This window comes from Theropithecus gelada, chromosome 3 (genome assembly GCF_003255815.1).
Source record: "Theropithecus gelada isolate Dixy chromosome 3, Tgel_1.0, whole genome shotgun sequence".
Classification (NCBI taxonomy): Eukaryota; Metazoa; Chordata; class Mammalia; order Primates; family Cercopithecidae; genus Theropithecus; species Theropithecus gelada.
The window spans coordinates 110,020,052-110,092,140 of record NC_037670.1 but is presented as its reverse complement, the minus strand read 5'-3'; the positions used below and the strand labels follow the sequence as shown (position 1 = coordinate 110,092,140).

Here is a 72,089-nt window from a genome sequence, read left to right as displayed (position 1 = left end):
TTTCTTTCTTTTTTCTAAAAGAGTGTATTCAGAGCTGACTCAGCTGTGATGTATCTTTCATGTTCCGGAGAAAGACACTTTGTTTTCTCTGGGTGTTCTCTGATTGTACATATGCAGTTAATCAAAGTTTATTCACATGAATATGCATTTTCCCCTGGCTCAGTTCCTTGAATCGCAAAGCCCCATGTTCTCTTACAGGCCTTAACAGATATAATCTAAAAATTAAAAATAAAGTAAAATATACATTATTATGAATCTCCACCATATCCCGCAACTAATCCAACACATGTTTGGGTATCGGGACAAAAGTAGAGTTATATAATGAGCTAAGTCACACTTTAATAATAAAATCCACTAAAAGTATTTCAGATTGATGGATAATCGACAGGAGGAAATGATGTACTGTAGGAGAGATAAAAATCATAGGTTTGTAACTAAAGAAAAACACAGAGAAGCACTTACGTTGCACCTAAACACGTTATTCTCTTGCATTTATTATACCCTATGGTGAAGGAACGAATCTTTCCCTGAGTCCGCATAGGCACTGAATTATGATCAATGTCAACTGGGAGACAGAAAATGTATTAGTGGTTGTAAATTTGTGATTATTTTTGAGAAACTGAAAACCATGAGGTTTGCTTAACACTTGAGAAAACCCAGACTACAACTTCCAGTAGAAACCGAGACGTGGGAAACTGGCGAAGTTGCTACCAGCCGCCGGCGCAAGGAGCGCGGGAGTCCTGGGTGCGGCCGGGGCACTTACTTTCTATCCGCCAGCAAGCCTCGTCGCAGGCCTCCCAGGTGTAGAAATTGTTGGCGTTGCCCTCGCAGCCCCCGTACAAGAACTGGCGGCATCTCTGCGTGTACCTGTCGTAGTAGTAACGGGGAAGTAGGGCCCGGCAGGGTCCGTAGTCTAGGGGCAGGAGGCAGATCTCCGCGTTATTTCCTGAAGAAGGGGCAAAAGGAGAGCAAAAGACAGGGAAAGTGGTCAGGCGTAGCTCCTAGGAGGAAGGAGAATCCCGAGGAGTTCTGTCCCCTTCCGAGCGGAGGGGCCTCTGCAGAGAAAGTGCACACTTGGGAGTGAGTCCCCGCTGCCCGCGGAGCGCGCGGCAGGGACCTGAAGAAAGCGAGGCTTGGAGGGCGGGTGCACGGGGCCCCATGACCCGCTGCGCCCTCTCCGCCGGTTGGGGAGAGAGGCTCCCAGAGTAGCCAGATACCTGTTGGCTCCTGAGCGGCATCGCCCAGTGCAGCCTCCGTCAGGAGCAGCAGCAGAATCGACAGCTCCAGGGGGCGAGTGGCGTCCATGGTGCAGGGGGTCGAGCGGCCCGCCGGGCAAGGCGTCCGAGAAAGCGCCTGGCGGGAGGAGGTGCGCGGCGTTCTGCTCCAGGCGGCCCGGGTGCCCGCTTTATGCGGGGCGAGCGTCCGGCCGACCCCCCCGGGGCGGAGCCTGAGGGGTGGCTGATTCATGCACAGGGGCTGTCACCCCGCCGCCCCCGCACTATAAACTGTGTAAGAGGGAGAGGAATTCCCCGCCAAGTTGAAAAGTTGAACCTGCCTCCCAAACTTTCTCCTGTAGTCCAGACGGGGACGCCCTGAGGGAGGGTTTGTGTCAGTGGTGGGAAATCGGCAAGCTAGACGGGAATGACCTGCTGGTGACTGTGCTGTAAAGAAGCCTGAATCCACTTCTTGAAGGCATGAAGTCCAGGTATTTGAAGGACTGGTGGAGAGAAAGTGCGGAATTCTTGGGTCAGAGCGGAGCGGGATTCGTTGCAATAGACCTTCAGATTAGATTAGAAATGTAAATAAGTGTATATTTATATTTATACACACAGATTTCAACCGAGTTCGAATTTACATTTAATACAGGCTTGTAATATATCGTAGGTGAACAGTTTGGTAAATTTTGACAACTGTATAACCACCAATAAAGAATTAGAACATTTCGGCGGTGTGCGGTGGTTCGCGCCTGTATTCCCAGCACTTTGTGAGGCCAAGGCGTGTGGATCACCTGAAATCAGGAGTTTGAGGCCAGCCTGGCCAATATGGTGAAAGCCCGTCTCTATTAAAAACACAAAAAGTTAGCCGGGCGTGGTGGTGGGCGCCCGTAGTCCCATCTCCTCGGGAGGCTGAGGTGGGAGAATGGCTTGAACCCGGGAGGTGGAGGCTGCAGTGAGCCCAGATGGTGCCACTCCACTCTAGTCTGGGCGGCAGAGTGGAATTCTGTCTCAGGAAGAGAAGGGGAAGGGGAAAAGGGAGGGGGAGGGGAAGGGGGAGGGGAGGGGGGGGGGGAGGGGGGGGGGAGAGGGGGAGGGGGGAAGGGGGAAGGGGAAGGAAGAAAGAAGGAGAAAGGAGAAAGAAGGAGGAGGAGGAGGAGGAGAAGAAGAAGAGGGAAGAGGAAGAGGAAGAAGAAGAAGAGTAAATTAGAACATTTCCATCACCCCAAAAAGCTCCTGCAGACTTTTTCCCAAATCAATCCTTCCATCCTCAGGCCAGGGACAACCACTCTTCTCATTTCTATTACCATACATTAGTTTTGCCTGTTCTTAAATTTCATATAAATGGAATTATAAAGCATTCACTGTGTAGTATTTCTTTCTCACACCTCCTGTTTTTGAGCTACACCCAGGTCATTGCATCAATAATCTGTTTCTTTTAATTCCTTCGTAGTCCGAGGTATGAATTTACAAAACGTATGACTATCCCACAATGTATAAATATGTTGCTGTGTGTATCAATAGTCTGTTCCTTTAAATCATTGAGTAATATTCTAATATATCACAAATGTCTTATTACTGGAATTTGTGTTGTTTCTAGTTTGTTTGGGGGCTCTTATGAATAAAGCTGCTTTGTGTGGACCTGCAATTTTTATTACTCTTGGATAAAATACTTAGAAATATTAGACACTGCCGAACAATTTTTTCAGAATGATTGTACCATTTTACACCCCAACCAAGCATGTATGGAGCTACGTTTTTGTATGTAGCTATGTTTTTCGAGATGAAACATAGTAGTCCAGAGAGATAGCCTTGGGGAGTTCTGAAGATTTGACCAGATCAGTGTCTTGCCACACGTTTCCTAATGTTAGTACATCTATTAAAGTTCCCTGTTCCTTTGACATATTAGCTTGTGACCTACTTTTTTTTTTAATACAATTACCTACAGTGAAATTTTACATAAAATATTAAAGATATTTTTGAAGACATTTTAATATACGTGTCTTCCCTTCCCCTTTTCTCTTGTTCTATTCAACATTCTCAAGTAAATAATTATTCTTGACTTCTGAGGATACTGGGAGTAGTTTATAGAAGTTCTCTTTCAAGTTTCCAGGAAGCCCTGAAAAGTATAGGATACACTTGCTCAAAGTGGGTTAATACTCTGAGATATTTTGCACATTATATCCTTGTGCCAGTTTTCAGTCATTCTGATGTCATGTTACAAGGTCACTGTCCTAGGAAAACCAGCCTGATCTGGAAATGCTGTCAGCTTTGATTAGCAGATATCTATGATTAAGAATGATAGTTGAAACTATAAGGGTAAATGTTTAATTGTCACCTCTCCAGTAGGGAAAAAATAAAATGGGAGGGAAATGGTTTGTATAGTTCACTGATTTCTGGGGGTAAATGCTCTCACTAAGGTCAGTTTCAAGCTGCCACTGCAGAATCACTGAATGCTGAGATGGGAAAAGATCTCCAAGAGCCAGAGCTCCCCATAGCCAAAATCTGTGTGAGCTGGCTCTAATGCACCAACCACTGAGCCAGCCAGCCAGTTTCAGAATGACACATTCAGAGTAGTCAGATTAGACCCTCCCAGTTCTTTCAAAGTATTATTAGGAGAGGGAATTTACCACTCATTTGCTGAGAATCATATTCAGGAGAAAAGTTAACTCAACTTCAAACTTGCCTATTTCTATCTTCTGAATAAAATTAAATATATTTTTAAACCAGACTAAAATAAAATTTAAGGGCTGATACTCAGTTTTCATGCAGCACTCTCTTCTGTCATTTCTCTTTGTTCTCAACTGCTGGACACTTTTTGATCATCTTTTGCTCATACAAAAAAAATGAACCACTGGACACAATGGCTCCTGCTAGTAATCCCAACACTTTGGGAGGCTGAGACAGGAGGATCGCTTGAGGCCAGGAGTCAGAGACAAACCTGGGCAACACAGCATGATTCCATCTCTACAAAAAAAATTTTTTTTAACTTAGCTGGGCGTGGTTGTGTATACCTGTAGTCCCAGCTATATGGGAGGCTGAGATGAAAGGATTGGTTAAGCCCAGGAGTTTGAATTTGCAATGAGCTGTGGTCGTGCCATGGCACTCCAGCCTGGATGACAGAGTGAAACTCTGAATCTGACCTAAAAAAAAAAAAAATAACATTAGCCCTTTTGAATCAAGACAGACATTTTGGGAAATTGCATGGTGCCATGGAAAAATAGAGTTGGAATTCAGAGGATACCTGGATTTCATTCCTTGCTACATTGGACAAGTCATTTAAAACTATCTGAGCCTCAGTTTCCTTTTCTAATACACATAATAACTCTACCTCACAGATGTGTTATGCAGATTAAATGGAAAATGCCTATGCATTCAAAGATACCGTTTTAGCCCCTCACACAGTGGCACAAATTTCATGCAGATCATCCTATATCCTACTTCCCATTGAGAGCCTTGGCACACAATTATGAGATGGAGCATCAAACTCCCATCAGGAAACAGAGCAACTTGAACTGGCCTTATAGAATTAAAGCCCATGGCCTTGCTCCTGTCACCTCTTCTCTTAACTAAGCTCACAGGTCACCTCTCTGTTCGCAAAGTTGTCAGACTTCCTGGTAGTCTTTTCTAGGGAAATGAGCTTCAAGGAGTTCTCAGAGCAGAATCCTCAGCCCACTCAGGGCTGCTGTAAAAGGCATGTAGTGGAAATGGGAGAGGGGCAAAAACGGGCCTCTCACCCTTCCGTGGTGTGGTCTGTAGATGCAGGTTGGAATCAGTCCCAAGAAATGCTCTAGAAATGCTGGTTTCCGTCTCCTTTACTATGCCAAACAGGGTGCATCCTTAAAACCTCTATGACCACAGATGGAGGAGTATTAAACAAGTGGAATTGGCAGAAGTTTGAGATTACAAAAAAAAAAAAAAAAGTATTTCTTTTAATTGCAGAATAATTGAGTGTTTTTATATCCATGAAAAAGACGTCTTCCAATATAAGGGTAATCTAAATTTCCTGGAGACTACTTTGACGTTACCGAATTTACACTTAGAATATTTTGGAAGGAGCAACATGACCACCACAATCAGCCTCCAAAGGGATGTCATAGCACTTGAATCTCCTTAACCCAGTGTCTAGGCCAAAATGCTGCCACAAGGCTGAGGAAGGTAATTCCTTTGTCCAAAGTCAACAGGAAGTGCAAGGCTAGAGATAATTGGGGAAAACAGTCATCCAGATTGATTTATCATTGCTATACCAATTGATAATTAAATTGTCTGTGGCTAAAGACAAAGGCTCAAAAGAGTCTGGAGTTCTGTAACAATAAGGCATGGAGTTGTTATACTCTGAATGCTGAATGGAACTGTAAGTGTGTTCACTTTACAGAAGTGTGAACTGAGACCTGGAAAGGTTAAGTATCTGGTCGGGTTTACCTGGCACGGTTGTTGGCAGACCTGAGACTAGAATCCACAGTTTTGGATTCTTAGTCCTATATTCTTTCTGTTGCACCTAGGCCTAAGTTCTTTCTACCATACCAAGACCTTAAAGTAGAATACGAAATACCAGAATTTAAAAATGCAAAAGCTACAGTGAGTCCAGGAGCGCCTCTGCATGTGTCAGATTGCTGCCTCTGATCTTTCTCACCACCACACCCCTGGACCCCACAACAAATGAAGTTGATTTTGAACTGTTTAGCCCCTCCCATGCCTTGAGTATGATGCTATATCCTCTGAGAGCCCTGCAGTCTCGGTAGGTGAATCAAGAATTTAAGAAAGGGATTGTGGCAGATGGTCTTCCTCTCTTTCAGATACCTTAGAGAGAGGTAGCATGTCTGGCTTATGAGTGAATGATGAGAATTAATCGAGCCTAGTGATTTGGAGATACATATTATGTAACACAGTTATTTAAGGAGTTACGCTGTTAACTCCTTAATAAACAAATGCAGTTTTTGCTGCCTGTTAGTTTAAGCCCTGCCAAAATAAAACTTGAAATGAGTCCAGCTGGCACTAAAGGGAGTTTACGCATATGCTAAGAAAAGCAGTTAATCTCTTCTGAGCAATAAATGGTCATGAGGGTTTTGCTAAAGTTTAAGCAACTCCTTCACCAACTAGGTATTTTTCTAACTAACTGGCCCATGTAAGAAACATTTACTCTAATGCACCCTCTGTCAGGTACAGAGTGCATTTGACAGTGTTCTATAATAAGATGAAACCACATGAAAGGATGGGGTATACTCTGTGCCTAATTTTATGAATCCACTTCTCCCTAGAAAGAGATAATGAGGGTTTATAATGTGTCTCTTACTGTGTTCATTCCTTCATTAATCTACCTTAAAGGGAGCTGATTAAATGTTTGAAGTATGACAAACTTTATGCTAGACATTTGGGATACAAATATGAGGGACCTCAGAGCATAATAGGGTAGATGAATGAACACTATATAACCCAGTTACATTACAATGTTCTTAGTATAACATCAAAAATATGTACTAGATTGTATAGGATTATAGAGGAGGAAGTAAATAAAATGTAAACAAAGCTCAATTCCAAATAAAATCTACAATATGCAAACATGCTTGACACTATATCTTCTAGGCCTATGCAATACAGAGACTCATTCCTTAATCTATTTGTTTTGGTTGGCTGTTTTAGGTGCTGTGGTTCTAACAAAGTATTGCCTTCTTCCAGAGGAGCAGACTCGCAGAAACCACTTTTCTCTGCTTCCTGGATGTATATTCCCTCAAGTGTCATTATGTCTACTCACAACGAAGACCATCTTTAATCTCACTCAGATTGCTACATCCTTAACAGTGTATGGCATCCAGAAGATTATGGCAAATTTTAGATGATTTTTATCCAAGACTTCTCAACTCAGTGCAGTCTCACCACCTAGCCAAAATTCTAGCCTGGGTTACTAAGGTCCTGGCACATCAAGAATGGAGAAAGGAAGAGAAATGTTCCCCTAATCCCTGTGGAATTCTCCCTGTGGAAGGAAATCATGTGGAAATCTCCTTGGCAATCACTATACTAGTGGACACAACAGTGAAACTTTGCATTGTGCCTTGAATTTATTAGCTCATTAAATCCCACACAATAACCACTTGAGGGAGATACGATACTCTCCCTACTCTGCAATGAGAAAGCTGAACATTTTGATAGATATGTGACTTTCTCAAAGCTATTCAGTTAGCACAGGCAGTCTAAATCCTGATCCCCTGGTCTCATTGACTGTATATACATTCTTTTTTTCCACATTAACAGAGGCCAAAATCAAGCTTGTTATATATATTTTCATAACCCTGGTTCAGTACCTGGACAGCGCTATATCAGTTTTCTTTTCTATGAAAACATAAAGTTCATAATTCATTCATAGGGCAAATGATAGCTTACAATTTAAATACATTGCCATAATGCTCTAAGAAGAACATCTGCCAAAATTGATAATCAGATTAGAGGATTGAGAAATTTAATCACTAAAGTCCTCATTTTCACGGTTATATTTAGCAGAAAGTAATGGACCTTGACCTTTCAAATGTAAAGACATCTTTTCTTTCAAATATATTGTCTCTTTATAACGTGGCAAAAATCCCATGTTAGTTATACATTAATTACTGCAGTGCCATATGCCCTCCAAATGCTCATTTTTTTCTGGCTTATGTTGAAAAGCTTTTGTATCTTAAATCACACATGAGGGACAATCTGCTACTTGGGGCAGGAAGAGGCAATAGCTGAAATTTGAAAGAAACACACATCTCCTAGGACTCTCACTATGTTTTTTCTCTTATTGATTATTAACCGAGGAAAAACTGAGTGGAGCTGAAAAGTTTACGTTAGAAGAGAGTAAAATATGTTAACCTCGACTACATATTCTGAACCAGCCAGGGAAGGGTGAGTTGTTTCTGTTGGTCAACTGAATCTCAGGTATCCTTTCTCTTACAAGGGAAGTAATGTTCAGGACCTATCAGAGACCAACCCCTTGTCTACTGCTCTTCATCCTTTTTTCTCCTGTTTTCTCAATGACTTTACTCCTTCCTGTTTTCAACAGCATCAGCTCTGTCCCCTTTTACTCTTTGGGAAAGACACCCAGATTTTAATAATTTCCATCTGGAATGCTTTATCTCTGACTTTTCAACCAAAAGTTAAAATTTATATTTGACTCTATATCCTTCTCCTATCAGTGTTCCCACTTCACTGCTCCATTTTCTAGGCAAATTTATCCAAAATTTTACCTCTACTATCTCTCTCCACTTCCTCATCTTCTGTTTTTCCCAGATCACTCCAATTAAACTTTCTTTTAGGAAGAGGAAGAACAGGAAGTGCTATTGTCAAGAGCAAACTTGACACATGCTACTAGACCTCTCAATATATGGCACCCAAAGCAACTGTCCTTAAAATCATGCAACATCACATTTTCCATCAACATCTTATCTAAATTCTTTTTATTATTTGACAATTACAAATACTCCCTCATTCTTTTTTTTTTTTTTTTTTTTGAGACGGAGTCTCGCTCTGTCGCCCAGGCTGGGGTGCAGTGGCTCAATCTCAGCTCACTGCAAGCTCCGCCTCCTGGGTTTACACCATTCTGCTGCCTCAGCCTCCCAAGTAGCTGGGACTACAGGCACCCGCCACCTCGCCCGGCTAGTTTTTTGTATTTTTTAGTAGAGACGGGGTTTCACCGCATTAGCCAGGATGGTCTCAATCTCCTGACCTCGTGATCCACCCATAATACTCCCTCATTCTTTAAATGTTTTCTCTCAGTCTTCATGATACCACATTCTTTTGTTTGTTTCCTACTTTGTTGACCTCTCTTTCTCAATCAATCTGTCCTTTTGTGGCTAACCATTAAAGGCTAGGTGACTCAAGACTCAACCCTGAGAATTCGTTTCTAACTATATTATTTTCTTATGTCATTTCAAATCAATATACATATAAACCTTGCACATACATTCACACATGCATATACATATACATGTATTTGTGTGTAGTCTTGATCTTTCCTCAAAATTTCAAACATTTATATCTATTTAGTATTTCCACTTGACTGTGTAACAGAAACTCGAACATTTTATGTCCTAAACTGAAGTCTTTATTATGTATCCCCAGTCTTCCTCCTTTCTGTAAATGACCCTTCTACTTAGATTCTCAAGGCAAAATCTCTGGAGTCATTCTTGAGAGCTACCACTGCTTAACAACGCAATTCATCGGCAGTCCTTTCAATTCTACCTCCAAATCATTTTTTTTTTTTTTAATACGGAATTTCGCTCTTGTTTTCCAGGCTGGAGTGCAATGGCGCAATCTCAGCTCACTGCAACCTCTGCCTTCTTGGTTCAAGAGATTCTCCTGCCTCAGCCTCCCAAGCAGCGGGGATTACAGGAGCCCACCACCACGCCCAGCTAAGTTTTGTATTTTTAGTAGAGATGGGGTTTCACCATGTTAGCCAGGCTGGTCTCAAACTCCTGACCTCAGGTGATCTACCCACCTCAGCCTCCAAAATTGCTGGAATTACAACCAAATCACATTTTTAATCTGCTCATATCTCTTTATAGCCACAACAGCCAATGTAGTTCAAGTCTGCAATTTCTAAGGAACCATTACATTAAATTTTTACCTAAACTCCTTGTTTTTACCTTTGTTTCCCATTTAATCCCACACAGAACTTGGAGTACTTTTAGTATGTCAAGCAAGTAAAAAAAAATACATGTTTTACTTGTCTGATCCTCTTACTGTTACATAAGCTCTGTGAGAGCATAAAGCTTACCTGTCTTATTTACCACCGTATCACAGAGCCAAGAATGAGACCTGGAAAGTAGGCTCTCATGAACATCTGTGAAATAAACAAATGACTTTCTATTACCACTAACCTTCTTCTTTACAAATGTCTTGAAAACTCAAATGGCACAGTGGAAACAGAGAAATAGAGTTGTTCTGGGAAAGAAAGTGAGTTGTCATAGAATATATTTGGTTGTCTATAAGTCGCATGCACCTTGAAAATAAGCTAACATGTTGAGAGAGAATGGTATCCATGTAATAAAATAGCAACAGATACAAAAGCAACTGGTTTTCAAAAAATCAACTATGATAAAATTTATGATCAACCTGACCAGTTGGAAAAAAAAAAAAAAAACCCAAAAACTACCTTTTATTTGACCATAAAAATTCAGCTGGGAATGTGATATATACTGAGGAGTTATAAACAAAGCAAGAGATAAGAAAGCTGAATTTGCTGTTTTAACCTCAAGCAATCATATGAGTGCCTAGCCCATGTGAATTACAGAACAAATATTTGATGAATAAATGAATGCTATGTGAGCTGCTATCACATTATTGGCCTTGGCAGAAAGACAGAGGGAAAAAAGAGTAGATACATAGAGATAAACGCATTTGCATGTTGAGTATTTATCAGAGTGTCTATTACATGATAAATGTTCCAAAATAGCTAATATCATCTCATTTAGTCCTCAGGACAGCAAACTCACAGTCCTTTGTAAATTTCACCTCATCTCCCTCACTTTCAAGTGTTGCAAAGTTTAGTCCTTTGTTCTCTTCTCTTTCCTGTTTACTTTGGTATTCTCCTCTGTTCTCCCCCAACTCTGGCCTCTTCCCTAAACTCCAGATCACCTATTCAATGAATGGCTAGCAAGTATCTGAGACTTAGTATTCCCTTTTTATAGTCTCTGATCTCAGGAAATAGCAAATCCCTTCTTTTGGTTGCTCAGGCCAAAAAAAAAAAAAATAGCATCATCTTGATTTTTTTCTTTTCTCTTTGTTTTTTTTTTTTTTGTGTGTGTGTGTGTGTGTTTTTCCATTCTACATCTGATCCGTCAGCACACCCTGATGTCTCTGCTTTTAAAATGTATTTAGCATCTCAGCACTTGTCCCCACCTCCACTCGCACCACACTGGTTTGAGCCACTTTCATATTTCACCTTGACTGCAATTGCCCCTTCTCTGCTTGCACCGTTGCCCACTATGAGCTAGCCTCCAAACAGCTGCCAGATTGAACCTGCTAAAGTATATGATAGATAATGTCACTCTGTTACTCAGAATCCTCCAATCTTCCCTAAGTCACTCAGAGTAAAGCAAGAGTCTTCACAGTGGCCTGTAAGACCTATACGGTCACTGGTTTTATATACTACTTCTCCCTTGAATTCACTGGGCTCCTTATATTCAAGGTTGTCTACTGTTGCCTTATACTTGCTGTTCCCTGGAACGATTTTCTCTTTGATACCTACAAAGCCAACTCTCATAGCCCTCAGATCTTCACTCAAGTAGCATTGTCAACAGGAAGGGCTCCTTTGGCCATCCTTTCTGTAATTGAAACACGGCTAACACTGTTCTTATTCCTTTCCTGCTTTATTTTTCTCCTTCGCACTTAATCAAAATTTGGTATATTTTACTTTTGTAACTTTGTGAGTGTCTGTCTCCTTTACTAGAATGTAAGTTGAGGGGAAAGGTTTTTATCTGTTTTTTTTCCCTCTGCTCTACCTCAAGCACTTAGAATCATATCTGGCACACAGTAGGCATTCAATAAAAATTCTTAGCTGTTGTATTTTTATAATGTCAAGTACAATGTCAGGATCAAAAAGAATAGCATAGAATAAGTAAGTTTACATCCATATGATTATAAGCTTATTGTGCATAATACAGTGGATTTGTTTCTGAAAAATTGTCAGAATTACATGGTTATAAATATAGTTTTATGTCAAACTACATGTTTATAAATCAAATAATTAAAGTGTGCTGGTAACATTGCTATTTCAAATAATCTGTAATTAATCCTTTATAAAAATATAAGTTTTAAAAATAATTCAAATAATTTCTTCCTAATCTAGCCCTTTGTAAATTAAATATTTTATTTATCAGGTATTTGTAGTTCAAAATACACTTGTGGATAATGTGTAAAAACAAACAAAAAACAGGTGGCCTTTTAACTTTACCTCAGCTCATTTTAATTCTAAAATAAATTAGCAAGAAAGGTAATAGAAGCTCTGAAAGACATCATGAGACACTTAACCTACTCTATAGAGTTCTATCTTCCCAAAGTGTTTAACAAACACTAAAATGTGGTGCATGTAAGGAAGCTTCCTACCCCTCTACTTATGACCTCCACGATCTGCTTGCATTGCCAAGCATATCTACCTTTCTTTTTCACACTTTGTCAATGTAACAATGTTTCCTGAGAATGTTCAATGTATTGAGATGCAAGCATGAAAAATGATTTGTTTTTACAGAAATTGCTTCAGCAACTATGCTATGTTGAACTGACATTTCCTAATGAGCAGTCACTCTTTAACAATCATTTAAACTGATATCATCATTGTGGGCCATACTTGGCTAATAAAAACTCATTCTAGTATTTAAGATCAAGAAAAGTCAAGGCAATGTACATTTCCTCTACCACTTCTGGGGCTCTATAACCATGAATTTCATCTAATCCAGAGATTCATTTGTACAAGAAATATTTCATAATGGCCTGTTTAAAACCACCAATCTAGGGAGGCAGGAGGATCACTTCATCTCAGGAGTTTGAGATCAGCCTGGGCAACATGGCAAGATCCCATCTCTATTAAAAAAAAAAAATAAGTTATCTGGACATGGTGGCACCTGTAGTCCCAGCTACTCAGGAAGTAAGGTGGGAGAATCACTAGGGCCTGGGAGGTCAAGACTGCAGTGAGCAGAAATTGCACCACTGCACTCCAGTCTGGGTGACAGAGTGAGACCCTGTCTCAAAAGAAACTCACCAAACCCATCAGTATGGTGCCTGTATTAGGGTTCTCTAGAGGGACAGAACTAATAGGAGATATATATCATAAATATATATATGTAAATGGGAGTTTATTAAGGAATATTAACTGACACAATTACAAAGTCCCACAATAGGCTCTCTGCAAGCTGAGGAGCAAGAAGCCAGTCTGAATCCCAAAACTAAAGAACTTGAAGTCAGATGTTCCAGGGCAGAAAGCATCCAGCACAGGAGAAAGATGTAGGCTGGGAAGCTAAGCCAGTCTAGGCTTTTCACCTTCTTCTGCCTGCCTTTTAATCTGCCTGCACTGGCAGCTGATTTGATTGTGCTGCTCAGATTAAGGGTGTGTCTGCCTCTCCCAGCCCACTGACTCAAATGTTAATCTCCTTTGGCAACACCTTCACAGACACACTTAGGAGCAATACTTTGCATCCTTCAATCCAATCAAGTTGACACTAAGTATTAGCCATCACAGTACCTAAATTATATGTATAAAATACCAAAAAGCAGCAAATTATGTAGACTAAGTACAATATGAAAATATTCACCATGACTATACATAATGAACTAGAATTTTTTAATGTATAGAATCACCATAGACATAGCAACTGAGAATAGAGACTGACACATTTATCAAGCTCGTGGCTACATAGAGTGCTATGATGTTCTGAAAGAGAAACAAAAAATTATTGGTGCATGGTCTTCCTTTTATTTATATGCATTATTGTAAAAAGTGTACATAATAGCCAGGAAAAAATATTTTTTTCTATGTAAAATGAAGTGAGTTTCAAGGTTCAAATAACCATAAATATGGCTTTTGCCCATGTGGAAGTCTGGCATATCTGACAGTCATGCTGAATGTGTCACATTTCATCTTATGCTGCAAGATCCCAGAAAATGCAAGATACCTGATATTCCTTATCCATACCCACAAAAATTATGGAATACTGTTACAAACAAGCTGATGTATTTTCATAAGGGCCCCTAGGGGGCAGTATTGCCCCCATTGAGAACCAGGGATCTATGGATGGGATACAACTCAGAAATACTTCCCCAACTCCTGCCCTCCTCTTGCCTTTTATTGGACCTTAGATATTCTGATGGTAGGGCGGGACGGAGGAAGAAGTGAAAGGGCAAACATCTCCTTATCTAGGGTATGCTTTCCCCCAGGCTGACTGTAACAGCAATCTTAGCTTATTTGTCTATAGGTCTTCAGTCTTCCCCTTAAATTTTGACTAAAGGTGGGGTGGGGATGGTTGGCAATAGGTTCAATAATCTGATCTAGTCTCTTAGGACTTTTTTTGTGGAGAGGTGGACCAACCTGAAAGCTTAGAATATGAGTGGCAGCTTTAGTGCTATTTGCCATCAACTCCGGACTTTCTATGTAATTCTGGGGTATGAAGAAACAAATCCACTCCTTTACACTAGTTTGAGAGATACGTGCTGCAATGAAAAATACGTCAGTTCAGGCGTGCTGGAATGAAAAACACCTATGTTGTAACCTCAGCTCCACTGCCTCTCACTGTTTAATTTAGGGCATTCAAACTCCCTGGAATGCTTTTGCCTCATCTGCAAAATGGAATAGGGAGTAAAGTAGATGATATTAAATTTGAATTTGAACCATTGACTTCAATATGACACTAAACATTTGGAATCTCCATGCAGACAATATTCACTGTTCTTCTTTGTGTCCTTGAAATAAGTGAAAATTTTCGTCCTATTATATATATATATATATATATATATATATATATATATATATATAACCTGTGCCATCAAATTTGGTAAGAATTCTAGAATCTGCCAATAATATATTTGCTCTAAATAAAATGTTTTAAATGTTTAATATTATTGAGCATGGTGTATCACAGCATTTTAGAGTTAAGAAATCATTTATCGATAAATGAAGTTAGAAAAATTGGATGTTTTTCTATGTTTAGGTAAATGCATATGACATAGGTTAGGTGACTTTGTCAATACTTCCTGATCTCTTCTATATACCAAACACTATACAGAACAATAGAAAGTAATGAGGACATAAAAGTTATGCAAGGTATGACCTGTCTTGTAAAGCCTCTAAAACTCCACTGTGTCTTCGGTTGGGTTTGCTAGAAGCAAAGCCTAAGACAGGAATTCTTGTGTAAGACATTTTTCCAGGGCAAGCTCTCAGGAGAAACTGCTAAAGGAGTAAGGCTGGGGCAAGAGGAGAAGTTAGTAAAAAATTGTTTCGGAAGTCTAGCATCATTCTAAACCCATGGAAAGCTCTGAAAGTTTCTCAGTTACAACAAAGTTTTTCAGCCCAGAAGCAAGGGGGCTAGGCTGATAGGACCCCACATTAGCCAGCCTTTTGCTCCAAGTCAACCTCAGGGCTCAGATGGGAGCATAATCTCCCAGGCATCATCAGGAAAAGTGTTGCCCATCAGACAAGAGCCAACCTGTGCAGGAGGTTTGCCCTTGACAGTCAACACCTGCAGCTGCTGTGGACTCGGTACCTTACCCTGGAAAAAAAAGAGAGCTGGGCAGTAGCATCTGGAATGCATGATATTAAAGGAACCAAATGATGTACACATGATCTGCTATAAGTGTATCGGTAATATCACCTGTGTCCTTTAGCATACCTATAAGTTCCCCTATATTATATGGCAAGGGCCCTATAAGAAAGTACAGTTTGAAATTCTGGAAGTACAACAGAGTTAATAACACCAGCTAACACGTGCAAGTGCTTGGTCTGTTCTACACGCCATTACAAAGTCCTTACCTACGTTATCCACATTTAATCCTCTCAACAAATCTACAAGGTAGGTAATATTATTGCCCCTATTTCCCTGTAAACTAAGGCACAGGCAGGTCAAGTAATTTGGTCAGCTAGCAAGTACCAGTAAATGATTATTTTGTTGATAAGTATGTGAGAGGGCTTCCTGGAACAGAGAAAATGAAATTCTAAACCCAACCCAAGATCTACTAAATTAGAATCTCTAAGGTTGGACTCATAACTATAACAAGTTTCCTAAAGTGATTCCTGCACACACTGAAGTGTGAAGAGCCATTGCCTAGAGGAATTAAAAGTTTTCCAAAATGAAGAAAAGTTGTGCAAAGAACATTGTCAAAATGTAAAAATGATCATCAAAAATACTTAATGAAGTTTTATATTTAGTCTAAAAGAGTGGGAAGGAAGATGAGAATAAAATTTGGGCTCTCAAATACAAAACAGGATTATACAGGAAGAAATAACCTTTGTATAGTTATATTGTTTCTTAAAGAACGGAATAGCAAAAATAAAAACATAGGAATCACTGGGCTCAGGTACCCATAGTGTGTTATTTTCTACCTCTATGTTGGTCTAGGTAGACATTTTTCCCTTAAAATTATCTTAAACTCGAGACCATCCTGGCCAACATGGTGAAACTTCGTCTCTACTAAAAATACAAGTTAGCTGGGCGTGGCGGCATGTAACTGTAGTCCCAGCTACTCGGTAGGCTGAGGCAGAAGAATCACTAGAACGCAGGAGGCGGAGGTTGCAGTGAGCCGAGATTGGGCCACTTCACTCCAGCCTGGTGACACAGTGAAACTCCATCAAAAAAAAAAAAAAAAAAAAAATCTTAAACTACTACTTATCCAGAGAAGAACGGGATATTTTAAGACTGGGAAGGGAAACAATCTTTCTTCAAAGGTTTTGGAAATGAAAACATCATTTAAATACAAGGAAATAGGTTAATTGCTGATATATTATTAGCAGAGTATTTTCATGTAGATGTACAATGTTATGTTGTTCTCTGAAATATGAATACACTTACTTTTATAATAATACTTCATTACAAAAATTGGACTAGGGAGAAGGAGGAGACACTATAGGCACAATGCCACTTGGCCACCTGGGATAAAGGAAAGTTTTATCTTCTTAAGTTGAAGTATCTAAAAGCTGTTTTATTATTTATGTACTCAAGATTATTGTCTTGTAGGCAAGGTGGTCGTCTTCATGTTTATTATTCACTTGTGGTAAGTTCACCTTGGACTTTTTATTTTGGGTAAACATCACTTACATCATCACTAATAAGGCTTTGGGGTTCCTTTTCCCCATTATTCAATTTCATAGCATTATCACCAGCTGTTGAGCCTTCTTCCCCATTACTCACTGGTCTAATTGGGGAGAAGAGGAATTGCGAAGAGGGCGGAAGAAAAAGTCTGTTCTAGTAGAATGTTTATTGGTAGATCAGACCTGCCATGTCCCCTTAACCTGCTAAATTTGGTCATCATTGTTACCAGATTCATTGTGACAGTTACAGGCAAATTCCAGGTGTTGTTGGAAAAACACTTATAAGTAATACACTAGTTTATTTTTGATTAAGAAGACTGTTTACGGCGGGGCACGGTGGCTCAAGCCTGTAATCCCAGCACTTTGAGAGGCTGAGACTGGCGGCTCACGAGGTCAGGAGATCGAGACCATACTGGCTAACACGGTGAAACCCCGTCTCTACTAAAAAATACAAAAAACTAGCCGGGTGAGGTGGCGGGCGCCTGTAGTCCCAGCTACTTGGGAGGCTGAGGCAGGAGAATGACATAAACCCGGGAGGCGGAGCTTGGAGTGAGCTGAGATCAGGCCACTGCACTCCAGCCTGGGTGACAGAGTGAGACTCCATCTCAAACAAAACAAAACAAAACAAAACAAACAAACAAAAAAAACAAACACTGTTTACTAGGTACACATTTAAACAATCCATTATTTATAATGAACTTATAGTGATACTTTTTATATGGTTCCCTTTTAATACCAGGTTAAATACTCTAGAGATTTAGGGAATTAATGGCCCGTCCTCCAAATGACCTCAAACTAAGTTAAATGACATAAAACATGTGGTGGAGGGTTTTGGAATTGACAGTAAGGATTGGAAACCCCAAATTTTACACTGTACGAAAGACCAGGGGCAAGAAGCAGCTTTAAGTATTTTAGATTATATACTGACTAAACCCACCCCTCCCAACAAACCTGTTGACAGGTGTTTAGGGTCAAATGCTTGACTTAATCATATTAGTGAAGATTAGGAAGAAGCTTTAAAATCCCAAGACTAGTGTGCATTGCTAGAATTGTTAAGAGAGAGAGCTCATGTGAAATTGGTTATCGTGGGATATTTAAAATAAAACAAAGAAGAGTTTACTTTGTAAGTTAAGAGCTGAGGGAATTGTTGGCTAAGACTGATTTGAAATAACTGCAGCAATTCATGTGTAGGTGCTAACCTTCTACACCTTCAGCAGGCAAAAAGATGCCAGTAATCAATATTGAGGACCTGACAGAAAAGGACAAATTGAAGATGGAAGTTGACCAGCTCAAGAAAGAAGTGACACTGGAAAGAATGCTAGTAAGTTGCTGCTTTCTTTAGAATTTTATTTTAAGCTAGAGATACTGTGGTGGTACCAGGTTAGAAAACATTGGCTGGTAAGGCTAAATGTAGTTACAAATAAATTGTTCATCTAAAAATGTATCAAAGATTAAGAAAATTGATAATCAATCACAACTATCTCTTGATTTAGATTCTAAATCGAAGAGGTTGGCAAACCATTTTCCTTTGGCCAAGCCCAATCCTTAGTCTCTTTTTGTATGACCACTAAGATAAGAATGCTTTTACATTTTTAAAGAGAAAAAGAAAGAAAGAAAAAAGAGAAAGAAAGAAAGAAAGAAAGAGAGAAAGAAAGAAAGAAAGAAAGAAAGAGAAAGTAGGAGAATGTGAGACAAAAACCATATTTTAGATAAACAATAAAGTAAATATGTGCATACAATAATATAGACATTTTGCTTTTACTTTTCTAAACTTATCTTTATAATGCAATATTTTGATATTGATATTTTGATACAATATTTTGATATTGCTGCAATACTTTAAGCTATGATGTCATCCCCTCTTGCACTGTCATGGTCAGTAATAAATGAGTACATTCTACTCTTCTTTGGCAAATAAAGATGAGTTCAAACATAAGAACTCACTGGTTCCTCCTAAAAACATCTGACAAATCTTAGAAAGGGTTACCAACAGTTCACTGCCATTAGAAGGAGAAGAAATGGCAAAGGACTAAACCACCAAACAAACAGTGATGAAAGCTTGGAGGATGTAGATATGTATTTTAGGTCCCTTCATTTTAGGAAAATTATTAATAGTAGAATAAAACCTCCACAAGTGGTAACAATAACCTTATATTTTCAAAACATCTCATTTTATCAGGACAAAGTAAAAAAGGAGTTTGTGTTATCTTCATACTTGGTTCAAAATGCCTACTCCCAGTCAAAACTGGGATTTTTGGCTTCTTCTATGTTTATAATAATCTCAAACTCCCCTGTTGCCCTTTCCATATAGGCAAAACGTTTTGCTGTAAAGATAAAATTAAATCAGTACTAAGGCTTAGAACATACACCAAACAAGTTAAAGTCCTTATTTTTACAATTCAGGGTAAATAAAATGAACTTTTGGGATAAAGGAAAGTTTTATCTTCTTAAGTTGAAGTATCCAAAAACTGTTTTATTATTTATGTACTCAGGATTATTGTTTTGTAGGCAAGGTGGTTGTCTTCATGTTTATTATTCACTTGTGGTAAGTTCACCTTGGACTTTTTATTTTGGGTAAACATCACTTACATCATCATTAATAAGGCTTTGGGGTTCCTTTTCCCCATTATTCAATGTCTCTCTGCTCTTGGAAGTCAAACCAATTTAATATCAGACTGTAAAAACTCCCTATACGTACACACACAAACACACATGCATATAGATACACATACATATACATGTACTCTCTTAGTCTCCTCAGGGTGATGTACCAGAATACCATAGACTGGTGAGTTACAACCAATAGAAATGTATTTCTCACAGTTCTGGAAGCTGGGGTATCCAAGATTAAGGAACCAGCAGATTCAGTGTCTGGTGAGTGCCTGCTCCCTCCTTCATGAATGCCTGTCTTTTCATTTTGTCCTTACCTGGTGATAGGGGTGAGGAAGCTCTCTCAGGTCTCTTTTATAAGGACAGTAATCCTATTTATGAGAGTTCTGTCGTCATGACCTAATCACCTACCAAAAACCCCACCTTGGGGGTTAGGAGTTCAACAAATGAGTTTTTAGGGGACACAATTGTTCAGCCTGATACATATATATGATCTATATACACACACACACACACACATTATATATATAATATATAGAAATATATATGTAATATATAGAAATATTATTTCTCTATATAATAGATAATAATACATATATTATACATAAAATAGAACTTCCAGGTCCTGAGCCCCCAGCTCGGACGTGTAATCAGTACAGTATGGTTAAGTGGATATACTCTGAAACCATATTCCCATCTCAGATTCTTTCTCCACAACAACTTTCTGCCTGTGTAATCCTCACCTATGTTAACTAACTTACCTGTGCCTCTGTTTCTTCAAAACAGTGATAGTAATAGCATCTAATTCAGAGGATAATTGGGAGGAATAAACAAGGTAATATACGCAAAGCTCTGAGAACAATGCCTGGTAATAGCAAGTGCTTTATGTCATTATGTTATTATTACCTTAAAATTATTATTGATTCTATGAACCAGACTGATTCATATTATACTGATTTTTTTTTTTTTTTAGTAATACAAGTCTTTGCATCCAGTTTCTAAAGCTGACAGATTTGCAATGACTATAAGTCAATGTAATAGGCAATGACTAAAGACAATCATTGTAGTAATAGCTAAAAATAGTTATCATTTGATTGTGCATCTTCTTGTGCCAGGCACCTGTTAGGCATTTAAGGCAACCAATGTAGCTATTCCTATTTTACAGTAATTTATGTAGTAAATTTATGTAGCAAAAGTAATTTATGTAGTAATTTTATAGTGTTTTATGTAGTAAATGAACCTTAGATGAATTACCTTAACTAAGACTAAATAGCTAGTAAATGAGAAGAGCCTTGCAATCCTATGTAAACTACATATATTTATATTAAGCCTCACTGAAATAATTTTTAAACCTATACACATATATAATTTTAGGTAATTTATTGTTCCTTTCATTCTCACATATGCAGATCCCAGCCAGGCACCTTCAAAACCAACCCCTTATGGACTACTGAATTAAGGAGAACAATTTACACCTCTGTTCCTGTCATCTGGTGAAGGCAAAAGTAGTGACTTTTAGGGGGAGAGTGTGGGACCACTGAGCAAGAGGGAAAAAAATGAATCTAAATTAATGCATATTTCAAAAGTTGTGTAAATCTGCAAGTATCATCCTTTGAAGGAAGAACCTAACCTGACAAATGCTTCCTGGCCCCAGTGGAAAATAATTTGTTCTAATATGTAATTAATAAGTCTGTATAGTTGTAAACTAATCTTAAGTCTTATATCAAATGTTCCTTGGAATTTACATAAAAGTGGCCCAAAGATTTCATTTAAAAAAAAAAAAACCCCAACAGTAAATTGGTTAAATAACTTATGGTATGGCCACTTATTAGACTGACAAAAATAAAGTAGCATGGTGTTACTATCATGAAGATACACTAATTGAAAACAAACAAGTTGAAGGTAAAAGAGTTTAAATAATTAGATTTCATGTGTGTGCATATATATATATGTATATTTACATATGTATAGAACATCACCTCTCTCTACAAGGCATGTTAAGTGGTACCTAACAGACCGTAGCTGAAAGGCCTGATTTTTTACTAAATCATTACTATAATGTCGCAGATAAGTGAAAAGCAAAATCAAAAACAACATGAATAATTCAGTCCAGCAAATTATTCACTGAACACTAAAGAACCCAGCCTCTATTCTAGATGGCTGGGATACATTGGACAAATCAGCCAGAGGTCCCTAACCCCTTGGAGCTCACCTAGTGCACCACCATGCTCAATCACTGTAGATGAGTGTAAAGGAAAATTACATGTGTATACTTCTGAGAATTCAGGGATGGTGATAAGCCTGGAATTTAATAATTATTCATTCTCTTCCACCTTTACGAGTCACAGTTTTGGAATGAGGAAAAAGGTTTAATCAATATGAAATCTGATGACACCCTTGACTTCTGTTGCCAGCTGTGTTGTGATTCCTGGGTCTTGTCTCCTTCAATGCTGGAGGCAGTGTCTGCTGGGAATCTTTAGCTGGAGCATGACCAGCTGTTTTTCCTTTGTCTGGAGATATATCCGGAAGGATTGGGAAGGCTGCAACTTTCTTCTTTCCTACAAAGTACATATGCATTGGCAGAAAGCAGAGAGAATCATACTGAAAATATACAACCTGAAAATTTATTGTAATAAATAATTCTTGGCATTTGGAGTATTCAGTTTTAAACAAAATGAGTCATCCCTTTTTCCTTCCCCTTAAGGTTTCCAAATGTTGTGAAGAAGTAAGAGATTACGTCGAAGAACGATCTGGCGAGGATCCACTGGTAAAGGGCATCCCAGAGGACAAAAATCCCTTCAAGGAGCTCAAAGGAGGCTGTGTGATTTCATAATACAAAACAAACAAAAAAAAATCATTGAGGATATCTCAAATGTTAATAACAATATGGATTTTTCTCATACATAATAGTACTACTAAGCGTGTATGTGAATTTTTAAATTTATAAATGTAAACTTTTAATAAAAATTGAGTGTTGTAACCCTTCATTCTATGTTTTTTCTTAACATATCTGGCACACAGTTTAACACATAATTGCCAATAAATATTGCTTGAAGTTCTTTAAAAAGAACTATGTTTTTTAAATGATTCTATAGCTTTCTGAGTCATCAGCATATACTAAATGTTTTATGCTTTTTTCACTTCCCTTTCAACACTTATAGTTTTCCACCCAGAAATTTCATGGATAAATTTCTATTTTCTTTCCCAAACTTTCTCTTGCTTATGGAATTAGGAAACTTATTTTTCTGATATGCACTTCACCTATCTTGTGACTTTTCCCCACAATGCCAACTGGGTTGAGGGTTCAGTCTGTGGTCACGGAGCACAGTGAATTTAACCAGCACCACATTCACGGTTATAAGCATACACTTAGGAGCCAGACAGTTCTGGCTTTGCCACTGTACTGCCTACCTCACTTTGGATAAGCTACTTAATTCTTTCTAAATTTGTTTCTTCTAGCATAGGATGAAGATAATAATGGTTCTCTCTTCTGTTTTGTATAGGGGTTAAGTAATACACCAATCCAACTATAACACTCAGCATATTACCTGACCCATGGTAAGATACAATAAGGGTTAACTAGTACTATTACTTACTTAAAAAAGATCTAGACAAAATTTCCACAATCCTTTAAGATATATGCTACTTTACCCTATCCTCATGAAGACTCTCAACAGTACAGTCTTTTCTTTAATAAGGTGAGCACACATGAGGGAGAAATCTCCATCACCTACATCAGGTCCTTCCGGCATCCTACTGAGTGTGCATGAGTCACATTTCATTACCATTGTGTTAATGACTAAGAGATAACTTGCCTCTGCTTCTGTAACAAAATGACAAGTTGTAATTACCCAAATCAGAAATCACTTTTGTTGTCAGTGTTTTTCTTGTTGCTGTCTCACATTTACAGTGCTATTTTGTATACTTCAGTGAACAGAATACTCAGAAATACTAATTGACTGTCATCCATTAAAAAAAAAAAAACATTAAAATTATCTATTGTTTGGTCTGGAAGGGAGTCTGAAAGTTGTACCAAAGTTTGGTTCCTAGCACCATGCCCTCCCACTCTGACCATCATAAATGCTCAACAAATATCTGTTGACTCTTGTCTAACCCCTTCATTGTGAAATGGAGAAAATAAAGTTTCAGAGAAGTCACCTGACAAATTTCTTCAGTCAAGACTCTGGGCTTCTGGCTGAACGGTCAGCATCATACGCCACCATGTGTCTTCATCAAATATGCTTTGAATATTAAGGGATTTCAGGATTAGTTACTGAATCTCTTATCTATTTGCCCTCAAGAAAAGCTTTTTATCCTCTTATTTAAGTTTACAAAACCCTCTCCATACAGCCCTCCCAACCTCCACCAAGCGCTTCCTGTCTCTCTCTCCCACTCTATTTTCCTCCATAGCACCGTCACTGTCTGGCATACTACAATTTATTTGTTTATTGAATTGTGGTTTGTCTCTAGAAGTTTTCCATCTGCAAGTTAGTATTTATTTAGTGAAGTGTTCAGTGTATCCCCTTTTCTCTGATTAAAATAAATACGAAGTAAGTATTTGCTATGGCATTCAGTTTACCATTGGAGATAGATTTTGAAGCCCAACAATTCGAAGGTAAAATCCCGACTCTTCCTCCTTGTCATTGAGAACTTTGGACAAATGACCAAACGATTTCAACTCTTTGAACACTTTTTTTTTTTTTTTTTTTTTTTGTATAAAGCTAGTGATTAGGATAGATTATCTGAATACTTGTAATCCCTTAGATCACAAATGGGTATACAAGAAGAAGCTAATAAATGTCCTCTATTATTATACTTCCTGTGGACAACATTTTCCCACCATCTGGAATTTAGTCATACTCATCCTGCCACCTGAAATCTCCCTCCACTCCACCCCATTTCAGCCCTTTGAAATCCTACTCTTCTTATGAGACTATCTCTCCTCTTCTACCTCAAGAGTATTTTGTGTATATCCTAAGTCATTTAACATTACTTTCCTTTCTCTATGGTTGTCTTAATTTCAGTGCTGTATTGGAAATTTCCCAAACCAGAAGCACTGTTCATCTTTGAAACTGTCATATCAACTAACAAATTGTCTGGACAATGTAATTGACTTTAAAAGCAGGCAAGAGTGGTGCTTAAAAAATGTTTATATTGGATAATTCAGAATTCTTATTGACTTAATTAATGATTAAATCACCAGTAGGGGACAATTCCTGTTGCTTAAAACACAGATTGTCAGCAGGTTTTGAGTAAGAGAGAAATCACGGGAAGGAAGTATAGAGAAAGACGGTCCAGGAAGAAGGAAATGAAATCATGACTGTCCCACAGGCTACAGAGCTGTAACTGTCAGTGACTTTGGTTTGTTCAGAATTTTTTTATTTCAGGACTGGGATAACCAGGTTAAAGAGAATGAAGTAAGACTACAAGGCAACAAAAACCACTCCCAACACAAACTTAACATGTGACTTTTTAACAAAATTTTCTGATGTCATTAATGAGAATGAGTTATTATAGATACTATAATATATCATATGAGCTACCTGGACTTTAAAGGTATTTTGTGCACATAGGTGAGTGTAAGCTTTAGTAAGGAAAAAAAAAAAAGGAAAACACCTCACTGTTATTTTAATTTGTACTGGTTTTATTTTAGCCAAATTTTAAAACCAAGCTAATATCAATCTTCCTAAATTCCTAAAATGTGAGTAAACATGAGGAAAATAGTAAACTGAGAATGAGAATGATCAATTTTGTATGATGGGAGTTAAAGTCTTATAGAAAAAAAATGGTAAGGGAAATCTTTATTTTTTATTTTATTTTATTTTATTTTTTTGAGACAGAGTCTCACTCTCTTGCTCAGGCTGGAGTGCAGTGGCGTGATCTCGACTCACTGCAACCTCTGCCTCCATGGTTCAAGTAATTCCGTCCCACCACGCCCAGCTAATTTTTTTGTATTTTTAGTAGAGAAGGGTTTTGCCATGTTGGCCAGGCTGGTCTCAAACTCCTAATCTCAAATGATCCTCCCGCCTTGGCTTCTCAAAGTACTGGTATTGCAGGCCTGAGTCACCATCCTGACCAGAGAAATCATTTTCATATCATGAATTATAAGTAGTTGCTAAGACACTCAGAGCATCAGACACAGATCATCTTTTGACTTAACATTCTCTTCATCTAGAAAAGGAATCTTAGGGCCGGGTGCAGTGGCTCATGCCTGTAATCCCAGCACCTTGGGAGGCCTAGATGGGAGGATCACCTGAGGTCAGGAGTTTGAGACCAGCCTGGCCAACATGGTGAACCCTGTCACTGCGAAAACAAAGAAATAAATTAAATATACAAAATTAGCTGGGCATGGTGGCACATGCCTATAATTCCAGCTACTCGGGAGACTGAGGCAGAAGAATCACTTGAACCCAGAAGGCGGAGGTTGTAGTGAGCAGAGGTCACGCCATGTCTATATTTCTGAGAATTCAGGGATGGTGATAAGCCTGGAATTTAATAATTATTCATTCTCTTCCACCTTTACGAGTCACATTTTTGGAATGAGGAAAAAGATTTGATCAATATGAAATCTGATGACACCTTTGGCTTCTGTTGCCAGCTGTGTTCTGATTCCTGGGTCTTGTCTCCTTCAATGCTGGAGGCAGTGTCTGCTGGGAATCTGTAGTTGGAGCATGACCAGCTGTTTTTCCTTTGTCTGGAGATGTATGTAGAAGGAGTGGGATGGTGCAACTTTCTTCTTTCCTACAAAGTACACATGCATTGGTGGAAAGCAGAGAGAATTAAACTGAAAATATACAACCTGAAAATTTAGTGCAATAAATAAATTATTGGCACCTGGAGTATTCTGTTTTAAACCAAAATGAGTCATCCCTTTTCCTTCCCCTTAAGGTATCCAAATGTTGTGAAGAAGAGATTACGTAGAAGAATAATCTGGCGAGGATCCACTGGTAAAGGGCATCCCAGAGGACAAAAATCCCTTCAAGGAGCTCAAAGGAGGCTGTGTGATTTCAAAATACAGAAAAAAAAATATTAAATTGTTGGAAATATCTCAAATGTTAATAACAATATGGATTTTTCTCACACATAATAGTACTACTAAGCATGTACATGAATTTTTAAAATTATAGATGTAAACTTTTAATAAAAATTGGGATGTAGTAACCCATCATTCTATGTTTTTCTTAACATATCTGGCACACTGTTTAACAATAATTGCCAATAAATATTGTTTAAAGTTATTTAAAAATAACTGTGTTTTATAAATGATTCTATATTATTCTGAGTTGTCAGCATATATTTACTGTTTTATGTCTTTTCACTTCCCTTTCAACACGTACAGTTTTCTACCCAGAAATTTTATAGTTAAGTTTCTATTTTCTTTCCCAAACTTTCTCTTGCTTATGGAATTAGGAAGCTTATTTTTCTGATATGCACTTCACCTATCTTGTGACTTTTCCCCACAATGCCAACTGGGTTGAGGGTTCAGTCTGTGGTCACGGAGCACAGTGAATTTCACCAGCACCACATTCACGGTTATAAGCATACACTTAGGAGCCAGACAGTTCTGGCTTTGCCACTGTACTGCCTACCTCACTTTGGATAAGCTACTTAATTCTTTCTAAATTTGTTTCTTCTAGCATAGGATGAAGATAATAATGGTTCTCTCTTCTGTTTTGTATAGGGGTTGAGTAATACACCAATCCAACTATAACACTCGGCAGATTACCTGACCCATGGTAAGATACAATAAGGGTTAACTAGTACTATTACTTACTTAGAAAGGATCTAGACAAAATTTCCACAATCCTTTAAGATATATGCTACTTTACCCTATCCTCATGAAGACTCTCAACAGTACAGTCTTTTCTTTAATAAGGTGAGCACACATGAGGGAGAAATCTCCATCACCTACATCAGGTCCTTCCAGCATCCTACTGAGTGTGCATGAGTCACATTTCATTACCATTGTGTTAATGACTAAGAGATAACTTGCCTCTGCTTCTGTAACAAAATGACAAGTTGTAATTACCCAAATCAGAAATCACTTTTGTTGTCAGTGTTTTTCTTGTTGCTGTCTCACATTTACAGTGCTATTTTGTATACTTCAGTGAACAGAATACTCAGAAATACTAATTGACTGTCATCCATTAAAAAAAAAAAACATTAAAATTATCTATTGTTTGGTCTGGAAGGGAGTCTGAAAGTTGTACCAAAGTTTGGTTCCTAGCACCATGCCCTCCCACTCTGACCATTATAAATGCTCACCAAGTATCTGTTGACTCTTGTCTAACCCCTTCATTGTGAAATGGAGAAAATAAAGTTTCAGAGAAGTCACCTGACAAATTTCTTCAGTCAAGACTCTGGGCTTCTGGCTGAACGGTCAGCATCATACCCCACCATGTGTCTTCATCAAATATACTTTGAATATTAAGGGATTCCAGGATTAGTTACTGAATGTCTTTTCCATTTGTCCTCAAGAAAAGCTTTTTATCCTCTTATTTAAGTTTACAAAACCCTCTCCATACAGCCCTCCCAACCTCCACCAAGCGCTTTCTGTCTCTCTCTCCCACTGTATTTTCCTCCATAGCACCATCACTGTCTGGCATACTACAATTTATTTGTTTATTGAATTGTGATTTGTCTCTAGAAGTTTTCCATCTGCAAGTTAGTATTTATTTAGTGAAGTGTTCAGTGTATCCCCTTTTCTCTGATTGAAATAAATACAAAGTAAGTACATGCTATGGCATTCAGTAACACATAGAAGATGGTCCTAACCAACATCTCTAGCTTTCAGTTTACCATTGGAGACAAATTTTGAAGCCCAACAATTCAAAATTAAAACCCCGACTCTTCCACCTTGTATTTGAGAACTTCAGAAAAATGACTTCAACTATTTGAACATGTTTTTGTTTTTGTTTTTTTTCCATATATAAAATTAGTGATTAGGCTAGATTATCTGAATACTTATAATCCCTTAGATCAGAAATTGGTATATAGAAAGAAGCCTAATAAATGTCCTCTATTATTATACTGCCTGTGAACATTTTCCCACCATCTGGAATTTAATCATACTGATCTCTCCATCTGAAATCTCCCTCCACTCCACCCCATTTCGGCATTTCAAAATCCTACTTTTCTTATGAGACTCTCTCTCCCATTCTACCTCAGGAGTATTTTGTGTGTCTCTTAAGTCATTTAGCATTACTTTACTTTTTCTCATTACAATTTCTACTGTTGTCTTAATTTCAGTGCTGTATTGGAAATTTCCCAAGTCAGAAGCACTATTCATCTTTGAAACTGTCATATCAACTAACAAATTGTCTGGATAATGTAATTGACTTAAAAAGCAGGCAGGATTGGTGCTTATAAAATGTTTATATTGGATCAAACTTCCTAAATGTCTAAATAATGTGTTTACATGAGGAAAATAGTAAACTAAGTAATGAGAATGATCAGTTATGTGTGATTGGAGTTAAAGTAATATAGAAAAAAAATTGGTAAGAGAAATCATTTTTTAAATTTTTATTTTATTTTACTTTATTTTTTTTTGAGATGGAGTGTCACTGTCTCACCCAGGCTGGAGTGTAGTGGCACGATATTGGCTCACTGCAAACTCTGCCTCCCGGGTTGAAGCAATTTTATGCCACGACGTCTGTTTTTTTTGGGGGGTTTTTTTCTGTCTTTTTAGTAGAGAAGGGATTTCACCATTTTGGCCAGGCTGGTCTCAAACTCTTGACCTCAAGTGATCCTCCTGCTTCAGCCTCACAAAGTGCCGGGATTACAGGTGAGAGCCACCACTCCCAGCCAGAGAAATCATTTTGATATCATGAATTATAAGTAGTTGCTAAGATTGTCAGAGCATCAGACACAGATCATCCTTTGACTTGGCATTCTCTTCACCTAGAAAAGGAATCTTAGGGCCAGATGCAGTGGCTCACACCGTAATCCCAGCACTTTGGGAAGCCTAGGTGGGAGGATCACCTGAGGTCAGGAGCGAGACCAGCCTGGCCAACATGGTGAGACCCCGTCTCTACTGAAAAAATAAATAAATAAAAATATATATATACACACACATACACACATATATCTATATATACACACAAAATTAGCTGGGCGTGGTGGCACGTGCCTGTAATCCCAGCTATTCGGGAGGCTGACAGCAGAACCACTTGAACCTGGGAGGTGATGGTTGCAGTTAGTGGAGATCGTGCCATTGCACTCCAGCCTGGGCAACAAGAGCGAAACTCCGTGTCCCCGCCTCTCCCCCCCAAAAAAAAGAAAAAGAAAAAATAAAAGGAATCTTAGGTAAGTAGTTACAGGAAACAAATGAGCTCCTAAAAACTGCTTCATGATTGTTTTAACAGACGAAAACAAATATGAAATGAACCAAGAGCATGTAAAATATACTTTCTTTAAAGAAACCATAATTTCAATGAGCTAAACAGTTACCATGCACTGTTTAATTTTATTTATTTATTTATTTATTTATTTATTTTTAGAGACGGAGGTCTCGGTATGTTGCCTAGGCTGGTCTCAAACTGCTGAACCTTTGGTCTCATGTGATCCTGCTGCTGCAGTTTCTCAAAGTCACTCCATAAATTTTAGAAGAGCAGAATTTGAAAGGTAACCTAGTTCACATACCAAATAAAAAAGCTGAAATAATGTGTTTCTTGCAAAAATCACAAAGATAAAATAAGACCAGAATCCTGATCTGTTTTGAGTTCAAGTTAGCATTAGCTCAATTCCAGTTTAACTGCCTTTAATGTTTTATTTTTCTTTATACAGATTTTTAACAACATAATAAATCAGAAAAATTGTCAAAACCTTGTTTTTCCTATTTTTGCATACCAAAGTAAAAATTTCATGGTTGTTACTCTTTTGTAATTTAAAAGCGAAAATGGTTACTTTCATTTTTATTAACTAATTTCTATAAAACATTTGTGAAAAGACAGTGGGCTAACTAATCAAAGTTCTTTGCTGGTTGCACCTGTCATTTTTACTAAAGAGTGGTTTCTACTCATACTACTTGTAAAATAACTTTTACTGGGGTAATATGTAAAGTATAAGTAAAAACTTAAGGAAATATTCGAACATAACTAAACAAATTTTAAAATGTATTTATTCAAAATTTTTGAATGTTGCTGATAAACTATTTCTGCAAGTATACATGAGAAATTGCTTAACATGGTTCTTCTCTGGGAAGTAAATTCAGTGTCTAGGCATAGAAGACTACACGTCCTTTTGTTAAAAAAAAAAAAACTGTTATCATCGTTTTACTATTTAAAACCAAACAGAGCCAGGCGCGGTGACTCAAGCCTGTAATCCCAGCACTTTGGGAGGCCGAGGTGGGCGGATCAAGGGGTCAAGAGATCAAGACCATCCTGGCTAGCACGGTGAAACTCCGTCTCTACTAAAAATACGCAAATATTAGCTGGGCGTGGTGGTGGGCGCCTGTAGTCCCAGCTACTCGGGAGACTGAGGCAGGAGAATGGCATGAACCCAGGAGGCAGAGCTTGCAGAGAGCCCAGATCGTGCCACTGCACTCCAGCCTGAGCGACAGAGCAACTGTCTCAAAAAATAAAAATTAAATTTAAAAAAAAGCTTTTTCAGAATGCTGTGTGATCATGCAATTGCAACATTTTGCAATTCACTTCAGTTTAAGCAATTTACTTAAGATATTAGAATAGGAACTATTGAATAATAATAAAAAAGAAGACTAATAAGTATTTTGTTTCTAATATGTCTCATAATACGGTGGGAAAAGTCAAAGAACCAATATGGGCTTATAAATATTTATCCCTCTATGCAATTAGATGATTTCATGGAAAAGAAATTTCTAAGCCAAAATAATTCTATATTTATGACTTAGAACAAACACACATTAATTTATTTAACCAATTTATTTAACTTAGGTGCTGAACCTATTTAATTTTGGTCACATTCACATTGATTACTTTCACTAATTTATTTAAGATATTTTAAACCAACTTTTTAAATTTAAGTAATAGAAAATTTTAAAAATGAATTAGTGCAGAAGACAGATATGGATATTTGTCTCGTCTCCCTGCTTATTCACACGTAAATTTCAGCTGATGATCTAACTACTTTGAGCCTGGGAAACGCTGGTATTTCAAATATTGAAAGTGAAGCTCTTAAACATCTTCTTTGTGAAAATGATTTATCATATATAGACATACAAATACAATTAGAGACACAACACAGTTTAGCTGATTCACCACCTTCCCTGCCTTACTATACATTTTGCAAATTAGACAACCAAAACTCAGAAAAATTAAGTGACTTTTTCAGTGATGGCCTGTGGCAGAGCTGGGACTACAAGTCAGGAGTATTCATTAAGTGGTTCATTGTTCTTTTCATTCTAATTTATTCATTGAGGATGAGCAGAGAATGGTAAGAAACTAGGAACGAACAAAAACTCCTGCTTCCTAAACAGAGAATGGTCATGGGTGTCTAGGGTCAGCTACTCCGAAATACTCAGTTAATGCCTCCACTCTTCACTTGCATTTGACTCTGTGAGACAGAAGGTTATCTCTGGAAAGAAAGAGAAATACCCAACTGCTAGGGAAGGTTTCTAACATTCATGTTTGATTTTTCTTCTATTCTTTTGAGCACTATTAACAAGACTTTAGTTATAGTTAAAGGGAAAGTTTTATTGAATGTAAACATTTTTCACATCGGACACTTTTCCTAGCTTCCCAGAGCAACAGCGCGATAAATATTGCTTTCCAGAAAGTTAAGAAACTAATACTAAATGAATCCACTGCCTACATCCAGGAAGGTTCAGGAGCCAGGAATTCAAAATCCTTGGTGTCAAGTGTCACCCAAACCTTGGGGCTGGGGAGTGGAGAAAGGCTTTCTGGTAAGAACTTTAAGATTCCTGCTTCTGTCTTCTATTATATCATCCTTTGATGCGCCACTCTACAAAACATTCCCCCGAAAAAAGTAAAAAAGTAAAAACTCTGCTGCTGAGGATGCAGATGATTATTTAACGACAAAAAATGTCCGTGCAACTTGTAAACGATATTCACACCCTGTTGCCCCCTCCTCTCCCAAAATGTGTAAACCCATATTAGGCCTTGATCTACACAAATCAGCAAAGCACTGGTGAGCATTTCTGGGATTAAGACTGAGCTTCATTTTCTTTTGAGCCTTTTCTTAAGCGTCCACATTCCCCACTGTGCATTTATTAGGTTGATGCAAAACTAATTGCACCAACCTATATATGTAATTAGGGAAAAGTAATTACTTTTGCACCAACCTATGTATGTAATTTGGGAAAAACTATATCTGGCATATTTTTAAAACTCTTTGAGAGGCGAAGGGTAGTTATTTCCTGCTGGGTAGTGTACTCCTTTTCCTTGCTTCACAAACAAAACCCGGATGTGACTTGGAAACGGAAAAAAAAGGGGGTGGGGGAGTGCGGGGGGTGGGGCGAGGAGTAAAAAAAGTAAAATTTCTGCTGTCCCCAGTAAGGCAGCCCTAGCCCAGCCGCCCCCCGCGGGCGTGGCAGTCCTGAGTCAGGGCCTGTCCGGGGCCAGCATCCCTGCTGGGCGATTGAGCGGCGGGAAGCTGCTTTTGAACCAGTCTCAAAGTTAACCCTAACCTAGCACCTAAGCAGCCCTCCTAGGTTGTGGGAACTTGAGAAAAGGCAGAGTTCTCATGTCCTAGGACGCTGGGGCGCGCTGGCGTGACGGGGTCCCGGAGGAAGCGGAGCCCTCGGGGAGCTGGGGACCGCAGCAGGGCTGCAGTCACATCCTGTGCGGGTGAGCGGCGGGCCCGGCCCTGCAGTTGTTTCGACACGCGCCGAGCTTCGCAGCTCTTCCAGGGGCTCCGCTGCCCGAGCTAGCCTGGGCCCAGTTCTGGGGCGAAAATGCCTGCCCTTCACATCGAAGATTTGCCAGAGAAGGAAAAACTGAAAATGGAAGTTGAGCAGCTTCGCAAAGAAGTGAAGTTGCAGAGACAACAAGTAAGTTGGCTGTTCCGGAATATTTCCTTCTCTGAAATGAAGCAGGGTTCGGTTTGTCCTGCTTAGTAACAGTAAAGCAAATAGTTTAGCTTATTTTTCCCCTCCTTTGTAGCTTCTCTTCTCACCACTCCTTTGACAGTGCCTGGGGACTGCCAGCTGATGTGGGGAAATCGTAGGAGGTAGAGGAGAGGTCTAGGATCCGATAAGGAATTTAAGGCCAAATGTCCTAACTTTTTAAGATGCCTAGGAAGGGGAAAATAGACAAGAAATCTTGCTTTCCATTAGACAGCTGTTTTTCGAAACTCACTTGTAGGAAAAAAGTGGATAGCTACTTGGTTCTTTCATCTTTTACCCTACTAGAAAGGATGATATTTGAAAGAAATTTTCTAAAACCATATTGTAAAGTCTTACATTATTTAATTTTGAATTTCACCAGTGGCCTTCAGTGATATGCAAAGAACAGTCCACCGAAACTTGGGAGCAAAATATTAGAATTTCTATCTTTATTTATTTGTAAATCTCATCCCTTTATAATTTTCACTTTATGTTTTATAAGTATGCGATTAATACAGTAGTATCTGTACTTATTTATACAGAATTATACATATACTGAGGTGTATATGAAAAATTTTTTAGTGATCACAATTTAAAAGTTTTAGAGACTATTGATAGAGATTGCCATTTCAATGAGAACATATGACCCAGTATTCAATATTCTCCACTGAAACGTCTTGGTTTTATAAGTTTTGTAAGTTTTACTTCAATTTCTTACTGGTCATCAGGACCTTCCTTTAGACACTAATCTCTCTTCCTGTTTTAACTCAGTCAGGCATCCTGTAGACTAGGAAAAGTCTTTGAATAGATATTGTTTAAAGATAATTAACCTTTCCTTTTCAGCAAGAAAATTTTGAACTGATCTTATTTATTATGGTTTAGCACTAGAAAAAAATTAAGAAAAACAATGGAAATGAAGCATTATAATATGCTCACTTGCCTTCCTGTTCTAGTTGTAATGAATCTGGTAAGGGCAAGAGTCTTTACTCTTGAGTGATGATTAGAAGATGCAGGCATTTTTGTGTTTTACTTTTTACATATTTCTTTTCTCAAATTTAACCTTTCACATCCAAATCCCTGCTCTTCCTAGCTTTTATAATGAGATGTCCCCTCTATCATGTTAATGGTTTGTAGCTTTAAAAATACCAATGTGTTTAAAGGGGAAAAGAAGGAAGTTACACTACCCACTCAATAAGCATGCTTCTTGACACCTTAAGGGACCCATTTTATGGATGGCAAAGTTGCCGGTACAGCAAGTGTTGGCCACTTAGATATGTTCACACAATAAACCTTAGGAGTTACATATTAAACAGAGTTTCATATACTGAAGTACAGCACTGAAATACAGCATTGCCTATGCAAGGTTCTAATATCTTAATATTTGGTATCACTGTGCAGAACTTAGGAAAAAAGACAAGTGTCTTCTACTTATCCAGAGTTTTAAGTTAACTATTGAACAGGGATGTGGATGCAACTGACTATGTAAAAATTGACTGTATCATTCATTAGCAATTTCTCCCTGCTAGCCAGCCTGACCCTTTAGGACACGGCCTGTGGCATCAACTTCCCACCTCCAGAAACCTAAAGTGTATGCCAGAGGGAGAAAAAACTTTGGGTACATGTGTGTCCTTAGGAAATACAGAAAGAGGCATCTAAATCTCAAAAATAATATTAAGACATTTGATTATACACTTGGAATTATACATGGTTACTGCTGAATGCTTAGAGATCATTCACCTCCCTCACTTTAAGGATTAAAAAAAACTTGAGTCCCACAAAGGCTAACGAGCTCCTCATTTAAGACCACAGAGATAGATAGTGATAGGGCAGGTACTAAAACATTCTTCTTCTCATGCCCAGTCCATTATTCAGTCAATAAATAGTTAACATCTAGGCTACGTGTTCAGTCCTTAACTCAGGCCCAGACAAAACTTGCAAGTTCTATTCTGGCTGTAGTTAAATGTTTATCAAACATATCCTCTTGATTACAGAAGGAAATGTATCGAAGGAGTAATTACTCACATTTGGAGGTTGCAGACCTCTTCTGAAACCTAATGAAAAAACCTTGTAAGAAAAGATTCAATGTAGGGAGCATGAATCTTGTCCATAAATTAACTTGGGACCACAGACCCTAGGTTATGGACACGTGCATTATCAACTCTGAAAATTCACTTAAAATGTATGCACTCTGAATGTCAGCAACAATTGAGAGCAAATGTTACCTGAAAGAATTGTACCTGAAAGATTTTATTTTGCCAGATTTTAAGTCACAGAACTGTATCACCTAGTTTTCAATTTGAGGTCAGAGGCTTCCACACTTTTTTGCAAAGGATAATCATTTGGGATGTGGAAGTAAAATATTAGCATTTCTATTTTTGTTTAGTTTTAAACCTCACCCATTAATAATTTCCAGTTTATGTTTTATAATTTTGCATGATGTATTAACAAAACAGTATCTGTACTTATTTGTAATTAAAAGTTATATTCATTTTGGGATACATATGCAAACATGTTTTAGTAGTAACCATTAAAACAGTTTGAGGTTACTAATTTAGATTACTGATTCAGTGGGAACATTTGCCCAGTTTTCCTAGGTCTCCATTTAAATTTGCTGGTGTGGCCCAGCGCAGTGGCTCACTTCTGTAATCCCAGCACTTTGGGATGCCGAGGCGGCCGGATCACGAGGTCAGGAGATCGAGACCATCCTGGCTAACACGGTGAAACAAAATTAGCAGGCCGTGGTCGTGGGCGCCTGTAGTCCTAGCTACTCGGGAGGCTGAGGCAAGAGAGTGGCGTGAACCCGGCAGCTGGAGCTTTGCAGTGAGCCGTGATCATGTCACTGCACTCCAGCCTGGGTGACAGAGCGAGACTCCGTCTCAAAAACAAATTAATTAATTAATTAAATTAAATTAAATTTGCTGGTACTTCTGTAATTTTTACTGTAAATTTCTTACTAGCAACACAGGGCTTCATTAAGACCCTAATTTCTTTTATTTTGCTTTTATTCTTTTTTTTTAAACTCATTCTTGCAACCTGTCTTTTAAGGATAGATAGACTTTTTGAAGAAACGATTCTTGTAAGAATAGACTTTTTGAAGACATTATTCAATTTTTTCTCCATCGCAGAAAAAATTTCTTCTCAGATAAGCCTAATAAGTCTCAGAATCTAAGTCTTTATTATGATCATTGCCCTCATGCAGCAGGAAGAAATTCTGAGGAGCAACACAGAGTGCAATATTTGGACAACTCCAATCTTTCCAGAGTCAGGCTTTTTCTAAAGCTTCTATCATTTTGTGAAATTTCAGAACATGACACACACCCATAAGTGAGAATCGTGGCATTTTACACCCCAAAACATTTGGGGATTATCTACTACTGCACCTGCTCATTAGCATGAAAAATTAAAATAAGATTATATTTCAGTTCCTAAAATATTGTAGATGTGTCATAATTGTATTTTAGCAGAGGAAGGAAATCATATGAGACACAATGGAAAAAAATTGCTGGAGATGATTTATTTAATGCAGTGACTTTCAAACATTTTTGAATTTGACCAACGACCAACAGTAAGAAATATGTTTTACATAGATTGTATCATAGATATAGTAATATAATAAAAATATGAGAGTGCAGAACCCAGATTTTATATATGTATCATATATAATATATATACACACAAATATATATATGTAAAAAAATGTTTAAAAACTGCTTGTATTCAGTTATACTAATTTCATTTAGGGGTAGGGACAAAGTTTAAACAACCATAACCTAATATATTCTTTTTTTTTTCTGTACTTAAGGTGTCTAAATGTTCTGAAGAAATAAAGAACTATATTGAAGAACGTTCTGGAGAGGATCCTCTAGTAAAGGGAATTCCAGAAGACAAGAATCCCTTTAAAGAAAAAGGCAGCTGCGTTATTTCATAAATAACTTGGGAGAAACTGCATCCTAAGTGGAAAAACTAGTTTGTTTGTTTTCCCAGAAAAAACCAACATGCTTTTTAAGGAAGGAAGAATGAAATTAAAAGGAGACTTTCTTAAGCACCATATAGATAGGGTTATGTAGAAAAGCATATGTGCTACTCATCTTTGCTCACTATGCAGTCTTTTTTAAGAGGGCAGAGAGTATCAAAGGTGCAATTATGGAAATATGAGCATTACTTGAGCATGACACTTCTTTCAGTATATTGCTTGATGCTTCAAATAAAGTTTTATCTTGGGAAGATGAGTGTTGGTGATTTAAGAAGGCACTTTTCATCCATTAACTTTTATATTTCTCCCCAAAATCTTTTGGGTGTGGAATATGATTGGGCTTGGAATATGATTGAGAAGATTAGGTGGTTCGACAGATCACATCTCCAATCCAGCTCTCTGCATCAACGGTTTAGAGTGCTGAGTTCTGACCTCAGGAATGTGTTTGATCTAACCTTAACTATTTAGAAACTGAGCAGGTAGAATTCCTATAACATTGACAGAAGTCACATTATCTGAGTCAGGAACAAGGCCAAGCCACATCTATGTTAGTACTTTCCTAGTTTATCATCATTTAGATCTTCTTAATAGTGTTCCTGTAGGAGTAGCCTTGAAGAAAAGACTGAGTTGGGGATCAGGAAGGGTGCCCTGCCTCTCCGCAGCATAGTGGCCAGGCCAGCCCTGGCTTTGAGGACCAGTACTTAACCTGCACAGAGCTACATCTCCCATGTGCTCTCCAGGTCTTGGGCACGGCACTACTCCAGTTCTGTGGCATTGGTGCAGACACTTGGTTCTCTGCACTCATGCTTACCAGCATTTTCCAGCAGGCCTGGGTCAAACATGGCTCTTTTTCTTCTCCTCCAAAGGCACCAGTGAATCTTTGCCCACTTTAAAGATTAGTTGGTCTTTTTCTTACTGATGTGTAGGAATTCTTCATATATTCTGGCCTTTATTCATGGTTGGTGATATGTGTTGCAAATACCTTTTCCCAGTCTGTGGCTTACGTTTTCACAGTGAGCTTTCCTTCAGTGGTTTCATCCTGCAGGGGCAACATGCCAGAGTATAACTCCTGCTGAAGTTCATAACAAGGGTACCTGAAGCCCAAACCTCAAAAAAAAAGGGACCTTTCTTTCTCTCCTTGAGCATTCTCCTGCTTTCTCCTCCATCTTTGGGTCAAAATTGCTCCAAGTTTGAGCCAAAAGAAAAACATGGAAAAACCCTTGCTGGTTAGCTCTAGCTCAAATGGACTTAGTTATTAACTTGACCTGCAATTTTCAATGTGGCACCGGAAGCCAATATTTCTCCTTGACTGGATCTTTTCTCCCACTTAGACATGTAGGTATACCTTACTATCAAGCCAGAGAGGTGCCTGTAACCTGTAGCAACTTCCTAAAGTATATCAGCATCCTCACTCTGAAATTCCTTTCCTTTCCCTCTCTGGGAAAGAACAGTATACCCTAGGCTTTTGAAAAATAGGTTACACAAACCAAGAGCAGGAACTATTTCCTTCAGTTTCCTGACACTTTCCAAGTGATGATGTCAATTGGGATTACTGAGAGCCAAGGGATAATTTTAGCCCAAAATTACTACTCCTAGGAAGGATTTAGGAATAGTAAAGGTATATTTCTTCCAAACAGCATAGAACAATTAGTACTATTAGTCATTTAACATTTAACATGGTATGGAAATAGAGCTTTGGTGCCTGTAAAGTTTTACTTTTATTAGCTGTTTCATTTCTTTGCACTCATAAAGTTTTCTTTTGTTGCTTATGAAAGCAAACATTTATTCCGGTTACTGGCAAGGCAGATTAAATCACCTGCTTCTTTTATGAAGGGCCAAGACACATTTATTCCCTAACTTGTTGGGAGTTTTGATTACAAATCTGTATCCTGATGTCTATTAGCAGATTCAGCTATCCTTTCATGTACACTCCCAAGTCCTAGCTTTGGCTCTTCATGTCTCTTTCAACCATATGATCAATCAGTCAAGACGACCTCTGGTTTTTCCTGAATAAATATCTAATCTTGTAGGTGCTTCTATTAAATCTAATTCTGTTTCTTTTCTTACTGTTTATCATTATAACTCAGCCAACACGTAGGACTGCAATGAAAATATTTTAATTTTCTACTGTTCAACTGCTAAAACTTATTAGCTTGTATTAGAAAAAGAAAAAATGCATCCACTATATATTTGGATATATTGTAAATGTAACCTTTGGTGACTGAGAATTTGTTAAGCAGAATTTAAATTATGTATCCAATTCATTCCAAGTGTATAGTTGCGTAAGTATTTACTATTTGATTAAAAATAGTTATCATGCATTGTGTAGCGAGACTTAGGTTCTATAAACTCAGATAGAATTAGGAAAATCAGGCCGGGCGGGGTGGCTCACACCTGTAATCCCAGCACTTTGGGAGGCTGAGGCAGGCGGATCACGAGGTCAGGAATTCAAGACCACCCTGACCAACATGATGAAACCCCATCTCTACTAAAACTACACAAAAAATTAGCCGGGTGTGGTGGCACGCACAGGTAATCCCAGCTACTCAGGAGGCTGAGGTGGGAGAATCACTTGAACCCTGGAGGCGGAGCTTGCAGTGAGCCGAAATCGTGCCACTGAACTCCAGCCTGGGCGACAGAGCGAGACTCCCTCTCAAAAGAAAAGAAAAAGAAAAATCGGGCTTTTCTATTTCTAGGCAGAAGCTACCTTACAAGCTCACCCACACTTGATATTGAAAGACCAAGTTTTCTGTATGCTAGATGCAAATTAATATCTCACTATTGTCTAAAGTTGCATTTCTTTGATTCCAGTGATTTTTAGTCAGTTTTCACGTGTGTCAATTTTCTCTTTTGAAGTTGTCTGTTCTCATCCTTTGCTCACTTAAAAAATTAATGTGCTGCACTTTGGGAGGCCGAGGCGGGCGGATCATGAGATCAAGAGATCGAGACCATCCTGGCTAACACGGTGAAAACCCATCTCTACTGAAAATACAAAAAATTAGCCAGGCGTGGTGGCGGGCACCTGTAGTCCCAGCTACTCCGGAGGCTGAGGCAGGAGAATGGCGTGAACCCGGGAGGCGGAGCTTGCAGTGAGCTGAGATCCGGCCACTGCACTCCAGCCTGGGCGGCAGAGCGAGACTCCGTCTCACAAAAAAAAAAAAAAAAAAAAAAAAAGTGTGCCTTTTTATTATTGAGTTATAGGAATTCTTTATACATTTTGGTCATTCATTATTTGTTGAATATATTAAATACCTTCTCCCATTCCATGACTTAACTTTTCACTTTGTCTTAGCTCCTGATAAACAAAAGATTTTTAATTTTGCTGAACTTTCTATTTTGAAATAATTATAAATTCACAGGCAGTTGTGAAGGAGGTACAGGGAAATCTATTGCACTCTTCCCCTAGCCTTCTCCAAAGTTAACATTTTATACAACTGTATTACAATATCAAAACTAATAAATTAACATTGTACACTCATACTGCTAGTTCAGTTTTCAATAGTTATACATGTACTCATGTGTGTGTGTAGCTCTACGCAATTTTATCATCTCTATAATTAGATTAAGACTGCTACATAAACTAAATCATACAGTAGCTATCCTTTTGAGGTTGGCTATTATCATTCAGTATAATTTCTTCAAGGTTTATCCAAGTTGGTTGTATGTATAAATAGTTTATTTCTTTTTATTGCTGTGTAGTATTTTACGCTACAGAGGTGCCACAGTTTAACAATTTATTCATCAAAGAATGTCTGGGTTGTTTTCAGTTCTCTGCTAATGCAAGTACAGGTGCTACGAACATTCATGTACAGATTTTTGTATGAAGATAAGTCTTTTCTCATGTGGAATAAATTTTTAGGAATACATTTGCTAGGTTCTATAGTAAATTTATATTTACTTTTAAAAAAAACTACCAAACTGTTTTCCACAGTGACCGTACCATTTTACATTTCCATCAGCAATGTATGAGCAATTCAGTTTCTCTACATCTTCATCAGTATTTGGTGTTATCACTATTTTCCATTTTAGCTATTCTGGATAGTAATATCTCATTATTGTTTTAATTTTACCTCTCTGATGGCTAAAGATTTTGAACATTTTTCATATATTTGCTATGCGTATATCCTCTTTGATGAAATGTCTATTCATGTATTTTGCTTATTTCTAATTTGATTGTTTATTTAATGTTGAGTTTTGAGAGTTCTTTATATATTTGGGATACAAGACCTTATTAGATATGTGATTTGTAAATATTGTCTTCTATTCTGTAATTTGTTTTTTAAACTTTTTAATGCTTTTTATAATCTTACTGAGTAGATGTTTTCAATTTGATGAGATCCAGTTTATCATTTTTTTTGTCTTATAGATCAAGATTTGGGTGTCAAGTCTAAACAATATTTACCTATTCCTCATCCCAAAGACTTTCACTTGTGTTTCTTCTAAAAATTTTATAGTTTTATGTTTTCTATTTAAGTCTGTAATCCATTTTAATTAATTTTTATATGAGGTGTGAAGTTTAGATACAGGCCTGCTCTCTCTCTTCCTTTTCTCCTTCCTTCCTTCCTTCCTTCCTTCCTTCCTTCCTTCCTTCCTTCCTTCCTTCCTTCCTTCCTTCCTTCCTTCCTTTGACAGTGGTCTAATTGCTCTAGGATCATTTATTGAAAAAGTTATTCCTTCTCCATTTAATTCCTTTTGCTACTTTGCCAGAAATTAACTGGACATATTTGTGTGATTCTATTTCTAGGTGTCCTTTTCTTTTTATTCATTTATGTATTTATTCCTTTGCCAGCTCCACACCACCTTGATTTCTACCACCATATAATAGGCAGTAACACCAGGAAGAGAGATTATTTATACTTTATTCATCTTTTTCAAAATTGTTTCGAATATTATATGGGCTTTCTCTTTTCATGTAGAATTTTACAATGTTTATGTCTACCAAGTAAATACATGGTCTCAGCAGCAGAGTGGAGATGACAGATAATATAATCAGTAGGCCTGAACACAAATGTATAGGATTTACTCAATCTGAACAGCAGAGAGAAGATAGGGTTTTAAAAATGAACGATCCACAGTAATACATAGAGTAGTAACAAGACATCTAGCACTGGCATAATCAGAGTCCAGGAAGAAAAGGAGAAGAGTGTGAGACTGAAAAAGTAGTAAAAGAAAAGTAATGGATAAAAATGTACAGAATTTTGTAAAAGACGTAAATCTACAAATTCAAGAAGCTTAGCAAACCATAAACATAATAAACCTGAAATAATTCACACTTAGACACATCATAATTAAACATTTTAAAACTAATGACCAAGGAGAAACTTATAAAAGGCCAGGGATAAATGATTCATTATGCATAAAGGAAGATGAATTTGAATTAAGTGGATTCCTCATCAGAAACTCTAGAGGCCAGAGGAAGAGGCATGACATTTTTAAATGCTGAAAGAGAAGAGCTGTAAACATTAAATCCTTTATCAGTGAAAGGATTCTTCAGGAATTAGGAAGAAATAGACATTCTTAAATAAAGGAAAATTAACAGAATTTGTTGCTAGCAGAACTTCTCTTGAAGAATGGCTAAAGGAAACTTTCAAAACAAAAATAAAATGCCAACAACAAAAATGCATATATTCTCAGGAAAAAAGAAGAATAAAAGATAAAGGATAAAACATTGAAGCAGACATTATAGACTATCCTTGAACTTGTCAGTTTCGTTAATCATACTTCATTGCTGAAACAAAAGATATAATACCATCTGATACAGTGTTCAATATAAATGGACATAAAACAACTACATTTAGAAAGTGGAGAGAGTAAAAGGACTTAAATAGAACAACTCTAGTTCTAAAAAAACAGTATTAGGAAAAAGCCTGTCCTGGGAAAGAGAGCTGGGTTGTTTAAGGTAGAACATGCTAAATACATAGCAAGCTGATTCAAGTCATGGGAGGTCCAATCAAGTAGTGCAAAGATGTGATTAATCAGGATAACTAGTTGGCAGAAGAGTGATTGATCCTGGTTCATATGCTCTGGAACCAATATAATAAAAACAATTTTAATCTATATAAACCAAATGAGTGAATTTTGTTTCCTTAATAAAAATCACATCACAACCTGAAATCATTATGAGCATGACTGAAAACTCTAATTATATGTCAAATAGATTTTTACACATTTATTCCATAATGTAATCTCTCAGTTTAGCATCAGAAATTATCTGATAGATGCTACATGAATTACAGAAGAGTGTGTAAAAGAAATCAATCAGACCCTGCAAGGACTTTTAAATGATAGCCAACTAGCCCTAAAGAATTCCTTACAGGTACCAAATAATATTTTCCAAGAAGTGATCAATTTGATCCTCAGTAAAAACTTATGTTTTCTTTAATTGTTCTTTAATAATGTTAGCCACAGGCTTTAGCTTTATCTCAGCCTTGTATCATCGCCAGTCTGAGACAGATTATTTTAATAAACTACTTCACAGAGCTGGTTTGGGAGTTAATGGGCTTGATTCTCTAGGCTGTGAACAGCGATCTTCAAATCCATAGAAAATACTCATGTCTTGCCACTCATCACTGTTGGTAAGTGGCTTCAAATCCTTTTGGGAAGTCATCAAAGTAAATATAAACATATAAAAATACATCTATTCTAAAGAATTTGCATATTCACTTAAACTTTCATAGCTCTGTTTAGTATAGTACAGGAAAGACAGAAAAGGGAGTGGTCTTGCCTTATTAAGTTTTTTGAAATGGTATTGAAACCTATGCAGGTCTTAATCTAAGAAAGAAAAATGAAGAGAGAAGAGAAATATTTAAACTTATATTCAGTATTTGAAAACGTAACCTAAAAACTCTGATATTGATATAACTCACTGATTACTTGAGAACAGTTCAAAGTCTATTGTTGTTAATTATTCCCTCCTTATAACTAAAGTTATGTGTCAATGAGGAACATTACAACACGGATGTGAATGCTCTTCGTCAATATCCAACTTTGTCTTTTATCTATTTTGTTTTCATAAATCTTTGAAAGACTGTATGCAATTGAGTTTCCAACTGATTGTTGCATACATATACTATTTGAATATAAAAGCAGATATGGAGAAGAATAAATTAATATTTATTACTATTTAGATTTTTCAATTTGGGGTGGGAAGTAATTTAGACATTTAAAAACCATTCATTTCAATTTTCCTGAACACATGGGTCAAAGATCTGTAAATGTTACCCTTTATAGTCAAGTTCAGCCAATGTTTTTTTTTTTCCCAGGAATTGGCAGTTGAGACAAACGGTAGCAACATTTATTAAGTTCAATTAATTAAACCAATCTTATGTACAACATGTGAAGGGATTAACTATTTGCAAAAAGAAGTAATAAGCAAATGATTATAGTAAGACTAGGACATTTCCAACTTCTGGTGACATTTCATAGGAGGATAGACAGTATCTTAAATGAAGCAGAAGAATTTGTGAAGTATTAAACTAAGAGGAAAAAAAATTAACTTATTGGGTGCAGCTTGGCAGACCAAGAAGACATTTATCAAGTTTATATAGGAACAGGAGGAACTTGCTAGTTAATTGAGTACACTGTCTTTGGTAAAAAAGCTTTGGAATATTTTTTCAGCCACTGTGAGCAATGAATTACCCCAAATTCAATGACTGAAAACAATGCATTTATTGCTTATGAGCCTACCAGCCAGCTTATCTGGGCCTGACTCTGTTGAGCTTGGCTGGTTTCACTCACTTGTGGTCAGTTGGTAGATCAGCTTGGAACTCATGGGTTAGCTGGGTGTTGGCAAGATGATGTTTGGGGCAAAGTAGGTGATGGGGTCAGGTGTCTTTCATCCTTCAACAAGATTCCTTGGGCTTGTTCTCATGGCATGGCAGGCTTCTAAGCAAAAGAGATTAGAAGCGTGAAATGTGTCTGAAGGCCTAGGGAAAGAACTGGCACACCATTACTTTAACTACATTCAATTGCCCACATCAAGACTCAAATCCAACCCATACTCAGGGGGAAGGAAAATACATGACCCTTCTTGAGTGAGGAAACTGCAAATTCACAGGGCAAGAAGCATGAATACAAGGAAGGGTGGAAAGTTCGGGTCATTTGCAATCAATCCACCTCATTAGATAAGGAATTTTGTCTCAAACATGGGCTTTGGAAGCCAATTAGAATGACCTAGGAATACGTGGGAGTGGAGTTGAAAGATATTCCATTAGGATAAACTAGAAGGTTCTGATGCTAAACACAAAAAGTGGGGATGCTCAGTGTACACACATACAATAATTCAAGAAGATTGGTAGGGGGAGGATTTGAAATCTATTATGAGAGAAACATCAAAATGAATTAGAGTTTCAGAAACTTGACAAAACCTCTCAACTAATGTGCCAAAGCCTAATTTAACCTAGGAGAAAATAAGCAGCCTCCTAAAAATTAATTTTACTAATAGACATATCAATTCCTGGAAAGCAGGACTGCGGGATCTGATCATATCCCTTTTGTGTCTTTTGTTATTGAGCAGAAATAATTCTTGCAGCTTGATCACCTTTTCATGCTGAAAGATTCATATTTAATAGAGCCAAACTCAGTGAAATCCCAAGTTTTCATTTGTTTCCAGTACTAGTCAATCACTTTGGTGAGGGTAAATACTACAATAGGCAAATTTTGCCAGTATTTCAAAAACTGATATATTGTGCCTCTATGCCTTCCATCCACCTCTAGCTCAACCTTTCGGACAGTCTGCATTGCTTTCTAGTCTTTTCCTAATATTCTGTCTCAGATAGCAGAGATGAGAAAGATGCCCAGAGAATTTGGGTTTCCTATTTAATCTACCCTTCATTTCCCAAATTTGCTTCTGTTTCAATTCTGTCTGAACATGGACTTCAGAGAGACTCCTATTGATATTTCTTTGGATGCATGCCTGTATTGGAAGATCCTACTCCCCTTGAAACAATACATTTCTCTTAATAAGGTTGAACTCTTTCTCTATAATCCTGATCAATATTTCTCAGGCTACTGCTTCCTTTTATTGTGCCGAGAGTTTTTCACATAATTCCTCATATTTTGCTGTAGTGAAAGGTACAGTTTATCTAAAAAAGGAGTTTGCTAATACTTTTTGATTAATGAGTAACACAGTCACAAGTTTGAAGACACAAATCATGAGCTTAAAGCATTACACAGCCTTGGTGTATCCAGTGACTTGGTAGCTGACTCTGGAAATATGAGATTCTTTTCACCTTTTTAGAAAGACATTTTCCAAAACAGACCTCTCTTTGAAGAATTTACTTGAGTGTCTGGAATCTAAAATTTATAACATTATTATGTATTTGTATAAACTAAAAAATAGACATAAGGTTATGTATCTGTCATCTACTGGAGGGGAGGTAAGGTAATATTATAAATACATTTTCCTGAAATTATAAATCATAATGGTGTTACTAGCTCAGGGGCTGCCAAACTTTTTCTGTAAAGAGTCAGATAGCAAACATTTTAGCCTTTGCAGGACTACCATCTCTGTGACAACTACTTTAATATGAAAGCAGACACAGGCAAAGAAATACATAAACCAGTGGGTGTGGTTGTGTTCCAACAAAACCATTTTTTTATAAAAACAAGCAGCAGGCTGAATTTGGCCCACAGACCATAGTCTGCTGACTCTTTCTCTAGATCAGCGTTCTTCAGACTACATATTAGAACCCATTATTAGTGGTCAATTTTGTGAACTGTAACACATATTTTGAATAAGATAAAATCAAATAAAGTAAAATATCAGCATATATTCCATCGAATAAAAGGGCATATCATATGAAGTGTGTGTGTGTGTGTGTATTCAAGTCAATATTCAACTTTCTTTTCTTTTTTGTAGGCTCTAGTCATGGAAGTTTGAAGGCTGCTGGTCAAGAGCAGTGAAGCTGAGTCCAACTTTTGATAGTGTGTAGTAATTAATTAACCTTGCCCAAAGAGAGATCTGGCCTTTGCCTTTAGCTGCTGGGGAGTAATCTCTAAGCCCTTTGAAAGTCCTGCCTGACAAGAATACCTTTGTTTACCTGGGGCTTTGGGCCATGCAGAAAGTCTAACATGCAGTACCAGTTTGATTTCTAGGGTCATGTGGTATCTGCTTCATCTGAGAGACTGGAGGCTCAGACCAGTTGACCAGAGAGCCCCAGTAAAGACTCGATACCAAGGCTCAGGTGCTCTTCCTTGGTTGGCCATAGTTCATGTACATTGTCACACAGTGTTTTCAAAAGAGTAGTGCCCTCCATGATTCCACTGAAAGAGGATAACTGGAACCTCCATGTTCAGAACTTTCTTGGACTCCACCCCATGCATCTCTTCCCTTGACCGACTTTAGTCTGTATTATTTGGCTTTAATGAACTACAATTGTGATTATAAAAGCCTTCAGTGAGTTACGTGAGTCCTAGTGAATTAGTGACTCTAAGAATGGTCTTGGGGAATGCTGAACTTGAATGAGTATCAGAAGTGAAGTCAGTCTCATGGACTGTGTTCTGTTTACCTTCTAAGGTAGGTAGGAAACCATAAGTCAGATGCTTTCATAAAGGTTGTGGAGCAAATTAGCAGCAAAGCCACAATGAGAATGTTAGGTTTGTAGTTTCCATATTTAGAGGTTTCTTTCTTCTCCTGTGCAACTTAATGCTACTTGTCAACATTTGTGGAGTGTATCTGACTTTGTGTTGAAGGCTTTGTTCTCATTATCTCACTATATCCTCACAAAGACCTCATAAAATATGTACTAGGACTAGTGACAAAACTGGGGCTTGAAGAGCTTAGGTAATTTTCCCTGGATCATACAGGTTTTAAATGATGGAATAAGGATTCAAATCCGGGGAATCTGATTCAACTTGAATTATTTTTTCACTGCTTGATATTGTCTCTTTTGGGTGTTGTACATTTCCTTCTTTAAAGAAGTTGAATTTCTTTCATTTGAAACCACCAGGTTACCTGGTATATGTGTAAATAACAAATAATTGGATCACATATATAGTAAATATCTTTTGTATTCCCCTTAGTACACAAGGTAATGAATACTTAATGATGAAAGGTTGAAATAATGAACAAGATACAGGGTAAAGGTTTAAAGCCCCACATATCTTCTTGGTCTTCCACATTACTGTTGAAACCTTGGTTTTTTTTTCTTTTCATCTTTGCCTCCATTATCCTCCTCTTCTTCTTTCTCGTCTTTCTTCTCTATTCTCTCTCCTCCTTTCTCTCACTTCTTCTCATTCTTATCCCTTATATCCATCATCATCATGATTATTATTGCCAAAACCTGATTAGGCTAATCTCAACCTCCTGTATTTCCTAAAAGTTAAGTTAAAACAAAATTTCCGCTGAATGAGGTAGTTGGTTGGGCTTTGCTTAAGTAGATGTTGCTATAACGCTGTCTCTGAGTGTTTTACTGCTATTTACACTATAATGCAACCCCAAATTTTCTCTTTTCCTTCCTTTACATACTTAGAATAAGGATACCCAGATGATGTCTGGAAGTAGAAAGAAATGGAAAAATAGGCACAGTAAAATTTCTGTTAGTATTATTTATAATGGACTTAAATCTGAAATGAAAGAACTGTTCTGACTATATAATTTACAGTTCAGGACAAAGTTTTTACAGGAAAACTCCCTTTTGATGAAACAGTTTTCTTATTTTTTCAATCTTGACTACAGAATATAGATAAGGAGATTCACCCTTTTGGTCACCAGTGGGAAGAAAAACAATGCTTTCCCGCTCCTCTTTTGTTTAATATTCTAGCAAAAGCTGGATACTTGGGAATGAATAAACCAACAAGTAATAGGTAAGCATAACACTGATAGTGACTTCTATTTGTATGGCCTTTTGGATGTTTTCTATGCACAGTCACATTATTTCATTTGAACCTGAAAAGTAGGAAGAAGTACATGTTATACCCCATGACTTATTTTCATCCTGGAAATGAGCAAATTGAGTCCATTTGCCATGGGCATGCATCTAACCAGGACTTCTAACTTCAAATACAGTGCTTTTCCCACCACACCATGTTTTTACTCTGTTTAATAAATATTCTTAGTCGGCTTGCTATTTTCTCAAATACACATTTTCCTTGAACCAAGAGTTCTTAACCTGTAATATACATGGATCTACATGAATGAGTTTCAGGAGTCAGTTAACCTTCTAAAATAGAATTTTAAATGTTGTGTGTATGTGCCACTCTCTCCTGTGCTCCTCCTTGTGACAATCTACTTTTTTCATCTCAAAAGTGTCAACAAGGCAAATATGGTTAGGATCTCTTACCTTAGGAGGCAAATTGCTTACATCCTTTTCCCATATGAAAGGGATCACTTTGAGCCTTTAGTTTAGACCTTGTTGCTGTTTCACTGTGTTGGAGACTTGTGGGAGACTTGCAGAAGACTAGGAACACCCTCCACTGTGCCTTGTCTAGCTTCTATCCCACAGTAATCAAACTGACTCATCTTCTCAATCATTTCCTCCCATTAGCTTTCCCTGTCATCACAATCACTCAAAGCAGCTGCTCCTTCTTCTACCAAAAACAATCGTTAATAGATAGAAGGGCTCCCCACTGCTATATTCTGATCACAACTTGTTGCCTTTACTTATTGACACTTGAACTCTGTGTCTTCCTCTCTCCTTGGTTGCAGTCACCTGCTCAACTGACTTTTAGTGACATCAACATATGGCTCAGAGACTTCAACTCCAGTCTTCCTCCTTGTCTCCTGTCAACTTCAAGTTCTAAGAGGATGACTCTTTTAACACTAAACCTTAGAATGTATCAATCTCTCTAACCTGAGTGATCACAATACTAGTATTATACTTTCTGCTGTTCTATTGTACTGTGCTACTTTAAAGTATTTTAGTATAATTGGTAATATCTACCAATTTTGGATATTAATGATCTCTATTTTGCACTCAGAGAGTATTAAAATTTTGAATAAAATGATTACACTTTTTAATGCAACACTAACCTGTGGTGTTAGAGGTAAAGTTTGAGTCTGCTCTTTGGGGTGTGGTATGAAAGGGAACATCAAAGGGGCTTCTGGGATGATGGTCATGTTTTGATGTTGAATGGCATCCCTCGTAACACAGTTGTATTCACTTTGTGAACATTTCTTGCACTGTATACGTTTAGTTTATGTGCACATTCACTATCGCTTTGAAAGTATTCTGACTTCATTTCTTCCCTGTTAAATATCTAAAAGTATTTCTATTTTAAATCTGATTTCCCTGGTTAATAGCGAGCCAAGCAACCTTTCTTATGATTTAGTCATTTGTAGTTCCCCAAAGCTAGTTTGGCCCACACTTCCTGAGGTTCATGATAGGATTTTCTTTAAAAATTGTTGGTGGAGGGAATCCGGAGAATAGGAGACTGTGTGGCAGGAGTATTCCTGAATAAAAGCGAGTAATGAAGGGCGAGAGGTCGTCGCCTTGTCTAACTCCCATACCATCTCTGTAGGCTAATTAATGATGCGCTTCGCTCTCATTTCTTCTTATTCTAAGTCTGATAAATTGTCAGGGGCTTGACCCCTGGTGCTCTTAGATGATTTATTTAAACCAGGACTTATTTTTATCAATCATCTGAGCCAGAGGTCCAAGACACCTGAGGTCTGTACCCTGACCCTCTTTCAGGGGAAGCAGTACCTTGGGCAGAATGTAGAATATGAAGACAACCACCTTTTGCTCTGTGATAAATTATGAACTGAAATATTAAATACCAGTATTGTCTATGCCCTTCAGTGTTGGAGTTGCTGCTGAGTTCCCTTATCTTTCCTTCCTCTTCATCTCTGCCAGCACTGGCTTATCTTAAAATCCTCCCATCTTCAATATCTCAAATGTGAGTTTTCCAGGACTCCATCTCTCCTTTTCCCTTATATAAATCCTGGTATTTGTCCACATCCTACTCTAGTGTGTTTCTCCTGATTTTCCCCCACCTTCTGATTTTCTTTGCCTCGACCAGCCTGCCCCAGGTGATCAGCCATTTTCACATCATACCGCATCACTTCAGTGTCCGGTTCTTTACGATTCCCGGGGCGTACTTTCTCAAGGTCACCTCTAGTTCTAAATTCTACCCAGCTCCTCCCTGTAGCCCACTCACCTCTCACCTCTTGCTGCTATTCTTTTCTGAGTCTTTCCGTCACTTTCCCATAACTCTTCTCCCAAGGCATTTTTGTCTGTAGATAATATTGTTCATGACTTGGGTGAAAGGAGTTTACAAGATAAGAGAAAACAAAGTCAAATTGAGCACCAGACATCTCTGTACATGGAGATCTTTCAGCTCTTCAAGTCATGCTGTCCAGTCCTTCTCCAACATTTCTCTCTTCCTTTCCTTTATTTTCTATTCTAGTTCACCTCCAAATTTGAGTTAATTTCTAATGAAAATCAGTCAATTTAACTATTGTTTTGCTTCTCTTCTTTCAGTGACTCACCTTTCATTTCCTCTCTTTCACCAAAACCGTTTTTAAGGTTTTTTTTAAAAGACAGCTCTTTTCCTAACATAAACTCATATGTTATTTTTCTCTTTGGTTATAGTTGCCACCATTGTAAAGCACCCACCTCCTTTTTCTTCTTTTAAAAAAATTTCTGTCAAGCCTGCATGTCTATTTTCTTAAGAAGTAGGGGTAGAGCAAAGTACTTAGGAATCCAACACTAATATATTCATCTGTAAATAAATCTCTGCCTCACCATCTTAGTGAGTTCATTTTCCTTTTGCTTTCAAACTTCACCTCCAACTCCTCTCCTCCTGTCCTGTCTTAACCTGTTTTTGTTTGAAAACTGCCATCGCCCTCAGCCTTCATCTTGGCTTGCTTGCAGAGCTTCCCCTTGGATGACGTCTCTCCCTCAACAGCAAATCCCTGACACCAACTCATTTCTGATTATTGACCTTTGTTCCCAGACTTTTTTAGGGGTAACTGTATTTGACCCATGGCATGCTCTTGCTGCACGCTCTTGCTGGCCCAGCAGCCTTTGCTAAATTTTATCATCTTTAACTTCCCTTCCTCCTAGTCAGCTCATAGATAAGAGATTGTTTAGGGTTCTATTTGAACCAGCTCCTCCATGGAGGCTGCTGTGTCCTTCCTCCTCTTCTCTCCATGCCTCCTCCACCTTCTTTCCCTCCTTCACTCTGTTGGTCAAAATATATTGAATGTGGACCAGCTGCCCTTAAGTACTAAAGAGACTAGGATGAATAAGTCCATGTCTGCTATCTTGGTGCTCATAGTCCAATGGGAAACAAAATTGACACAGGAGTCTTTACTGGTTCCCAGTAACAGTATGATGATATTTTCTATTTTCTCTTTAAATTATTGTTTTCTATATTATTAGAAGCAAGTATATATTTCCCACTTGAACCTTATCACCCCATTTTTCAAAACAACGTCAGCTTTTATTTTATGTTGGGGGTACAGGTGCAGGTCTGTTATCTGAGTATATCACACAATGCTGAGGTTTGGGGAATGAATGATCCCGTCACCCGGGTACTGAGCATAGTATCCAATAGTTGTTTTTCAGCCCTTGCCCTCTCCTTTCCTCCCTCCTTCTCCCCTCCAGTAGTCCCCAATATCTATTATTAGCATCTTTATGTTCATGAGTACCCATTGTTTAGATCCCACTTATAAGGTTTGGTTTTCTGCTCTTATATTAATTAGCTTAGGATAATGGCCTCCAGCTGCATTCATGTTACTGTAAGTGACATGATTTTGTTCTTTTTTATGGCTGCATAGTATTCCCTGGTGTACAGGTACCACAATTTCTTTATTCAATCCACTGTTGATGGGCACCTAGGTTGATTCCATGTATTTGCTATTGTAAATAGTACTGTGATGAACATGTGAGTGTATGTGTATTTTTGGTAGGACAATTTTTTAAAAAATATATATACCCAGTAATAAGATTGGATGAAATGGTAGTTCTGTTTTAAGTTCTTTGGGCAATCTCCAAGCTGTTTTCCACAGTGGCTGAACTAATTTTCATTCCCTCCAACAGTGTATAAGCTTTCCTTTTTCCCCACAGCCTACTCAGCATCTGTTGTTTTTTGACTTTTTAACAATAGCCATTATGACTGGTGTGAGATGATCTAATATCTCATTGTGGTTTTGATTTGCATTTCTGTGGTTATTAGTAATGTTGAACATATTTTTGTACATTTGTTGACCACTAGTGTGTCTTCTTTTGAGAAGTGACTGCTTATGTCTTTTGCTCACGTTTTAATGGTCACCCCAAATTTTTACAAGTTGAAAATGGGACCAGTTGAGCTATCAAATACCAGGAGAGTAGAGAAATGGAACACCTGATCAGTTTACATTTTCTGTTGCTTCTGAGCAGTCCAATCAAAGTTTCTTCATTTTTCAATAATGTGCTTGTTGAACTGAATCCCATTTATTTCAAGCTTAGGTCCACATTTGATGGCTCCCTTGTTTGAGTTGCACATATGATCACTAACTATTTACCAAAGCACAAGCCTGAGATAACTGCTGTGCCAGCCACCCAACAATGGAGCACAAGTTGCCAGCACATAATGGGTTCTCCAGCACATAATGGGTCCTACCCAATGAGCGCATTTCTCTTTGAGACCTTTGGCATATTATCTTGCCTGCCAACTTTATGGTACATTGGTCCAATCCAACAGAATTTTTAACATCAAAGGGAGAAGGAGTTCATTCCTTCCCATAAGGTTCTGAGCTTCTTATGCAAATTGTTTACTTCCTCCTCTATGATCAACTTTGGGCAGCAACATGTGATATGAGGAGCCTTCCTTAGGTCACATCAGTGGATCCTATTGGCACTCTAAAAGAGAGTGCAGGAGTGAGTCTTTCTGGACTAAAGTAGGCCTAGAGATCATTTACTTTTGTTTACTCAGGAAGAAAAGAGGTGGTCACTTCAAGTACAAGTCACTCAGTTACATATAAGATAGTGTGGTAAGAAAGTTATAACGATTGACATAAAATTCCATAGCCTTTTGCCAAGAAGGTGACCATCCTTGTCTTACCACGGCCTTGAGTTTCATCTGCACTTGAGATGTTGGTTAGGTATGAAGAAAACCTGACTAACCTTTGCTGCACACTAGGGTTCTTTTATTTCTCACTTGAATTCTTTACTATATCATTTACAAACCTTCTCTCTTTTCTTCAAGAGTCCAGCACTATTTCAGCCTGACATCTTGCTGGCAAATGTCCTGCACTTCTACTAGGTGGAAAAGTTTGAAAACATCAGATGTACTTTCCCCTAATTTTTCTCCTACCTACATGAGAATGTGTTAATTGTTCATCTTTCTTTCCTGGTTCCTCTCTTTTTCAATGGAGAAGCAAGTATCTTGTGTTTGTTTGTTTGTTTGCTTGTCTTTCCTTTTACTAAGCCTATGTTTTTGAACTCTGGTGACTGTGGATCTCCTGGGACCTAAGTTACACCTTCTTGTCTTAGATTTTCTACCTCTTGCCCTCAATTGGTTATGTTTCTTTTTTTCTGCCTAAAAACATGATTTGTACAATCTACCTAAATCCATAATAACAACAATTGTAATAACAAAGCAAAAGAAGAAATTTTTCTTTGTTCCTGCTTCCTATACGAGCAATACTCTCTATGGTTTTATTCAATTTCAGATTTTTTAAAATCATCAGGCGTTTCATTGATTATATTATTTGCCTGCCTCCATTCCTTACTAATTAATCATACTTAAGAATAATATTATTCTTAAATACCTGCATTTTTCTTTCTTATCTTTTAAATCAGTCTCCATTTTTCAGAAGAGAAACATTAAATTACATTTCTTTTGAAATATTACAATCTTATTCTCACTATCAACTTTCTCCCTATGACTTTCCAACTGCCAAGTCCAGTGTATTTGTAGTCTCATTTACTTGTGACCTTCTGTATAACTGGAATCTGCTTTCTACTCAAAGCCTTTTCCTCCTTTGACATCAAAACCTCACCTACTATGCTCCTCTGCCTGCCTCTGCCCTTTGGAGCTTTTCCAACTTGTTTGATAGCAACACTTTCCAGGCTCTTATACACAGGCATACCATGATCACTGTCTTATACACTTCTTTCTTTATGCTTCTGCATGTGGAAACTCTCCACAAATCCAAAATACATTTCCCCCTAGAGAAACACTCAATTGCCTTATTTTGCCTTCTAATTTAAGTACAAACTATTTGGCTTCAAGGTTCCACAACACACATTTTGAATCTCTTATGCCAGTATATTTTCTCCTTTTGTTTGTCTCTGTATACGTATCCAGAAGCAGCTGGTTGATAGCTAAGTAAATCTTAAGCTTCTCTGTCTCCCAGTCATTGTGATACTATTTATTCTGTCTGAAAGTTTACGTGTCTCTTCCCTTCTCACCACCTGTCAAGGTGACCCTGAGGCTAGAAGTCAGACTGTTCAAGGGCATGACAACCACTTGTGAGTTACTTAAATAGAAACTTGCTTCACAACTAGCCTTTCTTGATATATTATTCTTAAACAAGTTCGTTTTGTTTTTCCTCATCTTTCAAAGAAGTCTCCATTTTTAAGGGAAAAAATGTAAATTGTATTCCATTTAGGGAAATGCCCCATGATATTAAAAAGCAAGTTCATTCCTTTGTGGATTGAGAATTTTAAAATGATTAATGTATATTTTATTTTTCAGTGAGAAAGGTAAAACTGCACTAGAATGACATTCTTCACTTATTTCTTTTGTTTTCTTTTTAAATTGCACATTTTGCTCTGTGCTAAAGCACTGGACTCTGTACTATAGAGAGGCTGTGGGTGGTATGCATTTTATATCCATGTTAGTTAAAACATGATCATACTGTTGACTGGTTTGGCTTAGACAGTAGGAAACATCTGGTAGTTTCCTGATATTTATCAAGACAGAACTGTGTTTCCTTTAAAAACAGTTTCACATGAACAATGCACTACATAATAGCGGAGGAATTTTATAACAAGTATAAAAACAAGAATGTAACTATTAAATATAGACATTGATTTTGATAATGTTAATCAAAAAGTTAATTATACTCTAGAAATATATCAATGTTTATATTATAAATCCAGAACAGAGTATTTGTTCTTGCTGAAAAGAATATCAGAAAATTGATCTGGGATAGTAGTGCAAATTTTGATTTATAGTTCTTTGACTGTAATGTTCAAATATATTTACCTAGCCAGGCATGGTGACATATGTGCTTGTAGTCCCAGCTACTTGGGAGGCTGAAGTAGGTAGATCACTTTGAGCCCAGGAGTTCGAGGCTGCAGTGAGCTATGATCACACACTACACTCCAGCCTGGGCAACAGAGCAAGACCTTGTCTCTAAAGTCAGTCCAAATGAATTTGGAAGGAATAAGAATAGATCAGATAAGTGAATGGGGTTTCATTTTTTTTCTGTTTGAACCCTGTAGATTTCAAAACCCAAGTTCCAAGGTCCATATCTTTCAGCTAAGGAATCCTAAAGTAGGGTGGCTTTTTATGACTTTTCTACTTTGGTATAAATCTGTGATGGATACCTAAATGTGGCCTTGCTTCCGATCTGGATGTCAGAAAATTGGACTAAATAACTTACAGTTATGGTTCCAGAGTTAGCAAATATATCAACCCTTTATGCTTGGCTCAAAGTAGACACTGCTAATCAGTCACTGAATGCTCTCCCACTGAGCTAGAACAGCCCTCATAATCCTTTCCAATAGCACTGCAGGTTTACTAATCAATTGGAGTTGACATGACATATTAAACCTATTTGCTTTCCCAGGTTTAGACTTTCCAAAACATAGCAAATACAATCATTTGGCAAAACGTATCATTAATCGCTTTCCAAAAGAAATGCCGAAAAACTATTTTGGCAGCCCCTGCTCTGTCTAATACATGGGTATTTTAGGAGACAAATAACTGCATGTGATCTGATTCCTCCCTTATCTTTCTTTTCCAATAGTGTCTGCAAAGTTTATCTCATCCAGTTTGAATAGACTTCTGAGCACATCACTCTCAGGTCTTCACAACTAATCTATTTTCAACCATTATATAACTTCCTATTTCTAGGACAAGGTGTCCTTCCTCTTTTTTAATAACTTATCTTTCCCAGTTCCTTTAATTCCTTTAGTTTCTTCCATTCTCCTAAGTGTTCATCACGTAGTCACTTCTTTACTATATTATGTCTCTTCTCTCCAATAATTGCCCCTCCTCACTAAAAATACGCTGTCAGTTTTTCCTTGGCTTTAACCAAGCACGCAAAGCCACAGACTTTTCACCAATTCTACTCCCTACTTAAACTAGCACATTAGAACATGTTTCTCCTTTTAACCACAATGTCTGTTAAAGCACAAGGCTGTTTCATCAACCTCTTCTTAATTCCTTGCAAGGATTTTTAAACTCTTGGAATTTGCCAAATGCTTTCTTTTGCTTTTAGCCTCTCAGTAGCATTCCTGACCTGCTCCCTTTCTCTGGCTTATCTAGCCCTGCACAAATTGAATTTCTTCTTTGCTTGTTCTTTTTGTGTTTCCTTCGTTAACATTTTATATAACTCCTAAGGCCTTATTCTTAACTTTCTTCTCTTCCCCTTCTCTACGTCCTTCTCTTTGGAAAACTCAACTTTGAAATTTTCAGCTATCATCTCTTTACAGCTTTCAAATTAATGCGAGTACTGCAGGCTTCACTGTTAGTGGTGAGTTTCACATTTTCAACTCCCCTTCTGAACATAAATAGGGACTTTCTTTTTCCAATTACTTTTAACCTGAAAGAGGCTTTTTAACCTGTGTTTTCATCTGTTGCATATCAGGCATGCCAAATTTAGTTGCTGTCCTTCAGTATGTTTTCTGGGGCCCATTCTTCCTCCCAGTTCTCATTGTCTTCTTGATTAAAGCTTTTATCACATCAAAACAGAAAGCTTAAAATAGTTATATTGCAGCTTCATATTCCTGTCTCTGTAGTCTTTTTTCTGAAAGCCACATTGCAAAAGATCCTTAGGTCTGCCATCTTAAACCACTGTTTTAAAACCACATGTCTCTTGTTGAAAACCATCATGGGATTGCTATTATCTACTGAGTGAAAGCTGGGTTCCTTATTCTGACAGTCAAATTCTCCATAAGCCAGGTTTAACTTACCTTTAAAGCTTGTGCTCATGTCAAGCAGACTACTTGCTGATGCCAAAATTTGCCTTGATCTTTTTTTTATGAGTTTGCACCTTTGTTTTGCCACTTTCAATTTCTGGAATTAATTCTTCTACTTCTACGTTCCATCTTTTAAAATTCTACTCAATCTTTAACAGCCAAATCAAACAACTTCAGCATTAGCCTTGAGGTAGAGGTATGACCAGGTCCATCCAGGTGGGGCACTGACCAAGAAAGAAAAAGAAGGAGGCAGTCAAGGGACATCTCCAAAGGGGCATAAGGTTTAGTTCCAACAAAGACATGGATGCTAGCTAATACCATGGGATTACTTAAGGAGAGTTGTAAAAGTGAGCAGAAGAGAGCCTAGGCATGGCCTGGCCTGAAGGCAGGCTAATAGTTACCTTGGGAGTAGGAAGAAGAAACAAGGAAAAGACACCAGCAAGTTGTGGTCAAATACAGGAGAAAAGCCAGGAGAATCTGATATGATACAAGTCAAGAGAAGAAAGTTTTTCAAAAGAAATGTAGTATTTGATATTTTCCAATGTTCCTAAAAAATCAAATGAGATAAAAATCAAAAACAAAAGTGGGTTGGGGGGGGGAATAGAATTTAGTGTCATGGGCCACTGCAGACACTGATGAGAGCTCTTTTGGTGGAGTGGTAAAGGGTCAAGCCAGATTAGTGCTGGCTAGTGATCAAGAGACGAAGAAGTGGAGACGGCAAAAAATGTATATTTCTGGAGAGCTTGTTGTGACTGAAAGAGAATGAGGAACCAATCCTCTTTCTTGGGAGTGGCTGGAGGTAGCTTAAAAGCCATTAAAAATACTCAAGTTTAATGGGAAAGTTAGAAAATAATGCAAAGAGAAAAAACACTTGAGTAAAGTTCCTAAGAAAGGGGAAGAGGATAAGCTCAAAAGCCAGGAGATTTAGTGTGAGCAAGGAGCAGGCCCACCTCCTATCTTGCAAAAAGAGAAAAGGTAGACATGGGTGAGGAGAAAACATATGTGTGTTTGGTGGCTTAGAGCATGTGATTTAGAGATTGAAGAAATGTCCAACAGATGGCATCTATTTTTCCTTTGAGATAGTAAGTGAGATCAACCTCTGACACCAAGGAGGAAGTGGGAAGTAGCAGGGATGGGAGTTTCAGGAGAATGTAAAGGGTTTGAAACAGTCACTGCAGAGTAATGTCATTGCAAAGTAATTTGAAAAAAAATATTGGAATGCCAGAAAAGAATGTAAATGAAGAAAGACTCAATATGTGGGTTTATTCAGGACTGGTTTGTTAAGAGCAGTGTGATCAAAATATACAGACATAAGTACATTTAGAATGTGGTCAAGAGTGTTTTTTGGGGATTTTTTGGTTTTGTTTTTGTTTCTGTTCTGGGATAGAGTCTCACTCTGTTGCTCAGGTTGGAGTACAGTGGCAAGATCATGGCACACTGCAGCATTGACCTGTCAAGTTTCAAGCAATTCTTCTGCCTCAGCTTCTTAAACATCTGGGACTACAGGTGTCCACCACCATGCCTAGCTAATTTTTTATTTTTTTTGTATAGATGGGGGTCTCATTGTGTTGCCTAGGCTGATCTTGAACTCCTGGGCTCAAGCAGTCCTCTTGCCTTCCAAGGTGCTGGGATTACAAGCATGAGCCACCATGCCTGTCTTCAAGATTGTTACTGGAATAGTGTAATATACAGTGTGAAGAGGAAAATGAAGGAGCAAAAGACTAGTAGGTTTAACAGAAGAAGAAAGAAAGAGAGGAAAAGGAGGAAGGAATGAAGGAAGGAAGGAAGCAAGGAAGGGAGATAGTGAAGAAGGAAGGGATGGAGGGAGGGAGGGAAATAGGGAGGGAAGGAAGAAGGCAGGGAAGGAGAGAGGGAGGGAGGGAGGGGTGTAATTGGGTTGGCAGTCCTGATGAGATTCAAGAAGGGTCTCAGATGCCTTACCTGATTATTCCCAAATGGAAGCTGTTTTTTATCTAGCTTCACCAATCCTGGTTGTTTAAACTGCTTATTATTGAGATGTTATCCACCACATACTGCCCTATTTCAATATGGTATGCTAGCTCACTTATGTGGGCTGGCTGTGCAGTACAAGTGTCTACATACTTAGCCTTGCTCATGATAGGTAATCAATAAATACTTGTTCAATGAATGAATAAGGGAAGGGAAGAAGAACAGAAGGAATGAAAGTAAGAACAATATACTTTAGTTTGGCCTTTTGTTTACAGATTGTTGTCAACACATATCTTACTGATTCTATTTCCTTTTCTTGCAATATTTAAGAATGAGTATATGGTATTTTAGTCACTTAGTGATCAAAAGGTTGATCAAAAGATTAGATTGGGTTACTCAAACCAGCAAAACAAATGTTTTATTTGTCCATTAAACAAAAATTTGTGCTCTCTTTTTATTCACAACATCAGGCAGAAAATTGTGAAAGTTTCTAGTAATTACAATTCAATCCAGAGAGCAAGTCTGGGAGTGAGTCAGCCACTTGTCTGGACAGTAAGAGTCCATTTTTTACGTCAATATGCTCTGTGGTTGTGCCTGCAGCTAATCCTGAATGATAGCAAAGGTCTGCTTTTCCAATTATTTTTCAGTTTCCTTCTTTAAGAAGAAAACAGTGGAATGTAACAGGATAGAACTACACTGAACATCACTATTAAGATAATGGCTTATTGAGTTTGTTGTTCATGACATGAATGCCATTCCTGTTACACTAATAATTAGCCATCTGCTAAAATGTAAATTTTTCCATTTTGAGCTATGAATCTGTAAAGAATATAAGCACATTGATTTACTTCCTTTGAATTTTTTTTTATTATAACTGTATTGATATCTTTGAGTCAAGTCTTCTCTCCTTAACTTAAATGTGTCCCTTTCCTCTTTAAGGATATTTCATGCAGCGTCTATATACATAAAAAGTAAAAAGCTTAAAAATGTTTTAAAAACTGTCCATTAGATTGTGAAGTGCTATTTTAGTGACAATACTAAATCAATATTTGCTGTGGTATGGCTGAATTGAGTGATTTTTTCACTTGTCCAGTTAATTTTCTGGATGTGAAAAGAGTAGATCTCTTTTACTGGATACATCAAAGTTTACATGCATGATGCCTAATGGCCTAATTGAGGTAAGCAACATTACATTCCATGAGTGGAACTTCAGTCTCTTTTGTTTCTGGTACTAAAACTAATTCTTTATTTTAGGAATTATTATTATTATTATTATTTCCATCATTATCATCATCATCATCATCATCATCATCATCATCATCACTACCACCATAGTCATTATCATATCAGGGACCTCAAGGCCCTTGCCATCACCAGGAGGTGACACTGAGTACCTCTTTACATAAAGTACTCTTAAAGGCCTCATGATATATGTGATTTAATATACATCCTTCAAGGGGACAAATTTTCCCCAACTGCATTCCTCCTGTTTATCCATTTTTTGAAGATTTTCAGATTTCTAGAGAACAGTTATTGTGGTGTGGTATGAAAAAGAATGAGGAAAAGATTTGAACTCAGAGTAGTCCAGGTTCAAATTTTATACGTACTAGTTGTTTAATTCTGAACAGATTATTTTGGCTTTGTAAATGTCAGTTTCCTTGTCTGTAGATTAGGGATAATTGCTACCTGACATGATTCATTTATTCAACATCCGTTTCTTGTAAATCTATGTACCAGGTAGGTCCTGTGAACAAGGTAAATGGTTGATGACTTTGTGAAACCTACAACTTATGGAAGACATCAAGCACATGATTTTAATTTGAGTGGCACTGTATCCAATGTTTAAGAACTGAAAGTCTGGCCCCAGTTTTCATGGTTTCAAAACTCAACTCTGGCACTTAACTGGCTGTAGCAGTTTAAATTGCCTAATCTTGACTCAGTCTCCTCCTCCTTTTATGGATAAAGGTGGGTTTTCCTTTTCTTCTGATGAGATGATCCACGTTCAGAAAGCTTGAAATAAAGAGTTAGGGACAGCTTGTAACTCAAGCTGGCATTTTAAGGAAAAAATACCTTCGTCCTTCAAAAACCTGAACAGAAATGGGGAAATACTGCAGTTCTTTAAATAAGCTTTTGAATTTGAAGGTCTGTATTGGAAACATGACTGGGACACAAAGGTTCAACTGGAACCACTGAGCCACCACCTAAATGTATGTGTTTTACTGACCTCTGATGCTGCATGGTAAGACCAGGCTTCATTCAGACATACACATGAAGTAGGACAAGATAAAAAGGAATCCTGATGTGAAAAACAGATCAGATACATGCAAACACATGATCACACAGTTGGGAACTTGTATTGCTGCTGCAAACATTTTCGGTCTATGAAAATAGCAAAACATTATCCATCCTTTAGAGAGAAGGAAAATAATACAAATGTTTAAAACTTTTTATGACTCAAAATCTCTCTTTTCCTGTCTTAAAGTATACAGAATGCCCTTAAATTAAGAAAAATATTTATTGAACATTTAATTTTGCCAGGATAAATTTAGTTACTTTATATCATGTCATAAAGTTTTACAGCATGTAGTTACTTGTAGCATTTATGACAAGACGAATGAAAAATTTGAGTAATTACTTTTTATGCAATATTTTTCGTAGTACTTGTTTTGTGCCAAGAACTGTTCTAAGAGTTCTAAGTATAACATTCCACAATTACGTAGGAAGTTAATTGTTGTTTTTTTTAATACACTTCTTTGATCAGATTTAGAATTCCTCTTCCAATCCTACTTTGATGGGAGATTTTCAACATTAACAGGTACTGAATTTTGTCAAATGCCTTGTCTGCACCTATAAAATGGATCACATAATATTTCTATTTATTTCATTAACATTATGAATTGCAGGGTTGATTGATTTCGTGTTGTCAATCTAACTTGGCATTTCTGGAATAAACTTCACTTGGTCATGATGTATTATTTTTTTCTCTGTTGTTATATTAAATTATCTAGTATTTTGCTTACAATTTTCATATATAATTTTATGCAGAATATTGTTCTATGGCTTCCTTTTCTTACAGTAGTTTTATCAGGTGAGTAGTAAGGTTATGCAGGCCTCCTGAAATTAGTTCAAAACCATTTCCCTTTCCTTAATTTTTGCAAAATGTTTTTGTATCATTTCTATTATTTCATTCTGCAAACTTAATAATATTCATGAGTGGAGGTGTTTGGGCCTAGTGTTATCTTTGTTTATGATGATGAATTCAAATTAGTTAATATAGGGGTTTTAGTGGTTCTTAAGTTTTAGTATGCATCACTACCATTGGGCAGGTTGTCAAAACACAAATTGTTGAGTCTTCCTCAAAGCTTCTGTAGGTCTAGAGTGGGGCTAAAAAATTCGCATTTCAAATAAGTTCCCAAAGATGCTGTTGCTGTTGGTCTTCCAATCATACTTTGAGAACCACTGCTTGCATAGAGGGCCTTTGAGGTGATGATGCTCTTGGTAAATAATAACAATAAACAATTATGATTTCTTATTTTAATATACGTTCCATGTTGATATGATTTGTGTCCTCACCCAAATCTCATCTTGTAACTCCCATAATTGCCACATGTTGTGGGAGGGACCCAGTAAGAGATAATTGAATCATGGGGCCAGGTCTTTCCCATACTGTTCTCTTGATAGTGAATGAGTCTCACAAGATCTGATAGTTTTAAAAAGGTGAGTTTCCTTACACAAACTCTCTCTTTTCTTGCCACCACCGTGTAAGAAGTACTTTTCACCTTTCTCCATGATTGTGAGGCCTCCCCAGCTATGTTGAACTGTGAGTTCAATAACCTCTTTCTTCTGTAAATTGCCCAGTCTTGGTCAGGTATGTCTTTATCAGCAGTGTGAAAATGGACTAATACACATGCCTAGTTTTCTTTTGATTGTTTTTTCTTAATGGTATATTCTCTTACTTTTTCATGTATTTTGTAATTTTTTATTGACTGCTTGTCATTGTGTACGAAAGATACACTTAGTGTAAGGTCTGGAGTGCTACAGAATTTTTGTCACTTCTGTTCCTCTACTCTCAGACTTCAATGGGCCTTATTTTCCTACACCTTACATTGAATCTTTTTAAGAATTGCATCTTTCCCTCTAGGGTAGAAAGATCATCACTGCCTTCTACGTGGTGCAAGGTCCATACTTCAAGAAGTTCATCTGAATTCTGCTTTTCCCTCAGTCTTAGGTAAACCTTCCTGCATCCCAGTAAAATTCATCTCAATATTACTGATTGCTTGACACCTTATAATTTCCTTGAGACTTACATTTTTGGTTCTTAATTCAAATGAGTTTTGCCACTGCTCTCTACTTATTGATAAGATAATTACGTATTCTGCATCTTTGTGTGCTCGCTGGTGATAAATTATAACATAATTTTCCCTGCCAGAGCTGCTTTAGTTAAGTGCCTGGTAGTACAGACATTTCTCAAAAGAAGACATGCATACAGCCAACAGGCACATGAAAAAAATGCTTGTCATCACTGGCCATCAGAGAAATGCAAATCAAAAGCACAATGAGATATCATCTCACACCAGCTAGAATGACAATCATTAAAAAGTCAGGAAACAACAGGTGCTGGAGAGGATGTGGAGAAATAGGAACACTTTTACACTGTTGGTGGGATTGTAAACTAGTTCAACCATTGTGGAAAACAGTATGGTGATTCCTCAAGGATCTACAACTAGAAATACCATATGACCCAGCCATCCCATTACTGGGTATATACCCAAAGGATTATAAATCATGCTGCTATAAAGACACATGCACACGTATGTTTATTGCAGCACTATTCACAATAGCAAAGACTTGGAATCAACCCAAATGTCCATCAGTGACAGACTGGATTAAGAAAATGTGGCACATATACACCATGGAATACTATGCAGCCATAAAAAGGATGAGTTTGTGTCCTTTGTAGGGACATGGATGCAGCTGGAAACCATCATTCTCAGCAAACTATCACAAGAACAGAAAACCAAACACCACATTTTCTACTCATAGGTGGGAACTGAACAATGAGATCACTTGGATTCTGGAAGGGGAACATCACACACCGGGGCCTATCATGGGGAGGGGGGAGGGAGGAGAGAGGAGGGATGGCATTGGGAGTTATACCTGATGTAAATGATGAGTTGATGGGTGCTGACGAGTTGATGGGTGCAGCACACCAACATGGCACAAGTATACATATGTAACAAACCTGCACGTTGTACACATGTACCCTAGAACTTAAAGTATAATAAAAAAAAAAAAAAGAAAATGTGGCACATATACACCATGGAATACTATGCAGCCATAAAAAAAGATGCATCCGTGTCCTTTGTATGGACATGGATGCAGCTGGAAACCATCATTCTCAGCAAACACCGCATGTTCTCACTCATAGGTGGGAATTGAACATGAGATCTCCTGGACATGGGAAGGGGAACATCACACAGCGGGGCCTATTATGGGGAGGGGGAGGGAGGAGGGATGGCATTGGGAGTTACACCTGATGTAAATGACAAGTTGATGGGTGCTGACGAGTTGATGGGTGCAGCACACCAACATGGCACATGTATACATATATAACAAACCTGCACGTTGTGCACATGTACCCTAGAATTTAAAGTATTAAAAAAAAAGAAAGAAAGAAATCCCCCTCCTCTTGTTAAATTTAAAACAACGAAGATTTAGTGGGCCACACCTGCTGTTAGTTTAAAAAACATGGTAAAGAGCAGAATTGACTCTATGCCTGAGTGTTCTCTCCCTTTTACACACATACAAATGTACACACACATTTTACACACATACAAATATATAACATGGAACCTTCCATTGGTTGTTTTCACAATAATTCAACAGACTTACATCAAGGATTAAGATAACTGGAAAGATGCCAAAGGATGGGCTATGCAATGTCTGGGGTCCAGTCTAGCTTTTTATTTTAAGCAAAAGAGTTGAGAGACTTGAAAAGTAATTGTGCCAAATGAATTTTTAGAAATTTTATTAATGTTTTGCCCATATGTAATTCAACAGCAGTGTATAAACAATTCATCATTACAAAGTTATTTATAAATTTATTCAACTTTGTTTTTATGAAACAACAATACCCTTTCTTTAACCCTCATCAAAACAAATGATGTTAGGGACCGTCAGCTTTGCACAGTGAGTGCATGACACAACTTCTGCTGAAAACAAAATTGAGTGCACTCAATGGAACACAGAGGAGTAGACGGGGTTCCTGGCATGACGTAAGGTAATAATGAAAAATGACATAAGTATTTTTAGGAGTTTCTACTTATTTTATGTAACACATTGTAGCAAGAAGTGTTGCAGGTATTTACAGAAACGCATTATCTCTTCTTAAAGTTTCTCTATAGCAGTTGTTATTGTTGTTGTTACCTTGCAAGAATTCTCCAGCAAACATGTAATATTTTCAATAGATACTTCATGTTCCTAGTACTTGCTATCCTTGAGCTTAAGGGTCTAAGAAACAGAACCAAATATTTAAAAATTCTAGCTTCCATTGGATGAAATAGAAAAGTTCAAATTTCACAGGCAGAGCCACAGAACAAAGGTTCTTGGGGATAGGGTGGTCATAGGGACACCAGAGTGAATCCATGAGGAATGCAGCTCCTGCTAGATGGATTTAATTTCATTTTATGATGCAGTGCCCTGCTTTGTACGCAAGATACATACAATCAAAGTTGTAATCTATCAACATGGTATCAAATATTTCAAAGCAGTTGATGTTATCCATTATATGAGTTTTATCTAAATAGGAAGTGGGAATCTCTGCTTTTGTCTGATTCTCAAATACTGATGTTGCAGACTTTTATCCTTGACCTTTTCTCACTTTGAATGCTTTCAATAGAGAAATAGACCTACTTGCAAAGCCCCAACTACAACAAAAACTTATGTCTTTGTCACTCTTATGAGTCCATGCCAATGGTACACAGCTATATCTCATACAGCATGCTATAAAATGTAATTATTTTCATCTCTCGCTCCCCTAACTTGCTTCTTGTCAAAGGTCATCTGTTCAAGCTAGACACCTAGGAACCACAAATGACCCCTACTCCTTCCTTACTCTTCACATCTAAATGCTTCTCCCAGACCTGTTGGCTTTATGGCATTTTTTTCCCCAAAGTTTTGTTACCAAACGAGATGTAAGTTTTTCTAAGACAATATTTAGAATACCTAAAATGATTAATTATAAAGGGAGGGATTACTGTTAATATAAGTAGAGGTTAATTCCATAATATAAGAGTTTTGTGCATGACAAGTCTGAAGTGAGATTTGAAATATGAGTGAACCTTTGGAAGACTGGTACAGGGAGGCAGAGGGAACATTTTCACCGAAGATGAGAGAACTAGGACACAGTATCAGGAAGTCGAGAAGGGCAGCACTGCCAAATAGCGCAGAAGAAATAGGGTGAACCAGGACTGAAATGAGTCACAGCATCTGAACCCTTGGGAGTCACGAGTGGTCTTGAGTGAACAGTGTCACTGCAGTTGGACATGAAGCCTCAATTGAAACATGAATTACGAAAACAATATATGAGAATGTAGGAAGAAGAAATTTAATGGTCAAGATGAAGAAGAAACAGAACTGATACATGCAGAGGAAGTAAAGGAAAGTTTTCCTTAATGAAAAGCAGTTTTTCAGCCAACGGTGGGAGAAAATAAAATGAGAAAGAACAGTAATAATAAAGCAAGTTTGAGGATGGTGGCATGGGTCATAGAATCAGGAGTAGATGTAGAGGTACTATCTTCCAAAAAAGATAGGACAATTTTCCCCCAAGATCACAGAGGAAAAAAAAGATGGCAACACCTAGAGAGATTTGAAGGAAAATAAATGTAATATTGAGAGAACTTTTACTATATAGTTCTGATCACTGGAAGCAAGAAGTGTGTTGAAACTCAGCTGGGTAGCTTTTAAAAAGTATTAATGCTGGGTCATACTCCTAAAGATTTTGATATAAGTGGTCTGATGGGGAGCCCAGATGTCATATTTTTCAATATTTCCCAGGAGACTCTAATATTCACTCAGAGTTGAGGACTGTGGGCTAGAGAGGAGGAGTGGGGTGACCATATTTAGAAGCAGTAAAAAAGGTAAAGAAGGTGCAAACACCTACAAAGATAAAAGGGTGAGTAAGGAACAACACCTTTTCACTGATATGTTGGAGAAAAAGGGAAGCTCGAAGAGGAAGGTGTAATGAAAATGCAGTTTAATATCTTTCAAGTAGATGTGGTTTTTTGCATATTCTTTCATTTTATTTACTTTATTCACTTTTCTTATCAACTTCCTCCTATTTTCCTTCTTTATTTCTAACCCCACCCGTTCTGGTTGCTTTGGCATTCCTTCCCTCTTTATCATTTACTCTTCTTACATCTTCCATTCTCCACACTTTTTAACTTTTCCTAATTTTTCTGCCCATTAGTTCCTTTCCCCCTTCCTCTAGGCAAAGTAGCAAAAATAACTTTGGCCACGCAAGGGCAGAAAGCCAGACAGTTTTAATAAATGAGCCAAGCCTTAGCCAACTGCAGAATATGGTAGGCCTAGGGGATCCTGGACTGGCACAGCAACTACTAAGAAAGTTAAATCAGAAGAAGGCAAAAGGTAGAGCCCTGCATTATGACCATTTCTCCCCAGAGGTATGATCTCAGGTGCTCTGGGGAAACCACAGTTATACCAGTGTCAGGGTATGAACAAAATACTGGCAATAGGTCCGCACTTTCTTGTGCCAGTGGGTATGACTTGGAGATTATGCTAGTTAGGATTGTTTCAGTTACAACTGAGAGAAAGCAACTTGAAATAGCTTAAGCTAAACAGAAAATCACTAAAACAGATACACCGTCGGATACCAAAGGCGGGTAAAAATGAAAACCAGAAATGAAAATGCTCTGCAGACTGTCTCTTTCATATTTTAGTCCTATCTTCTGCCTGATTTTCTCCTCTCCACTTGCATGCCAGTGTCTTCTACTACTGTGGTGGAAATTGTTGCATGGATAATAGTTTTAGTCAAACAAAATGTGAAAGAGAGAGAGGAAGAGAGAGTTAGGTTGTCCTAATTTTAGCACATAGAAGAAATCATCCACTGGGTTGAATTGGAATCACCTGTTGACTTTAGCCCTGGACAGTCAGTTTTCAGCTCTTTGATAGCAACATGGCTGCCACATTTGCACCCCTCTAAGTTAAGGAAGAAGAACTTGAAGAATCTGAGCCACCAAAAGATCATTGCTTCAGAGACTGTCTCTAAGTCTTGTTTGGTAACTTGTGTTAATTCCTCCAAAGTTTTTCAAAGATAAATAATTAGGAATAAATGATATGGTTTGGCTGTATCCCCACCCAAATCTCAACTTAAATTGTACCTCCCATACTTCCCACAGGTTGTGGAAGGGACCCACTGGGAGGTAATTGAATCATGGGGGCACTTTCCCCCATACTGTTCTCGTGGTAGTTAATTAGTCCCTGGAGATCTGATGGTTTTATAAATGGCAGTTTCCCTGCACAAGTTCTCTCTTGCCTGCCACCAGGTAAGCCATGCCTTTGTTTCTCCTTTGCCTTCTGCGATGATTGTGAGGCCTCCCCAGCTATGTGGAACTGTGAGTCAATTAAACCTCTTTCCTTTATAAATTAACTAGCCTTTGGTATATCTTTATTAGCAACGTGAGAACAGACTAATACAGTAAATATATCTTAACATCCCTTTGGTAGTTCAATACATAAAATTTCTCTGTTTTGAAACAGAAGGAATAATGTATTTCATAAATCAAGTCAAGATTCACCCTAGAAGAATTCAGTAAGTATACTTAAATGTAAAGGAAACTCTGAAAAATTACAAATGTGATAAATTTAGACAGGTGCCTAATTGCATGTATGTTTTGAATGTGAAACAGAAGATGGGGCAGGGCCTCCATAAGTGTGCCGCACCCTTCACCTCACACAAAAGTGAAAGGGAGATCTATTAAGCAGACAATCATGTGCTTGAAGACAGGAGTGAGCATTTACTCTCAACCCTATTTCTTTCCATTCCATCTACTCTTAACTATAAACCATGTGGCTTCACTGGCATTTGAAAAATACATGCATAAGTATTATTAATAGTAATAATAGCAGTAGTGACAGCAAGAGCAGATTTTCCTGTTTGTGTATTTCAAAATTTGTTTTTTGTGTCATTGGTTGAAAAGTCTGAGAATCATAGCTTGCAAGCATTTTATTTACTATTTCATTTCATATTTTAGTCTAGTACTAATATAACTAATGGTAAGTACTTATTGGCAATGAGAAAATAGCAATTTGCGTACAATAACAGCTAGAGTTGATGGAAAATTCCAGGAATCATTGTTTTAAGCACATGACACTGGTAATATGAGACGCAGATTGGAGTATGATGCAGATCAGACACCTAAGCCAAATTATCTTACTCATTTCCCCTTTGACTCCAATTCTGATTTTACTGATTCTATGCTGGTCTAAACTACTGTAGTCTACCACCTGAACCACTGCAGCATCTTCCTAATTGGTTTAGCCATGGCTACTGGGTTCTCTTTCATTTATTCTCTGCAGGGTTGCCAGAGCAGTCATCTCATAATGCAGGTCTGGACCTCGAGGATGAATATGGCTATTTACGTCAGTGTTTTTCGCCTCTCTTTCTGGAATCATCCAAAAGCAACAAGGAGAGATTTAAAACTAAACAAAAAAGTAATTAAACTTCATTTTCAGTGAATCTAAAAAACAGATATGATCCATCAATGCCGAAATATGCGTAAAGGCAAATATGCGTAAGCTATAGCCCTGTTTGCCGCAGAGAGTACAGGAATGGAGTTATAGCTGGAGGGACTGGTTTGACTCAGAAAAATGGAGGAAGTGAGGCTGCACAAAGATTGACATATGCAAGCAGCAATTTCCTTCTGGAAGCAGCAACAGGAGGGGCCATTATATTTATAAAGTAAATAGTATATTTTATATAGCAAAATATTTTTATATTATATATTATATATAAATATATAAAGTATGTTTATAGTAAAGTATATCTTATAAAGTAAGACTGTAATATTTTTCAGCAAACTGCAATAATGAGTGATTGCATTTGTTTTCTGCTGATGTGTAACAGTCTTACCACAAACTTAGTGACTTAAAACAACACATGTTTATTATCTCACAGTTTCTATGGATGAGGAGTCCAGGCACAGCTTATCTGGGTCTTTTGCCACTGGGTCTCACAAAGACTCAGTCAAGGTGTTTCTAGGGCTGCAGGCTTGACTGGCAAACGATCTACTTCTAAACTCACGTGGTTGTTAGTAGAATTTAGTTCCTTGTGCCAGTGAGATTGAGGGCTTGTTTCTTGCTGGCTGTCAGTGGGAGGCTGCCCTCAGCTTATGGTCACATGGCCCTCCCCATATGATGCCTCACATCATGTTTCTACAAAGCC

General features: G+C 37.7%; 3 protein-coding genes across 6 annotated transcripts in view; 2 read left to right on the top strand and 1 right to left on the bottom strand.

Annotated features, from left to right (window-relative positions):
• Positions 1–1,614, bottom strand: part of TFPI2 (tissue factor pathway inhibitor 2) — a 25,602-nt gene extending 23,988 nt beyond the window's left edge. The window contains exons 1-2 of one of the 2 annotated variants that reach the window (XM_025380782.1): positions 1,218–1,614; positions 764–946 (exon numbers count right to left, since the gene is read on the bottom strand). In XM_025380782.1, the coding sequence (XP_025236567.1) occupies positions 764–946; positions 1,218–1,467 (433 nt within the window). In that variant the 5' untranslated portion in view covers positions 1,468–1,614. The remainder of the gene's footprint in view (positions 1–763; positions 947–1,217) is intronic. The other variant, XM_025380783.1, reaches the window with a different exon arrangement.
• A 16,349-nt stretch (positions 1,615–17,963) lies between these two features.
• On the top strand, positions 17,964–22,567 carry GNGT1 (G protein subunit gamma transducin 1). 3 transcript variants are annotated; one of them, XM_025380221.1, is made up of 3 exons: positions 17,964–18,100; positions 18,195–18,298; positions 22,292–22,567. In XM_025380221.1, the coding sequence occupies exons 2-3, from the start codon at positions 18,203–18,205 to the stop codon at positions 22,418–22,420; spliced, it is 225 nt and encodes a 74-aa protein (XP_025236006.1). In that variant the 5' UTR covers positions 17,964–18,100; positions 18,195–18,202; the 3' UTR covers positions 22,421–22,567. The 3 variants fall into 3 exon arrangements, with proteins under 3 accessions (XP_025236006.1, XP_025236004.1, XP_025236005.1); XM_025380219.1 differs by having other exon boundaries at positions 18,192–18,298; XM_025380220.1 differs by having other exon boundaries at positions 18,042–18,298.
• A 10,472-nt stretch (positions 22,568–33,039) lies between these two features.
• On the top strand, positions 33,040–37,852 carry GNG11 (G protein subunit gamma 11). Its single transcript, XM_025381139.1, has 2 exons — positions 33,040–33,574; positions 37,431–37,852. The coding sequence occupies exons 1-2, from the start codon at positions 33,479–33,481 to the stop codon at positions 37,554–37,556; spliced, it is 222 nt and encodes a 73-aa protein (XP_025236924.1). The 5' UTR covers positions 33,040–33,478; the 3' UTR covers positions 37,557–37,852.
• The last annotated feature ends 34,237 nt before the right edge of the window (positions 37,853–72,089 follow it).

Bases quoted from the DNA above. Each gene is read 5' to 3' on its own strand.
- GNG11 (XM_025381139.1), top strand. From the start codon at position 33,479: ATGCCTGCCCTTCACATCGAAGATTTGCCAGAGAAGGAAAAACTGAAA. The intron at 33,575-37,430 runs GTAAGTTGGCTG...TCTGTACTTAAG, and splicing joins TGAAGTTGCAGAGACAACAA to GTGTCTAAATGTTCTGAAGA.
- GNGT1 (XM_025380221.1), top strand. From the start codon at position 18,203: ATGCCAGTAATCAATATTGAGGACCTGACAGAAAAGGACAAATTGAAG. The intron at 18,299-22,291 runs GTAAGTTGCTGC...CTTCCCCTTAAG, and splicing joins TGACACTGGAAAGAATGCTA to GTTTCCAAATGTTGTGAAGA.